The sequence below is a fragment of the Theobroma umbraticum genome, unplaced genomic scaffold, assembly GCF_002168275.2.
Source record: "Theobroma umbraticum cultivar Fairchild unplaced genomic scaffold, ASM216827v3 scaffold_130.0, whole genome shotgun sequence".
Lineage (NCBI taxonomy): Eukaryota > Viridiplantae > Streptophyta > Magnoliopsida > Malvales > Malvaceae > Theobroma > Theobroma umbraticum.
The window spans coordinates 4,461,394-4,529,253 of NW_018397264.1; the positions used below are offsets into that span (position 1 = coordinate 4,461,394).

Below are 67,860 nucleotides of genomic sequence, written 5' to 3' on the forward strand. Positions count from 1 at the left end.
TCCGTGATGCACATACCCTGAAATCATTGCATTCCAAGCAACTGCCAACTTTTCGTTCATCCCATCAACCAACTCCCTAGCTGCATCAAGTTCGTCATTCTTTACATACCCTGTAACCATCGTTGTCCACGACAACTCATCTTTCTCACTCATCTCATCAAACAACTTCCTAGCTTCAAACATCATTGCACAGTTAACATAAACAGAAACAAGTGCATTCAGAACCGAAGTAACAAACCCCGTCCCTGACTTCAAAACCGTGCAATGCATTTGCTTACACTGCATTTCTCTATCAACAACAAGCGCCAATCCACCCAAAACACTCGTGAAAGTAAAATTATCGGGTCTAAATTCATCCCGTAACATCTGACGAAAGAGTTTGATACAAGCATGGCCATCTTCGTTACGTGAGAACCCCGTGATCATCGCGTTGTAAAAAACACTGTCCCGGATACTCAAAGGGGTTTCTTCAAACATTTCCCGCGCTTTTTTAATGTTTCCCGACGTAGAATAAGCTAAAACCAAAGACGTTCTTGAAACTATATCTGGTTCAGGAATTTTATCGAAGAGGTTCCGAGCGGAGTCGATCCTCGATGATTTGCAGTAGACGTCGATCAAACGGTTGAGAATGTGGCCACGTGGGTGGAACCCAGAAGCTATCATCTGGGCGTGAATGGCTTTGGCTAGGGAGAAAGAGGCGGGAGTTTGGGGGTAACATAGTTGCAGTTGGGAAGCGTAACGGTTGGCCACGACACGGATCAATTCCGGGCTCGTCATGCTTTAAACGGTGGACTTTCATGGTTTTTATAGTAGAAAAGAAGGCCCATTCATGGTGGCGCGTGTTCTTCACTTTGCTTAAAAAGAACTGAAGATACACAAAAGTTACTATCCAAAGATATGTTGGGTTGGGCTTAGAGGTTTTAACGCCGGGCTTGATTCTAGCACTAGTTTTGACGTGTTTGCCTATGTCATGTCGGCTCTAACCCAACCTTCATATTTTACTAATATTTTGAATTAGTCCCGTATTTCAATTATTAGACAGAATAACATTATTGGTTCTTAATACATATATATAGTTAAATATTATAATTTTTTATCATATATTAATATTAACATATCAATATATTACATTATCATCATTATGACATATCAATATATTATATTAAGATCACGTAATATAAAATGACAATTGATATTTTAATTATTAATAATTAATCAATCATTAATAAAATAAATTTATTTGGTTCAAAATTAAAATATAAAAATTTAATTGAATTCGAGAAAAGAATAAGAAATTGTTTAAATTTTTCTAAATAGTTCAAGAATTTTTTTTAAATATTACGTTTATATTTCTTACATGTATTTATTCTAACTTTCTTTTAAATTTTCTCCACCTACATATTGATTTGTAGGTGAGTTGTAGGTTTTTCCTTTTATAAGGGTTTGTTTAGTTAAATATTAATTAAAATGGATAAATAATTGAAAGGAATAAAACAAATACAAAAGTAAATGGAAGGACAAAGATATAATTGTGTGATTTTTCTATTTTCAAAAACAATTGTGCGCTTATTCTTGCTCAAAAAAGTAAAAAAAAAATTGAATACCATTCAATAACATGTACTATAGCGTGTTCATTAGTGTGGAAAGATAGCTTTGATGATAAAATAAAAGTTAGTATCATGCGGTAACGTACATATTATAGTGTTAAAATTTATTAATATTCCTGTTGATTTTTCTTCGATCGTGTAAGCTACCAATGCCCTATTAGTATAGGATTGCCCTAGGGTTATTTCTCCCCCACCCACCCTCCAATTGTCTATTATGGCTAGACCTGGCACCTTAGCCACGTTTCAGAATCAATAAAAGAAGGCCATAAACTGTGAGCAAAAGCTAGCCAACCGAGCTAGAAATCATCCTAAGCCAAGGGCCACCGCCCCTCCATTCTTCATTTTCTGATCTGAGATGAGCCTGCAGCCTATTGAATAAATCCTATGAGTAAAAAGTTAGAGACAGTTTTTTAGAACATATTAATCCCGAAGTAACTCCTGGCCTGTGAAAGTTAATGTTTAACCACAGTAGTCATGGCAGTATTGTACGAAATTTGTACTACTTTAACCAGGCAATAGGGTAAATGTTTGAGAGGACCGTAATTATTTTTCTTGTTAAGTTGTTAACGACCTTAATAATTGATCATGGTGGAGTTCCCTGTTCTTATTGCTTTCATCTGTTACGATCAAACGCAACTTAAGTGCTTAACCCTATGATAGGTCGATTTTGTTTATTTTTTTTTTAAAATTGATATTTATCGGACAATATATTTCATGCCATTAATGCATATTAATTAAAATTAATAGAGAAATTCAAGGTTTATATGATTTTTTTGTTATATTATTTTTTCAAATAATTAAAATTAAAATTTTAAACTATTTTATAAATTTAAATAAATTTTTATACTTTTATTACGTTAAGTCAAATCTTTATACTTTTATTTTAAGCGTTTATATTTTTATTTTAAATCAAATAAGTTTTTATGATTAATAATTAAGTTAGTTAAAATATCATTAGTCATTTATACCATATAATGTTGACGTAACATACTTACATATCATAATTGATGATAATGTAGCATATTGACATATTATAATTGATAATGACATAACATGTTAATTTGATATGATAACATGATCTTTTGACATTTTTCATCTTTACATGAACGTTATGTCAATGTTATGTAAATATAAAATATAATTAAAATTTTAACTAATGATTATTAATCAATCATTAATTATAAATTAATTATAAATATTTATTTGACTCAAAATAAAAATATAATAAAAGATAAAAAATTTATTTAAAATTTTTTAAATAATTTAAAAATTTATTTGTGTCAATTTTATTATATGTAAATTTAATTTAATTTTATATTAACAGGAGAAAAAAAAAAGCTCCTGATCTAACTAAGAAACATCAAAATATCATAAAGCAATAATCTCATATCAATGAATACTTGTTCCTTGTCATGAAAAGATTGAAATGTTGGTAAACTCTTCCCAGATTGAGCCACAGATATCACGAAGAAGTGTAGGGGACAAATGTCTAATTTTGACCCTATAAGTGCATGTGATATGAGGCTATTATTGTCCTTCCCAAATATGTATTACTTTTCCTTTTGACGTTATAGCCTCAGACCACGGCTAAAATCAGAAACCCAAACTACTTCCAATTTGTTTTCTGGCATAATGATTAAAAAGTCCTCAAATTATAATGAAATTTTTTTCACTTAAATCTTTACTCTTTTATTTGATGCAATAAAACCCTGATATTATTATTATTGTGTGACAAAATTAATCGAATTTGAATGAATAATACTGACGTGACAAACAATTCTGTTAATATATCAGAGGACATGAAGAACAACCCGGGTTGTTTTTCCTATCCTCTATCAAGGCAGCTAGTCTCTTTGATCCCAACACAATAGACAAAACTCTCACTAGATTTTATCCACACGTATATCTTATTTGAAACAAAATAATAGTATAAAGATTTAATTGCACCCAAATAACCAGTTGCCTATGTTGTTGTCATTATTGCCTTGTTTTCTCGAAGAAGTGATGTGATGGCATGTGCCTTGTCTGTCTCTGTTTTCATCTGCGGTCTCCGTCCTATCACTTGACAACTGGGGGAATTCTTCAAGTATTTTTCTTTTGAGGCTAACATCTTACTCGTTTCGGATAACCAGTTCCCAACAGAGAAGAATCCACACATCATGCGCCCTTTATAAATGCAATCCTATCTCCCACCTAGAGCTAGGGGGAGATTTTCGTGAATTTCACATGTCTATTCATTTGATGAATATTTATATGGTGGATGAGGAATTTTGCTATTTTGCAAAATAAATTCTACAATAGATGATATTATTATATATAAAATGAATATCCTATCTTTGTTGTACTTAAGGACCTTTTTACATTAAATCTTATTTGAAGTAATCTTCATTATTTTTCTGTCATATATTTTTATCTCTGAGCACAGTTAAATTTTATTCAAGTAAGATTTTGTATTAGGGTTTAAATTTAAAGTCTTATTAATGATTTTTTATTTACGATTAACCTCTATACATAATTTTTATATAATCAAGAGAGTCGAGTAACTATTTATTTCAAAATTTATTAGAAAAAAAGGGTTTTATTAAAATTTTATTTATTTGTACATAATAATTTCAAAAATTTTTAAAGTAAAAAACTCAAAATGGAACTACAACAACCATGGGGCAACAAAATGGCACAAAGATCAATATGAAAAGGTTGGAAACAGGATACATGATAAGCAAAATCTAAAGCCAAACATCACAAATTTGGATGTTGTGGGACCAAACTCTACTAATCCAAACCAATAACACAATGGCATGGGACCCAGCTCTCGGGGCCATGCTTACGAAGAGTCCTAATTTGTACTGAAAATTATGGCCACAAGCTATTAGTTGCGGCCTTTTTCATCAGGTGGTCAGGATATCCTATATCATGTCCCACTGAAACATGGGTGGGACAGCTTTTGGGAATCAGTCAATTAGATTCCAAAAAATCTCGAGATCAGTGAGTGATGATTGGTCCATTTCATTTTGTTTGTTCTGGTTTTTAAGGCCTTTCTCAGACAGAAGCAAACATACAATAACCGACAAAAACTATGCCAAATCTACGGTTCTGATTGAATCTTGTAGTCAAAATTAAATGAATTTTGCCGTATTTGTACTCTTGGGGGACATGATGACTTTATTTACCCGTCCCATTTGATACCCAAAGTTTACACTTCCTTTGTCGAGTCAATTCCTTTCTCTTGATTCAAGGATCCAATTTACTCACACGGCTGTTTTATTGTTTATCAAGTTCCATTTTTGGGAAAAATACTTCAAAATAAAATCTTAAATGCATATAATCTATATGAAAAAACATATTCTTAAATTACTGGATAAATAAATCAATTATAATCAATACATAATTAGATAAATTCAATATAAAATTAAATCAAATTCACACATAGTGAGATTTAAACTTAAGACCTTTTCGTTTTTATTAAAAAAATATCTAATTGACAGTTTACTTTAGAATTAAAAAAAATTGAACACATGTAAAAACTAAAGTATTGTTTGATATATATTTAATTCATGGAAAATTAAAATTATCAATAATTTAATTATTTCCCAATGCATTCGATTATTCATTTTAAAATTACTCAATAAAGTATTAGAAATGTGAATTCACTTCTAGTTTGACTATCATTTGTGTATTTAACTACATTTTCTCTTTCATCAAGCAGCAAAAAGAAAACTACATGTTCTTTCCCTTTTTTTTTTTATTAACTTTCATTAGATGTAAAATCTTTATAAAATTATATACCTCTCTCACTATTTAATAGATTACTATTTACGTATGATATATGACAAATTATTTTTGAAAAAAAATAGATATATATTTATAAAATTATAGAACCGTAGGTTCATGTCAAGTAGAATGAGCGAATATTAAAAGAGTAATTGAAAAATGTTACGAATTAAAAGTTAAAACTTGGATTATTAGACGGGGGGAAAAATTCCCTCACCAACTAATTAATTGATGATACAGCTCATTCAATGTGAAAGTGGCTTAAATTCTGGATTATTATGAGACTTACTTGTCGACAAGCTGTTGAACATTGAATTTATAAATAAATATTTAAATTTAAATTTGAAAATTCCAAAAGTGGAAACTTCATTGCTACTCATGTACAGCAATTAATATAGCACCGTCTAATCTCCATCAGAGATTCGTAGGAGCTGAAGCTTCATTTACTCTTCCTCACATGGCTCTCATTCCGCCAAACCTAAAACATTATTTTTGAGTTATAATTACATCAACTAAAGTCAAATTAACTGCCACGCCTCATAATTTTGGGCCTAGGAATAAAACGAACAATCCAACACAAATTTTACAGGTAAAAACCCGGATTTAGTGCTACACACGAGTCCTTTTATCCGAATAATTTATTTTTTTTTCCTGAGTAAATTCAAATTGAACCACCATTCAAACGAATACCACTATAATTGCAAGTTCAAATTACTATTACGGTGGGATGCAAGGCATAAAGCCCCTTTGTCTTAGTGTAAATCCCTACATTTTTGGGTTTTAGGTTTCAATTTTGTCGTGTATAAGTTTAATAGAATTTTAAACGTGGATTTGTTAATTTTTTTATATACATTATAACTAGATGATTATTTGATTAGCAAATGGGTAGATTCTTTGGTCTTTATTAATATGATTTTGATTTACCATTTGCCCTCGTATCATAATTTGATGGGTATATTTAACAAAGAGTTTCGATTTGATTTAATTAAGTTGAAATCATATTGATGAATAAAAATATAATGATTTAAATTTTTTCAAAATATAAAACATTGTAACGTGATTTTAAGATATGCATTTTTAAGCAATTTTAGACTTTGGTTACTTGATACTTTTATTATTTTTTTATAAAAAAGCACAAAAAATAAAAACCAAATAAAATTTTACAAATTTAATAATTATTAATAAAACGATAGCCACATAATTCACTAACGACATATATATGATGACATTTATAGACATTTTATATCAAATGTAAGCCTAGTATATAGTATTGAGCATATAACATATAAAATAAAAGGTATTTTTCCTTCAAAAGTCTTCGACCCTATTAAGAAATATTTAAATTAGGGCCCGGCTAACATTGCATCGGGTGCATCTCGCTGCAACCAGCAGCGGCAGCCGCAAAAAAGCCTGCTTTCATGCTGACAAAATTTATTAATTTCATCTGCTGTGAGGAAAGAAGCAAAGAAGCTGCAACGGGCTTACGATTCAAAACAGACCACAGAAGTAGACAAAATGGAGCGTGAACGTTTTATCAACAGAAAATCAAATCACTGTTAACAAATAAAATAAAAATAAAAAACTGTAATTAAAATTCAAAAGATGTCACCTAAAATTTCGTGCAAAGTTAATAGCAAATCCAAGTGGAATGTTACGAAAGAAAAAGTTACACAATAATTTCACCATGCAAACATTTACCTCTCACGTTCGTCTCCTCTCATACATCAAAAAAGTTTCTCTCTCTCTGTTTTTGTTTTTAATCTTTTTGGATGCCCAAGATCATGAAACAAACAAAGAGATAAATCCACAAAGTGGAATTAAGAAGAAGAAGAAGGAGGAGAAGAAGAAGCTGAATCCTAGTTAGTACTCAAATTTCGAAACGGAGCAAACCACGTCATGTAAGGTTATTTTTATCTTATAGGAGCGATGATACAAACACTCGAAAATAGATTATTAGTTAAATTTCGTTACTTACTGCAGTAGTTTTGCTCTGGAGCAAAGAATTTTTGCAATGAGCTATAGCACTTTGGATGGCACTTTGCAATTCTTCCATTGATGCTGTATCCGAGTAGTGCATGCCGACCACATTACCACCGCCACTGACCCGAACCGTATTCATGCCCATGCTTGGAAACCCGTTTCGAGAAAGCACCCCAGAGTGGCTTGGTGAGGACCGCATCGATGATGGGCAGCTTGACACGCAGCTTCTCCTTCTTGGGTACCGTAAGTTTCCCGAGAAAGAGTGGGAAATCCCACGGTTGTTGCTTTCTTTCCTTGCGTTGATCTTCTCGACGTCTTTGGCAGATCTCTCTGGTTTGATGGAGAACGAAGCTGGAACTGAAGTTGTTGATGACAAAGCTGAAACCACCCCGATTCCTCCCATTTTTTGCTGCTGTTTTTGGGATAGTTTCTCGTACAATGGCTTCACTTTCTTCAAATATTTCCTTATAACTTCTTTTGCTGTTGTGCTCATCTTTTTAACTGAAGAAGCTGGCATGGTTTCCTGGTCCCGGTTCTTGTTGTTTTCCTTCTTGAACACAGAAGAGAATCTAGACAAAGAGAAATACTTGCTTCTCTTGATCTGCTGATGATTCAACTGGCCCTGATGACTTAAAAAAGTTTGGTTCCCATTATTAAGCCTTTTAAACTCATCGTCTTCGGTGACCGAGCTGGGCCTGGAGGAGTCACAATTATCAGAGAGCAAAACAAAATCACTAGTGAAAGATGAGTGGGAGTCGTTGGAGCTGCCCGTGGAGTCACGAGAGGCGGTGGCGGAGGAGGTGTCGGAGGAGGAGGAGGTGCTGGAGGAAGCTAAGAGGAGTGTACGGACCATTGAGAGACGAGGGGAGAGGTGGAGAGGTAGGAGCTGGCCTTTGTAGAAGAGCTCGTCAGCTGGACATAGTGTAGAAGAGGACTTGGCCCGAGGGGAAAGAGAGATTGTGAACTCAAAGTCGGAAGAGGATGATGATGATGAGGAGAAAGAGTGTGAAGGAGACGAGGGTAGTGTTTGCGATCTCAAAGCTAATTTCTCTCTTCTCTTCCCCATCTTTCAAAAGCCAGCTACATTATCAACAACAACAATAGCAAGTCTTTCTTCTAAAATGTAAACTATTATGTACTGAGAGAGAAGAGAAAGAAGGAGAAAAGAGAAGAAAGGGGGATGCAAGGGGAGACAGATGTGATTGGGTACTTCTTATGATGATATAGGGAGAGAGGGAGAGAGAGAGAGAGAGAGAAGAAAAAGAATGGATCGTTCCTCCTTGGGTCGTGTTTGACTTCACGCGACTTGGTGGAACATTGATGCACGCGCCTTCTCATTATTATTTAACACTAATACTAATACTAACTAAATAGTAAAAACTGTAGATTGAGAGACCACAACTCTCTTATTGAACTTGACACTAAATATAAGGTTCATGATTGGATCAAAATTAAAAATCTATAAGAGAAAAAAAGAGTTCTCTTAAATAAGACTAATTAAACCATATAAATACACTAACTTAGCTTCAATAATTTCTTCAAAAGTATTGAAAAAGGAAAAGTTAGTTCAATTAGTAAGTTGTTTATCACATCGTGCTCATATTTTAATTAATTTAGTTCGGTGAAGCATAGTTTTTTTGGTTGATAGAACATATATTGAATTTTCCCATTTTCAAAATTAATTAACCTTGGGGTGTCTTGGCATGGCTTAGTTTGGGGTTGATGTTGTGAACAATGCTGAGGGATAGGTGGGGATCTGTTTAACCAAGGGCAGCCACATGGCATAATAAGCGAAATAAGCTAGTTTGCAACGTCTCTCTCCTTTTCTTTTGTTTGTGTTTGTGTTTTCTTTTTCAATAAAATTTCTCCCTCTCCCTCTCTCTCTCTCTCAATGTGTGCAAAGCGTGTGAGATAAACAGTCATGTATTGTGTGATTGCATGCAGTTAGGTGTCACGTGCCCTAAACGTGAAAGGTGGGGTTGGATCATGGGATAAGAAGAAATAATACCCATTGTTTTTCTAATTAGGGTTGCCAATGTATCAGCAGGCAGCCACAATGCTTAGGGCTGCTGTATAAATCAGAGTGGGGGTGTAGTGTAGATATATGCCGACTAACACTACAGTTATTTCTCGGATACAGTTCACTATTTTATAGCTGGAGAGGGATACTCATACCTATGGAAGCTAATTCGGGTTCTATTTGTAGGTAGAGAGGGATACTCATACTTCTATAAAAACATGCAATTAATAGGTTTGTTAATCAATTAACGCGACATACTACTTATTTTAAATGCTATTTTCTTTCTCTTCAACTCACTATTTCAACAAACATGGGCACTAATTTAAAACATATATTGAACTTTAGAGACATTTAACGTTTTTCTTTAGCTGATCATAATGATTTTCAAACCCAACAATTCGGCCACTTTAGCATCTCCCTTGCAAAGAAAAAGATTTTCTTTAAACTGTGGTCCGAACATGTATGAGCTTGCCTGCCCTTCATGCCAAGTACACGGCCATTAGAGGGAAAATGAGGGTAGATAGATGAATAATTCTCCATCTTGCTTTTTCTCAAAAGGTTCCTTTTGTTTTTCTAAACCCCAAAAAGGATTTGTTGCCATACGGGACTATGGTTCACAATTGCATGGTCCATTGGTCCTGTTTCAGAAGGAGAAGAGAAAGCAATTTGAAGTATATATAATTAATTTGCGCATTATAAGAGGGCCTACATTCCTATAATTGGTCATCGTGGCAACAGCATGCATGAAAAGTAGAAGTTATAGTTAGCCCATTTATAATCATCTCTTGCGATTCTTTAAACTCTTGTCTGCAATATGTCTAGATCGTCCCATCTTTGGATCTTCTCTCATTTCCTTAATCAAATATGTATTTATATTTTTGCCAGTATTTGACTAGTTGTTTGTGATGATGGAAAATTGAATGGCATGAGCCTTCACATGTTCCCATGACATTAACTAAGATACTTTGCATTAAAAGAAACACATTTTCGTACCCCTAATATATTTTATAATTATGATCCCTTTATAGTTTTAGTTATTGAAAGAATACTAAATCAATATTAATTTGTCTCAAGGAGTTTAATCACATTTATGTGTGAGAGTAAGAAGCATCGATACTAGAGTAATTACATTTTTCAAAACACGATTTAACTCTATATTATTCATTGATTATATTCTAACAATATTGATTAGAGTTTAAAGTTAATCCGATGGTTAAAATTTAAAATTTTATTTTAAAATTATATATATTAAAAAAATAAAATTTAACAATTTATCCTTAAAATTTCAGGCAACATTAAATGATTTAGTGAATATTTCATGAGTCATATATAGTTCTAATTGAGAAGACCAAAATCATTTGCTTTTCCTTAGTGTAGCAAACCGAAAGTAATGTGGGGGGGGGGGGGGGGGGGGGACCTTGTACTTAAGAAAACTTAAGATCTGTTCGGGGCATCGGGAAGGGAACATAGTAAGGGAGGAAACGTGAAAACTATACCAGACTAGGACTTGACAAAACAAGAAGTAAAAAAAAAAGCTTTAGGCAAAGGTTTAAAGTTGGTGGCCATGGATGGACATGGACCAATGTTACAAGTGTCGAAGCAAGGATGTTGTATGAAGGTGATTGGAGGGTTTTTCTTTAGTCCACTCTTTCATATTAAATCATCAGCTTTTGCTTGCTGTGGTTCTTTGAGTTGGAGATGATCTCCATCATGTCAACTTTATTTCAGTATCTAAATATCAATCCCTAAAGCACCTTGAAACAGCGAAGCAATCGATCATTGGAATACCGTGCTTGGCTTTTTTTCTTTTGCTAAATTGGATCAGCAGCCTTCCTTTTATAACGATAGAGTCTCAACTTTTTATCTATTAATTAAGCATGATTACAATACCCAATTGGGCCATAAAACGGGCCTTATTTGTTCGGCCATTGAAACGAGAGAGGGTTAGCGGGCTTAACCCAATGGGACGGGCCCAAAACCGTTGACGTTGGTTCGGTGGCTTGATGATTGATAAGTACACGCGTTTATCTTAGAATTAATCCCCGAGGATTCGGTTGGCGTACCTTGCCCGACCTGACCGAATTTTATCTTCTCTTTTATCGTTTTTTGGTTGAATTGATACGGAAGAAAGATCAAAAGAGAAAAGTGGAAAAGAACTATATTTGCTTGGGTCCTTTGGATTTTGAAATTATCTTTTGGAAATTTTTATCTCCAAGTTCTCGTTTCTCCCTTCTTTTTCACCACCTCTCTCACCGCTTCCCTTCCTTTCTTCAAAACCCTAATCTCATCTCAATTTCGGATCCCAGTCTTTCGTTAATCTCACCTTTAATCGCGTCACAAAAGCACGAATTTTTCCTCGATCTTTTTTATTTCTGTTTTATTCAGGTAATTGTTTTTAAAAATTTTATCATTAAATATTGGTTTTTGTTGATGGTAAATCAGCTGTTTCTCCCCAATTTGGTGCGAAAAAGTTTGATTTTTGGTTAATTTATCTTTTTAATGTTGATCTAATATATTGTTGAAATTTTAATAGTTGATTTAGAATTTGATTTCTTGTAGTTTGGTTTTTGTATGTGTTTCTGTTCGGATTTTGTATTTTTTTTACTATATTTGCTGGTTAATTTAGAGCTTTTTGTTCCTTAAATTCGATTATAAATTAGGCTGTACATTTAGTAGGATTAGGTATGATTAGAGCAAAATTAACTTAATAAATACGCGATCCTTAGAGGAGAAGAGAAATCGAGAAAAACCAAGCATCTAAGGAATGAGTTAGCTTGATATGTTAAATTGAGAAAATTCTAACCTTTTGTTTTCTAATTCTTATTTTGAGGCTAAAATACAAACTTTTATTCTCTGGCTTAAATTTAGTTAAAACAGGAAGATCAAAGCGATAATTTTGATTTTATAGATTTTTTTGGAAGAGTTTTTATTATTTTCAGTTCTAGCTTACCAACGGAGATATATTGTGGTAATTTCATTTTTATTCATGGTGAATCTCTTAAACTTCTTGCAGGTTTCCTTCCAAAAGGAAATAAGGAGCAATGTCTTTTGCAAGGAATTGCCGTCCGCAAGGGGGCACATTTCAGGATGATTACCGGTACCCTTTCAATAGATATAACTATAACAATAATAGTTCCAACAACTACAGGAACAGGAACTGGAATTCGAATTGCAATCCTACCAGGAATTTAAATCATGCCCATGAATTCTCGGGCCAGTTTGGGGAGCATAATAGAGGTTATCATTATGCTCAGCCAAATTGTGCTCCTTCTTTGAAAAGACGAAAGTTTTCAGCTGCTACTTGGGGAGATAGTGGGAGACACTATCCACCACCTAACATGCATTACACGGCTGCTCCATCAGACTCCGGCAATTTCGTCCCTCCTCCTATAAGATCAAATGCTGAAGCCTCTACATCTATCAGCAGTAAACGTGATCGGTCACAATTGGAAGATGATGAACCTGTTTTTATGTCCAGGGACGAGATTGAGAGATATTCACCATCAAGAAGAGATGGTATTGATGCCTTACGCGAAACACATCTGCGCTATTCCTATTGTGCCTTCATTCAGAATCTTGGTTTGCAGCTTGAGTTGTAAGTTCTCAGTCTTGAATATGTTTCCGAGTTGTGCTATTTCCTTTACCTTTTTGGTGGTTTAATTTGTTTGAAATCGTTATGCATTTTTCTGATGTAATCAAATCCATGTTGTGATTTGCAGACCACAAACTACTATTGGGACTGCCATGGTTCTATGCCATAGGTTTTTTGTCCGAAGATCACATGCTTGCCATGATAGATTTGTGAGTATCAGATACTAATGCTTAAGGAATTCATTACATTGTATTTATTTATGCATTAAATTTTTTTGTGAAGATGTTTTCACATTATGTTTATACACTTGTAAGAAAAAAATTTTCTGTTGCTTTTGTAACTTAAGATCTGTTTGCAATCTCCAAACACCACCTCTTCTTTTTCTTTTCCTCATCTTTTGAGCTAATGCATTTTTTAGTTCTTTGGAATTTTTATTCCATAAGGGGCTAGTAATAATCCTAATTTTTTAACTTTTAGAAGGTTGGTATTCTCTTGCTTGCTTGACAATGTTGTTATGCTTTGAATACTTTTCTGAAGATCTCTCATTTAGACGCTATATAATCTTAAGTTATGAAGCTGCTGAGGATTAGGTCAAGTTGAGTTTGTTTAGGTTGCCTTACACCATTTTTTTTTAACTCAAGGGGAATCTTTTCTTATTATAGATAATTTGTATATGCTAGTTGACTTGCAATGAAAATGCCCATTACCATTTATTTGGCTCTTTTGCAGTTGATTGCTACTGCTGCTCTTTTTCTTGCTGCAAAGAGTGAGGAGACACCACGGCCTTTGAACAATGTGTTGAGAGCATCTTGTGAAATATTCCATAAGCAGGATGTTGCATTCTTGTCCTATCTGCTCCCTGTTGTGAGTACCTTTGGAAGTCCTTCCAATTTATCGATGCAAAGAAACATAAAAGGGTTTAAATTATTTAGCAGCATATTAGTGAATATGATGCCATGAAGTCTATTTAAGCCTTTTGAATTTTGTCATTTATGAAAAGCATTTTGCCAGAGATGATTAGGCTGCAGGTTAGTATTTGGTAATGAAGTAAATTTGGAATAAAAATTCATGTGTTACAGCTAAAGGTTGATGTAGTCTTGTCTGGTTCTCGGAACTTAAGCTTTAAACCATGCATTTTCTGTTCAAAACACTCTAGAGACAGCTATGTAATTATTTCCTACATTATTATACTTCAAGGTGTAGAAAATCTTTTGGCTTATATAAAAGAATTTACTGTCACCACTTTGGAAAAGGAAAAGATTGCCATGTTAGTTTTCACCATGCTGACATTAAATGACTTGTCTGTTGAACAGGATTGGTTCGAGCAGTATCGGGAACGCGTGATTGAGGCAGAGCGAATGATACTTACTACTTTAAATTTTGAGCTTAACGTGCAGCATCCATATGCTCCGCTTACATCCATTCTTAACAAATTCGGCCTTTCACAAACTGTCTTGGTGAATTTGGCGTTAAACTTGGTCAGTGAAGGGTAAGATTATGATTTATGCTTCAGCCTTACTGATTATTTTTTAATCTGATACAGGTGCAATGTGTTTGTAAGGATTAGTTCAGTTTATTTAGAAGTAAAACTGACTGCTGCATTGTGAACTTCACCTTGATGCCATACAAAATGTTACATATACAATGATTATGATCCTTCTGCCTTTTCAGGTACAATTTTAGTTTGGGTTATATTGTTGTGATGTTTGTGTAAATAAAGGTAGTCTAAGAATAATGCTCAATAAATTGGGATGTGTTCTTGTCCTATGATTGAGTGGCTGTTTTATACACTTGGAGTAATGGGTGTTCCAGTCCCACCAATCAGCAGATTTTATGGGGTTTCAACTCTAAAAGGATTTTGGGTGGGGTGTGTCCCATGAGGAGTTGGGGTGTGAAGAAGATTATGCAGGTCATCTTCTTCCATCTCGTCCAAAAAATGTGTATTTGTGTCGATAATTTTTTTCTTTAGCCCAGCTACTCTACGTAGTTATTCTGGTATGGCATATTGATTCTTTTGGCATGGCATATAATTGCAGGGTTTTTACAAGATTAGCGTGCTCGCCTGTATGATATTGTTAGCTGGCGGATTGATGTGCTGTTCATGGAAAGTTTTGTTTTTACATCTGAAGTTGAACCGCTGATGTTTATGGTTCTTTTCCTATGATTATACCCAATTTGGTCCTGGCTATGAACGCCACAGAACCAACAGAAAATAGTTTGGTTATTTAACTTTAACCCCTGTTGTTTTTTCTTTGGGTTTCAGTTTATATGGAATCAGTCCACTGGAGTCCATGCACAAACTGAGTTTGTGAAATATCTGGCTGCTTCTCACTTTGTGTCCATTCCACACTGATCTGGAGAAAAATTACTGACTTGGAAGGGTCAATATGTTGTGTAGAGTGGGGTCATTTCCTCTTTTTTCTTTTAAAAAAGGATACAATAAAAAATGAGTTTATCTGTTGATGATTTTCCACGTTGTGAAATCATGATTTGTTATTATCATCCTACGTTTTCCTCTTAAGAAAGGAGTTTTTGGTTTTGCCAAAATTTTAATTTTGTTTCTCACTTATTTTCCTACGTTTAAAATGATTTTCAAATGAGGGTTTTCCAATATGATTTTCCTATGGCAGTGTCTCTCTAATGAACGTTGAAACCTCTTTTCTGAAATTTCTAATTACGTAATGGGTTCTCCATTTTCATTTATGATATCAGCTGGATCTGTATCCTCTGTTCATGGCTTCAGTCCTCTCAGTGATGTCAGATTTAGAGTCCTGATGCATACTTGTTTGATTCTAAACTGGCATGTGGTACCAGTCATTTGGGATGGGTTGATGGAAAAAATTAATTGATCTGGTAACATGGAGTGAAGCAACCAATTCAAAAATATAAAGAAAAGGAAACAAACATGTATCTTCATGTTCTCTTTGTCTAGTTGGAATAGATCAATAGAACCCAGTGATTCTCACTTAGATTTTTGTCCTTCCTTCTGACCAGTTTCTAGACCTTGAATTGAGAGCTATCTTGTCATTCAACTCCTGGTCTTGCTTCATATTGAGTTTGTTTCGTTTTTGGAGAGATTCAATTTTTGGAGTACATTGTTAGTTTGAAATCTACCCTCTTTCTTTCTTTCCTCCTTTTGAAACATTTAATTAGTATCATTCACCGCTAGTCTCTATCTGTTTTTGTTTCTTGCCTGAAAAATGATTTGGTTGTATTAGTTTTAGCTTAAAGCCAATTAAGTGTGTTTCAAACTGAATTTGGTTTTTTCATTTAGGTTTTGTCATCTATATATTAGTGTATATTTAGACGGTTCCAGCCCTGCTTTATCTAGGTAGTCAACACATATATTTATCTGTTATATAACTATGTAAATACTTACCCTGATACTGTAACATATACATATATATAGGCAATAAGTGATATAGACCTTGTTAGAAGATTGAGAAAAATACAAAGATGAAGGATGCCTCATCCTTGAAGTGTATCAAGGAAGTTAGCAAAGTAAGTGGAAACTTCTCAAAATGGTAGGTTACATCTTGTATCAGTTGGAGGCAGTTGCATATACTCAATAACCTTAAATTACATTATTGGTTAGAGCACTTTGCTAATGCTGGACGAAACTTTTGGCTAAGTTGTTGACATTGTGAAGCAATCTGTAATGAATATCGAAAATGTTACCCTGTACTTGGGTGAACTAGAATAGGCTCAGCCAAAAGGGCATATACTCACTTGAGAATGTACTGTCGTTCAGAATAGTACAAAGCCTATCTCAATTGCTATGCAGCCCTAGGCCTGTATTCTTTAAACTTTTTTTGGAATCAGGCTTGGATTGGCGATATTGGTAGGGTTTGGTCCTTTTTTGGGCCTGCTCTTGTGATTATTTAATGCATGGCGCTGGTTTGAGACATGGCATACTCTTCTACTGAATGCTATTTGTGGAAGAATGTTTTTCTAGAATGGCAAATGGGCAGATTTGGATCAGGTCATGTTAGGTTTAGGTCACAACGGGTTTGGGTGGTTGGGGTTTCTGGTCGGGTTAGAATGAAATTAGGATTTGAATTTTGCATTTTAATGTCAAGTTTGGGCTGTTTTGGCTTTGGGCCATAGGTCTTGGGTCAGGTGATTTTGGAATTGGGTTTCTTTGGGTTCAACTCTTTGACCTTTTGGTTACTTTGGGTTTGTTGGAGTTCAGATTTTTTCAGGTTCAGGTTCATTTGCCACCTCTGTGTTTTTCCCATAAGGAGGGGGAGAATGATAATTATGGAAACAAGTTATGCGCATCAGATGTGCTCAAAAGTTATTTATTCTTGTCCTGGTTGGCTCATCCAGTTTCATACCAAGCTGGAGGCTCTACAAGGCCAAATTATGAAAAAAAATAAAAATCATTTGTACGTGTTTTGTATTTTTACCCCATGATCAACTATTTGTTAGTATATCTGTACTTTGTGCCCCACTGCCCTCAATACGTTTGCAACCCTTGAGTTCTTCACATTTTAACTTCTTTTGAAAAGGTTATTCCTTTAATCATTTTTCTTTTTTGAGTTTTGGTTTATTAACAAAGGGCAAGCGTTTATACTATTCCATACTATTTTACACTGGTTTATTTGAGTTAGTATCTATATGCTAATAATACAGTTCTATATTGTACCTCATGTTTCATTGGGTAGGTTACAAATTTTGTTCTTAGCTTCATCTCTTGCCTGCCTTAGTTCTCTATAATTGGGGTAGCATGCATGCTCCATGAGCAGTGAGGCATGCTTGTTGATGAGTCCATTCAGATAACTGATGAGCTGAAGAGATTTGCTTTGAAATCCACATTCTGCTGCTACCTCTGTTTGTTTCATTTTTGATTTGTCTATAATACTGGAATTAAAAGCACAGCAGATTTGGGCTGGAATTGATGTGTTCTCTAGATGGGTATGCATGTTTGCTATAGTTTTCGTACTCTATCAGCCATGGTGCAGAGATTCTTGCAAAATATTCTACCTGGATTGGTGCCATTAGTTGGTAAGGAAAAATGACTTGTCTTTTTTTACTTCAAATCACTGTTTTGATTATCTCTTGTATTATTTGTGGTTGATGTGTGGTTTCTGTGGTGGTATGTGCTAAGTTGTACAAGACATTGCCTGTTCGTTATATTGTAGCTCCCATGGTTGGTTTGATTACTCTCCACATATGATAAACAATGGTGGCTCACCTGTTCTAATTTTGCTCGGTTATTTATTTTCAATAGTGTGTTGAAGTTTGGACTTCTATTTTGCAGGCTTAGGAGCTCATTGTGGCTTCAATTTAAACCCCATCATATTGCTGCCGGAGCTGCTTATCTTGCAGCGAAGTTTCTAAATTTTGATCTTGCTTCTTCCAATAATATCTGGCAAGAGTTTCAGACTACTCCGGCTATTCTCCAAGGTAATATATATAAGTATTGGAGAAATTGCGTTGGTTTTATATGGTCGTTACATATTTTAAACTTTGATATGGAAGGTTTATAACAACTCGAATCTAGCAGAATTAACTTAAACAGACTCTTCTAAATGACAGCCATTATGCATGTCAAAATCAGTGCTTCATGCACTCTCAAAATTGACTCCTTTCCCTTACTTTCTGATCACCAGCCTTCCTCAACAGATGGGTACCAATCAAATGATGGATATGACTATTGATTTAGAGTAAGAGAAGGGTTTGGGCAGTGAATAGAGAATTGTACATGTCTAGAAATATATAACACAATACCAACATGCATAGTCTGGGGTCTCTAAGGAGGGAAAGAGAAAATTGATTGTATCTAATAAGTGTTTGCTTTGCTGCATATACTGTGATAAATCATGCCATTTACTGTTTGATGCAGATGTTTCACAGCAGTTGATGGAGCTGTTCTAGAAGGATAACAGGATACAATTACAAAACGTGTCAAGATTTATTCTACACTTAGGCTTCTTAGTTGTAATATATGTCCCCTGTTTAATGAAGTAGTTGATAACAAAGAGGCTCATTAGTAGTATTATTGTTTAGAATGCCGGCCGCAAAATGAAGATAATCTTTAGTAATTTGAAGTACAGGTTAAAGGATCCGTTTGCATGTATCTGAATCGACTTGTCATTTGCAATGGAATATCCACATTTACTTGGAACTCTTTTCTTTCAACTTAAAGCCTTGTGTACCAAGGAACAGCTTAAGTTGTAAACCATCAAATGTTGGGCCAGCTACCATTGCTATTGGTTTTTGTACGGGTAGCTCGTAGAGCTGGCAATAGGGGCGGGTGGCCCGAGGCACAACACAGCTCGCCATGGGGTGTGCTAGAACGACTCACGTCGCTAATTGCCATTAGGATATCGGGCGCGGTCACCGCGGCCAATTGAGTCGGCACAGCACGGCTCGTATGAGCCGTGGGTTGGCAAGCGACACGCGGCCCAGCACGGAATGGTCCTCTGCAAAATAAACAAGTAATTGTTCTTAAAACTAGCTTTAATAATTTATTCTGAGAAAATTTGCAATTTCTTAGTGAAACAAAAAGTAAAAAGGAAAGAAAATCTCAGCTTCTCAATATGTGTTCGTACATGATTGCTATGATAAACTGAACTGGACTCAGATTCTGCTAGTATTGCTTTAGGTTCAATCCGTTAGGCACTCGCTTTTAAGATAAAGCAAATAAATAAATGGGCTCACCTAAAAAGGAAGTTAGGCCATTGGTCCCCAACTGTGACACTGCCACAATAACTCAAAATTTGGATTATGTTATGACCAAAACAGTAGCTTTTAAAACACTCAAGCTTTATTTCCAACAACGACATTTCAAGTTGATGAAAAAAGTTATTCCCACCATTCGATTATATCCAAAAGGCCATGTAATTTTCAGAAGAATGGTGTTTGATATTAATTTCAATCCACTTCTAGAAAAACAGTACCTTTATGTGGAAACTAGTAATATTGCCTTGGACAAAGACAGGCCCAAGGTGGCCGTCATTCTCGAAGAGGATAACAATCTCAACCACGTTTCTGTATCTCATCTCATTGATTGCCCTCCAACTTTATTGCAGTTTGTCGCTGTAAATCTTTCTTTTTTGGGGGCTTTCAAAGTCGTGATAATTTTTCCCACCCACCAAACATTTGAAAAAGTCATAACTGAAGCACCCAATTTTTAGTATTTTCTAAGTCCTAAGTATGTTTTCTGATAATTAAAAATTAAGTTGAAAGAGTTGAACTTAATAGCCACCATGGGCAATTTCTGTTTCCCCCTTCCTACCACCCCACCCTTGTTGTTCAAATTCAACATAGTTGTTGTCATTGGGTTCCACCTGTGTTTCCATTCATCGTTCATTTTAAGGTAACTGCAGTATAAAAGAAGAGGAAATGCAGTAGTTGCCTTATTAATTAAAAAAAATGAAATAAATATGTAGCAAAGACAAAGATGATGAAAGAAAATTAACTGTATTAAATCCAAATTACAGTAATTAAACATGATTATTAAGAAGAAAAGTTCACAAGTTTTGTACGTGTACATTTGGAGAAGAAGGGAAAAGAACTGTTGCACTGCCGGCACAAAAACTAAGCTTACGCAAGCATTAAACAAACCTAATCAAACTCGCAGCATAAAGACAAAGAAATTATATTCCATTTATGAACCCGTCCTTTATCCTTCCCTATTTTCTTCTTCTTTTGATTTTAGTTTTTTCATCGAGGCAAAGCTCTTATCTTTAACTGCAACCTTAAATGTCAGCATCTTCGAAAAGTGTGCCATCTTCCTCTTAACAAAACTTCCCGAGAAACAAACGGAGAACGAGAAAAGGACAAAGGAAAGGACCCACGTCAGCTTTCCCATGGATTCATCGAAAGCTCAACGTCGACTTAACGCCATTCACGGCCACCTCGTCTCCGCCGGTTCTCATTCCGAACTCCGTGTTAACCCAACCGCCGGCGAGTTCGCCTCTGGTACGTTGGTGTATATGTATGGTTGAGAAGACAAATGATATAGGCTTTTGTTGGTCTGGTTTTCCTTTTTGACTTTCTTTTGGGTAAATGAAATGGTCCTTTTGCTGAAAAAAATATAAGCTTTTTGTTATTGTTACTATATGTTTTTGGGGTCTGGGTTTTTGGTTTTGATTCTTATTTAAATATTTGACGTAATAAAGTTTTCATTGTTTTGATTGCTCTTTGATTCTGATGTGGAGAACAAAAAAAAAAATACTTACGTTTCTGATCTGAGAATTCTTTTTGGAAGCAAACTGTTGATTGTTGAGGAAGATTTGTTGATCATAGGTTTGCTAAAAAGGAGAGGCTTTGACAGATACAATTTCTTTCTTTCCTTTCCTTTTTTTATTGGATTTCCAATCATTTGGACATCATAGTCGAAGGCTTTGCTAACGGGAAAGATTTGTGCTTGCCTTTCGAGTGTCATTTTCCCTCAACATGGTCAGTGGGTCAGTTTGCTTATATTTGATATAACGAACAAGTTTTTCTATGGTCCCAAGAAGCACTTTGAGTGGAAATATTTTTTTTTGAAAAATCACTTTGAGTGGAAATTAGTTTGTGTCAGTGATGTCGTATATAGTTGTTGCTTAACTTTGTACCATGGTGATATTTTGTATGGATTGTCGGGAAGCTTCGGTTCTGGTTTGGCCTTCAGAAGCTAGAAACATGTTATCCGCAGAATTGAGAAACGTTATATTTTAAAGTGTTTTTGAATTTAACTCCTATCATCCAGAGAGCTGGTTGTGATGCCCGGTTGAAATGGCTTGAGTTGTGTAAAAATGAAAGAAAAAAGGTTAGCTGCAATGGAATTCATTACAGGAATATTATTCTAGAGGATTGCTTTATGTTATGTCTACGTGGCTGCAGATCCAGAAAATGTAGTAAACTCTACACAAATATGTAATTTCTCTTTTTCATTTCAGAAGATATTTAGCATGAGTCCATTGTTCTAGATCAGTCCTGGGGGAAATAATAATTGCTTTGAAGGGTTATTCCTGTATAATGTTGTTGCATCCTAGTGTGAATAGTAGTTCATCAGATAGAGATGATGACACAAGCAATCAGTTTTGGAATTTGTCTATAAGCTAGTCTCTTCTAAATCTGTAATTTTTTGTTAAGTGAGATCAGAAATGATGATCTATGCATGGTGGTTGTTAAGATGCTGATGACATAACTCCTTCATTTATTAGTAAGCAGGATCTATGGGCCTGGCTGGCATGTTTGTGAGTTGTGGGTGGAGTTGATTGGATTATTTGCTACCTATCAAAAGGAAAAAATTGTTTGAGTGGTCTCTTAGTAGAAATATCATTAGAGGTTAAAAGAATGATTTGAGTTTGAATTTGAAGTAATGACTGCATGGAAATGTGGAAAGAGCTGGTTTGTGGGAAGTCACCATCTATTTTGGGACAGAGGAAGGGCTGCTAGCAGCTGGTAGCCAATTTATCCATTGTAATAAGCAATATGTAATTAGTTTCTATCTGATTTAACCATAAGAAGCGGACATCTATTGCTAATTTATCTGCATTTAACTTACATATGTTAATATTGATTTTTGAGCAGAACAGGGTTATAGTGTTGTGCTGCCAGAGAAGTTGCAGACAGGAAAATGGAATGTTTACAGGTAAGACTATGCTACTATCCTTCGTGTTTTTGCTCTGTGTTGTCCCTTCCCCATTCAGCAGTTGTCGATTTTTATTTTACGTTTATGCCTTATGGCAGATCTGCTCACTCTCCATTGAAGCTCGTGAGTAGATTTCCTGATCATCCTGATATCGGTACATTGCACGATAATTTTGTGTGAGCATCTCCTTTTCCCTGGCTTAATCATGTTTAAATTTGTTGGTGTGTGGCTGAATGCAATACATCAATGCCTTATCATTTATTTCAAATTGAAGTATTTCTGATGGTTCTTCACTTATCATTCTTTCTTTTCTTTTCTTTTTTTTATTTAGACATGCAGTTGATACCTTCCGAGATTACAAATATCTTGGCACAAGAATTCGAGTTGATGGAACAGTTGGAGAGTAAGATTCCTTTTGTCAAAACGAAGGTCGTAGTCTGTTGTCAAAGTTCCTTTATACATTTACTTCCATTTTCTATTTATGAAGGTACAAATGGATGACATATGGAGAAGCTGGTACAGCTCGGGCCACCATAGGTTCTGGCCTAATATATCATGGAATACCAAAGGTGAGCATTCGAGCGATAATTATACATTTAATATTTAAGTGCTACAATGAACTTTTTGTCTGTAACATGTTTATTGCCTGGTGAACTTATGTGCTTCATGTAACATACCCATTTTAAGTTAATAGATTGTTCCTCATGTGGCATGTTGTTCTACTGGTTTTATAATGCCAGGGCTCTTGTGTTGGAATATATTTCGTCAATAGACCTGAGTGGCTCATTGTTGATCATGCCTGCTCTGCGTATTCCCTTGTATCAGTTCCTTTATATGACACTCTAGGTTTGTCACTGGCCTGATGCTCTCCTCGTCAATTGAATTTTTGTCGATCCTCACCTATTGTTAAGATGCTAAGTGGAAAGTTTTGTTTCCTTGTAGGCCCGGATGCTGTCAAGTACATTGTAAATCATGCAGATGTGAAAGCTATATTTTGCGTGCCTCAAACATTGAGTTCTGTAAGTTTAATCTGTGCTCTTTTCAGGCTATACTTAAGCAGAAGGCGCCTATTTGATCTGGAAAAATTAACTTTTATGGCATTTATTTTCTTCTGCAACTGTATTCTTCATAGGATGGGAATCTGGTGGGACTTTCCCAGTTTCTAATTGCTTTCTAAACATTTTATTAGCTTGTGGCTATGATGGATACGGTGAGAGTTTGAAATAAGGCTTAGATATGTCTAGATTACCTAGAGAATGCAATGGCCATTTTTGAGAAAGGATAATGGATTTTTTACCTTCAGAATGTAGATAGGATAAAACTGATTCTTGAATGCATGCTGTCAGAAGGTATTGCCCTTAACTGGAGTGAAACCTGTCTTTTCTGGCTATGAACTATGAATGCATTGATGTCTTGGTCGTCAATTTTTTGACCGATATGCAATATTGAATTCTTTATTGGGTACAAGAACAATGTTTTGGTGGACATGCTTGAGTAATTTTCTAGTGCTTAGTTGTTTTCAGCATTTTAAGGTCTTACATTTCTTTTACTTCTTTTTTTGGGATATCTTAGTACTTCTAGAATCTTTCTTGGGAAGTTTTACATTATTTGTTCTTCCCTGATACTTCTTTTCTGAGTGTGTAGATTGGATGGTCGGAATTGAAATTTAAATTCCATTTCCTTTGTGAAAACTTTTGCAGCGAAAATCTAAGCATTTGTTTTAACCGTGCAGATAGATAATCCTAAATCCCCTTCTACATCCCCTCAACTCAGGATTTATGCTCTTTTCCTCTTTGTACTATTGGCTTTTAAGCCTGGTAAAATGGTCTTTATAATGCATGACAGAAATAGCTAATATTTTGTATGAGCCCTCAAATTTTACAAGTGTTTTGCTTCATTGACTATTTAATTTTGTACTTGACACCTTTTTCATTGTCTAGTTCATAATATTTTGAGGATTTTGAATTGCTTCACAAGATTTATTTATCTTTTCACTTTGTAATTTGCAGTTGCTGAGCTTTTTGTCTGAGATTCCATCTGTGCGGCTGGTTGTGGTATAAACCTGCCTGATCTTTCCTGCCAGACCTTTTCAAACCTTCTTACTGAATATTTTGAACAAGAAAAAAGTACATACTGATTTGCCTGTGGTATAATTATTTGCTTCTCTAATCTGCAGGTGGTTGGAGGAATGGACAATGAAGTGCCTTCACTGCCACCATCAACCAGCGTTCAGGTTGTTACATATTCAAAATTACTAAGTCAGGTAATTAGAAATCCTTTTCATCTACATCACTGTAATAGTTTATAGCAGCATCATCTTGGTAACTTTTAGAACCAATGCATATGTATGGTTTGATCCGGTATAATTTTTTAAAGTATATTATTTCATATCGTCCAAGATGGTTAAATCAAGAGCAAACATTCATTTAATTTCTCCAAGTTTGGCCTGCATTTTTTTGCTGTCCATGTTTTGGTAATTGGATATGTTTTCTTCTTATTTGCCTTTCAAGAATTATTCCATAGCAATAATCATTGTTTATTCATAGGATGACTTTGAACATACACTGGTAATAATGTTATTTGTTTCATGGCTTGTTTCTATTGTACAAGATCAATCTATTATATAATCTTTAATCTTGGCAACTTCTAGGAAGGCTATGCTTTAGATAAGGAGGCTTGTCCTTATCTTTTTGTTGCTTGTGCTGTTTTGTGGCCCAGAAACTCAAGGTTAATGATAATATTTTTACATTGATTTTGAAAACTTGTGTCTGCTGACACCCACAACCCAAGACTCCAATTTTGCGGAAAATGCTTTTGGTTGCATTCTTAATTTATTATCATTAAACATATTCCTCCTTTGGGTTTTGCTGAATGTTTAGTTTGTCTTAGCTGCATTTTTATGCAGCATTTATATTTTATTTGTTTATTTGATTGGAGTTTGGTTTCTAGGTTATCTGATAATATGTAATATTATAATTTTGCTATAATGTTGTGTGCTATAATTGTTTCTCATGTGAATGGTTCCTTTAGGGCCACAGTAACCTTCAGCCTTTTTGCCCACCAAAACCAGATGATGTTGCAACCATTTGCTACACTAGTGGTACAACTGGAACACCAAAGGTATAGCTTAATCCTATGAATTTTAACAGATCTGAACAATCAAATAAGTAAATAAAGGTTTTTTTATTTGCCTACTTATTCTTTATAAATTTTGGCCAGGGAGTTGTGTTGACCCATGAAAATTTGATTGCAAGTACTGCTGGATGCTGCGTTTCTACAAAATTTAACCCCTCAGACATGTAAGTTCTATTGGTTTTGAATGCATATAATAAATTTTAGTTAGCATTTGTGGTTGAATTTACTGTTATTTACATTCACTTCCTTGCTGAAATGTTTGTTCTTTGTTCAGTTACATATCTTATCTTCCTTTGGCACACATTTACGAACGATCTAATCAGATCACTTCAGTGTATTTTGGAGTTGCAGTTGGATTTTACCAGGGGGTATGAGAGTAAACCTAAACACCTTCATTCTCATATACGATCTTTAAGTGATCTATGTTTTATTTTTACATTGGAATCATTTCTGAATTTGTTTGGTCCACATTCTGACTGAATTGTTGGAATTGCTGATTCAATGTAATCCTATGCTTCTTGTTGCTTAAAAAATAAAACGAGCAAAAAACTTTAGATTTGCATCTTTATTTTTGTGAATCTGACTTCTCTTTTGTGGTCATTGGATTTGATTTGTAAATGATCTTTGGTTTTTATTTTGTCCTTTTTTGATTTTTTAGCTGGGTGAAGGTAACCTTCTAACTAAGAAGTAGCTAGTCTAACTGAATCTAGCAAAGCTCTTTTCTTCTTTCTTTTTTTTAATGGTAGTTATGTTGCTTTCAGATCCATATAATTGTTCAAATTTAAATAAGTAATCTTCCGTGTTCTTGAAGCAGCTGTCTCACCTTTTGGTACCATGTATGCTCTGCAGATGTGAAAAAGTCTATTTTGTTCTTGAGATGAAGCTTTAGATGCTGGTTCTTGATCTTTGTATGCAGGATAACATGAAATTAATGGATGATATGGCTGCTCTACGACCCACTGTATTCTGCAGTGTCCCTAGACTGTATAACAGAATTTATGCAGGGTACTTCTCTGATTGTTTAGTTGATTGTGACTGATATATTAATCGAATCATTTTATCAAACTCTTCCTTTGTGCAGTATTCTGAATGCTGTAAAGACATCTGGTCCCCTAAAGGAGAGACTTTTTAATGCTGCCTACAATTCTAAGAAGCAAGCAATTATGAATGGTAAAGACTTACATCACTAGATTGGTGTTTCTTTCTATCCCTTGCTGGAGGGTTAGTGTAGGATTTTCTTTGCCTTATAATATGACTGTAATATAATTTGTATTGCTTAAATTCTAGTCTCTTTATTAAACATGAATGTACTTATTATGGCTACAGATGTTTGAGTTAAGAAACTACGTATTGAAAAACTGAAATGAAACCATATTTGTTAATTGATCAACCTGTTGCATTTGTGCGTTAACTATATTTATATATGTAAAGTGTGGTGGAGATATAGTCCATTTTGTATGGCAGATAATGTCCCTGAAAAAAAAAGGCTGTGGACAGATTAGCTCTATGACTGATTCATTAGTTAGTTATGGTTGTGGTCCATAATTCAGCATGAGGGTTTGCAGGTTTAATGTCCTTCTTTGGACTGTTTAAATCTACCTTAAGAAGCCTGAAGAATACATGGCATTCATAAGTTGATTCCACTTTTGCAACACAAATGGCTTGGGCATTTTCATAAAATCCAACTACTTCATAAATTCTGCTTCAGTCTCAGTTTATTAAGGTGGCCAAGTTTCTTCAATAATGAAGTTATTGGAGCATCCTCCTCCTCTTCTGTCTATCTCCTTCCTCTTTTATATTTGAAAGTGTCCTGTAGCATCAGAATGGTACCTATTTCTTTTTGCATTTTGTTTAACCAATGGCATGCCAATTATTTGACTGTTGTTGAAATTACTAATTCATATTGGAAGAACTAAAGTAATTGTGCCAGACTGACATCTGAGATGTGAGGCATGCCAAAAGGACTTTCTTTTTTTCATTCTTGTAGCTTAGCTATATAGTGAATACCTTGCACTACAAGTCTGGTCACTGGGAATAACTTGACTGTGCATTCACATATGTACACTTACATGCACTGGCATATATATTATAAAAGAATATGCCCTTCAGTACCAGTTTACTGCATTGATATGTATTAATCATGTGTATCATTCTTTTAAGGAAAGAGTCCATCCCCCATGTGGGACAGATTGGTGTTCAACAAGATAAAAGCCAAACTTGGAGGTCGCGTTCGGTTTATGGGTTCAGGTGCATCACCCTTGTCTCCTGATGTCATGGACTTCTTGAAGATGTAAGTTAATTACTTTTAGATGTTGAATGCTCATTGAGAAGTTGTTAGTATCTCCTATCTTTCTTATCAATATTTGTGTCACAAATCTGCAGCTGCTTCGGTGGTCGAGTAGTGGAAGGTTATGGAATGACTGAAACTTCATGTGTCATAAGCAGTATTGATGAGAGTGACAATCTTTCTGGCCATGTTGGCTCTCCTAATCCAGCTTGTGGTGAGTTATTACTAGAAAGTTTTAAGTCTAGCATACTAGAAAACAATTGGCCCTTGGCCTATTCTTTTGGCTTTATTCATTATGTTTTCTTCTGTTTTTTCTGTGCAATAAATTCATAAATTGTCTTTCCTGGTTCAGAAATAAAGCTTGTGGATGTCCCAGAAATGAACTACACTTCTGATGACCATCCCTATCCTCGTGGAGAAATCTGTGTGAGGGGTCCAATTGTTTTCCAAGGTTATTACAAAGATGAAGTGCAGACGTATGCTCCTCACATGTGATCTGTCTTTTGTCTTCTTGAGACTTTCATATATTTGAGATTAAATGCATCTATAATGTAAAAATTGGACAGGAGGGAAGTTGTTGATGAAGATGGATGGCTTCATACTGGAGATGTAGGGCTATGGTTACCTGGAGGTCGTCTAAAAATTATTGATAGGTAACGTCATACGTTATATGTGTTTCTTAGTTAAATGTTAAAACCCTCTCTAGAATCTTCTTGGACAGTATGTTTGTATCCTTCTTTTACATATGGTGCATATAACTCCCACAGTAAACATTGTATTAACACCCCTTAAATTGCAGACAGAAATCGTGAATGGCACATAGAAGTGTTCACCATTTTTTGTAATTCGTGTCCTCTCTCTGATTTTTTGAAGTACTTTGGTGCTGTATTCAAATAACTGCTTCCTGAATTAAATTGGCAGTGGGGTGCGTGTCTGTGTTTCTGGGACATGTATATCTCTTGACTGGAAAATATGTCTTGGTACAGGAAGAAGAACATTTTTAAGCTGGCTCAGGGAGAGTACATTGCTCCAGAAAAACTTGAAAATGTATATGCTAAATGCAAATTTATTGCCCAGTGTTTTATATACGGTAAGACAATGTGGTTTTATAAATTCCAGCTCTCCTTTCTCTTGTCTGCTGACACTGGACTCTCTTGCTTGGTAGGTGACAGCCTTAATTCTTCATTGGTAGCTATTGTCTCAGTGGACCCAGATGTTTTGAAAGCATGGGCTGCATCCAAAGGCATTAAGGTGATCTATCTTTTGGTGTTTTTGTTGCAGCAAAAATCAAGGATAATCTTTGTTATGGCTATATTCTTTTGGCTCAGAACTTATTTTTTCCTTCTGCCATTTGGTGCATTAACTATCTTGCTCAATCACCTGCTAATTGTCATCTGCCAACGATTGAGTGCAGTACAAAGATTTAGGGCAACTGTGCAATGACCCAAGAGCAAGGGCTGCTGTCCAGGCTGAGATGGATGCTGTTGGAAGAGAAGCTCAGGCAATACCTCTTGATGAACTAAATGTTTAGTCTAGAAATTCTAATTGCACCTTGAAATTTTCATTTCCTTCTTCCCTGGGCCTGAAATTTTGTTTGATTGATTTTGGAGCAGCTGAGAGGCTTCGAATTTGCAAAAGCTGTGACTTTGGTGCTTGAACCATTCACAATGGAAAACGGTCTTCTTACTCCGACATTTAAGGCAAGTGACTACTATTTTTTGTGTAAACCTCATTGCATAGAAAAAAAAAAAGAAAACAGAAAAGAAAGACTAACTAAAGTTAACATAACAAGTTCTCAACTGTCTTATTGTTCGTGGCCAGATTAAGAGACCTCAAGCAAGGGAATATTTCGCAAAAGCAATTTCAAACATGTATGCAGAGCTTGCTACATCAGATCGCCCTCCTCAGAAGTAGTTGTGAAGGCAGTGCAATGAAAAAAATGTAGAATCCATGACCAAGCACTCCAATGCAGAGACGACTGGCACCACTATATAATAAGACAGTGAGAGCCTAAAGTTGTCCAGATTTACCAAAGCTTCCAACATAGTCTCATGTATGTTTTTAATCAGCTATCTGAAAAATAAAATGGTTGATTTTTCCTTATATTTTTCCCCTTCAAGGTGAGCATTACTTCATTCAGCTACTTAACTGTATTTATTCTCTTCATAAACAGTTGTACACTTAATAAGGAATATAATTTTTAACAGTGTCAGGGGACAATAGGATTGAGTCATTGATCTTATCGTACAGATTTATCATATGTGTGGCAAATGATTCATTCATAATGAACCTTAGAAACACAGCTTGGGAAGTTTTCGTTCTGTCTTAATGAAGCTTGAGAAGAATGTTGTCGCTGCTACCAATAAGAAAAAGAAAAAATGGAGTTGGTGCCTGTCTGATACACGTGAAGCAAAATACACAGGAAGAGTCTGTAAGTTAAACAGGCTTGATCTTGTGGATTGCAGAAGTCAACATAGTAGGGAATCCAATTGAGGTACGGTATGCGGTCTTCGCCTACCAGTCTTGTCCATCCACACTTTTGCACCCAAAATTGGAGATTGCATTGCCTCATGTCCCACCATGTTAAAAACATGATAAACCTGTGGAGGGTATTTTTCTTTTTTTAAATTCAAGTCATGGTGTTCAGCCCTGATTATTAATCTGATTAGACCCATTGATCAGATTCCAGTGGGGTTTAGTTTTTGCATGATGGCAACGTGTATATGGCAACAATAATGTTGTTAGCATAGACATTTCCTAAGTTACAAATCCACCATTTACCAACTTGATAAGGATATGTCAGCTCTTGTTGGCTTGAACCATCAACCATGGCTCACCTTATTTGACATTTCTAAAAGCTGGAAGCCTGGAACTACTGTAGGTTACCATGTGTTAGTATTTCATATTCTTGAGCTGATGTGAAAACTGGAAAGTGGAGTTCTTTCTTTATTATTTCAACCATGTCTTTTCTGTTAGTGGATGTTCTCCACTCACCAATCTTTCTGGTTGTGAAGCTCTAAATCCAGCATGTTATCAAGCTTACTTGGAAATGCTTCTGCATTAAGTCTTTGTCTTGGAAAAATACTACCACTAAACTACTATTCTAGTATTACTTTCCTCATTTGAAATCTTAAAATGACATATACGTAGGATGCCATTAAAACTATCATATAAAATCTTTAATAAAGCGATGAATATAATTCATTGATAATGTCTAAGACTATTCGTCAGTGAAATATTAAAACAAGTTTAGAAATTCGTTTTCTCTTCATGTGTTTTATACATTATAATAGTATGATTGGTTTGTGAAATAAAATAAAATGAAGTAGAATAAAAATTTCATGAGGATAGAATAGAGTAGGAATAAAATGAAAATGTTATTAGGTAGTTTGATTTACGAAATGGAATAAAGTAATTATGATTTATTATAATGTTTGATTGATAAAAATAATTTTTAAATAATAATAGAATAGAGAATAAAAAGATAAAAATTATTTTTTATTATAATATATAATTTTTTATTTATTAAATATTTATAATTTATAATTTAAATATTAATATTTTATTTATAATTGACATATTATTATGAATAAAATATTAATAATTTTAATTAATTTTTAAATTTAAAATATTATTTTTAAATATATAATTAAAAAATTAGACTTTTTTTTTGAATTTTTTTCATATTCCTTTTTTCTTTTTTGGCCGATGCAATGGTCTGTTGATCTAGCACTCTTTGTAGCTGGATTTAACCACCAGGACACCAAATCGGCACTTTCCATGATTTAATTTAACTGTGAAATATCAAATCTGACATTTCTGTAATTAATAGGACATTTTTTTTATTGGATTTGGACAAAGAGCTCCCGATTCGATCCTAAAATCACTTCACCGTGGCTAACCTCTTTGATAGCGAGTGAAAGATGATAAAAGGATAAATCCGAAAATTCGAATGGGACTAGGGAAGGAAGAGAGAAAAAAAATATTTTTATATAAGTAAGATTGTAATTTTTCAAACTCGTTAAATGTAGTTTGGTTTTATTATTTTTAAAAGTTATTCTTCAGGAGGAATTAGTATTAATTATTTTTTAATTTTAAGTGATTTTTTTAATTGATTTTGGAGAACAGAAATTTCACATAAAGGATTATTCTTTAGAAAATTTGACAACCAAAGGAAGAAACAAATGTTTCTTAGAAATAGAGATAGCCATTCCCTTAACAAAACATGCAATTGATAAGATAAGTTTAATTTTATTTTTATGTTAAAAATTATGATTAAATAATTTTTTTTATTTTCATAATTTGATTAACTCTTAATATATAGTTAAAAGAACATAGAAAAATAAAATAAAATGCAATAAAGAAATTGTGTTTATTCAGGGAAAAGAAAAAGAAATTAAAAATGTTAACATCTTACCTCCAGGTTTGGTCCGCAGCGCACTGCCTCGAGTTATTATCCTCGACCAAAATTCTCTCTCCAAAGATCCATCATCCACGTCACCGTCCACAAACCCAAAGGACAAAATCGAGCCGCCATACAAAAAAGAACACAAAACTTCACATAAAGCACAGCTGTACCAGATCCTTTCTCGTGGCGCAACGGTAGTGCCTCGCCGCGAAGCTACAGAACGGAATAAAATTCCCGGATTCGGAGAGTCAAATTCAACCGGAAACCGCAAAGACATCTATATAAAAAAAAAGGGAGTAAAAGTTAGAAACTCTAATTTCCAAAAGAAAAGAAAAAGGAAAAAGAGATAGTCGATTACGTTCCTACGCCAGAATCTCTCTTTAGATTTCCAATTGTCAAAGATTTCCATTTCCAAAAATATTTTCTTACAATTTTCTACTCTTTTTTTCTATTCAATTCTTAATTTGTTTTGAGATTTCTTTTCGAAGCTGGAGCTTTGGTTGTGGAGTGATCTGGTCGGAACTTAGGGTTTTTAGGGTTCGTTTAAAGAGATCGATCGATCATGTTATCGAATCATTTCCAAAACGGAATGGAAACGGCGAGGTTTGTTTGGTCTCGGCTTCCACATTCAGAAGAAGGTGAGCTCGAAGGTGCTGGACTCTTGAGTAGTACAAGCAATAAGAACTGCGTCGAGAGCCTTGATTATGAAGTTCTTGAAAATTACGCTTATCGAGAAGAGCAGGTACTTTTTTATTTAGAAAAATACAAAAATTAAAGCTCAAGTTTCAGTTGAAGTTATTGATTTTTTTTTGTTTTGGAATTTAATTCAGGCACAGAGAGGAAAACTTTATGTTGGATTTAACGTGGGGGTGAAATGGTTCTTTGCTTTGCTCATCGGCATTGGTAAGTTTTTTGTTTAGCGATTCGGATTCCACTTTTGGATATTGTAGTTTTTTAAAATTAAATTTATTCATTTGTTATGCTGCTTTCGACATTTTTGAGGTTGTATTTCTTGTGATGGTTTTCAGTTGGGGGAATGGAGTGATAGTTATTTTAGTTTCATTTCTTTAACTGAATCACTTTAACTGTTAGCTTAGAAAGAGTAAAAGTTCATCATAATATTGGCTGCTTAAAGATTATTTGAGAAAAGATTTTGGACGGTCTTTGAGTGATTAATGGTACTGTTAAGTTGCACAATGTGTTAGGCAAATAAGGATGTAGCGGTGATGAATCATTACTTGACCTGGTTTAATATTGGAATTCTTATTGCTCTGCTTTTAAGTAATTCTTGTTACTATAGGCACTGAACTGCCGTCTTTTTTTTGTATGATTTTATTTTTTCCATATGGTATTTGGTTGTGTGTATGATTTTTTTTCATTGCTTTCAGGCACTGGATTAGCTGCTGTGTTCATCAATATTTCTGTTGAAAACTTTGCTGGATGGAAGTTTGCCTTGACCTTTAACATAATACAAAAGTCATATCTAGCTGGTTGTCTAATTTACATCTTAATCAACTTAGCTTTAGTTTTTTCTTCTGTATATATCATTACCCAATTTGCACCAGCAGCAGCAGGGTCTGGTATTCCTGAAATCAAGGGTTATTTGAATGGTAAGTTTAGATTTTTCAATCTGTTCTTGTTACTATACTCATTAATGAGCTACCCCAAGTGTTGCATAGGCTGATGATCCAATTCTTATCTTATCCTCAGGAATTGATATTCCTGGTATCCTTCTTTTCAGAACCTTGATTGGAAAGGTATGATAACCTTGCCAACATAATGTTGCTGCTGATTAATCATAAACTAGTGGTCAATTTATAGTCAACAGTTCTTTTTAATAGATAAATTTTGAAGAATTAATTTTTTAAAATTCTTTCAGATTGAGGTTTTTGAGGTTTATCAACCACACCTACATCTTTGAATATGTTTCTAGATCTGTTTCAATTGAATTCTTCTCATTCTAATTTGCAGATATTTGGAAGTATTGGTTCAGTTGGAGGTGGTCTAGCTCTGGGCAAAGAAGGTCCTCTTGTTCATACTGGCGCTTGTATTGCTTCTTTGCTTGGACAAGTAAGCATTTAGCATTCAAAGTATGCTAATGTTTAGGATACAATTTTCACCATAAATTTCTCTGAAATGACGCAAGTTTATAGCGATCATGTGACTTGATTAGTTACACGTCGTTCAAATGATCCCCCCACCCCCCCTCTTTCCCCCTTGAAGGGAGGAGGTATGATTTTGCACTGCACTTATTTGTCAGTTTCAGTCTTGGAATGTGATAGTAGTGTATTTTAATTATAGTATATGTTCTTCTGCCTTGTTGAGCATTCTTGATGTTGTATGTCTAGCATCTCTTCAAAACTTGCCATACATACCAAATTTTTTCATTTCATGTTGTGGGTTGATTCAGGGTGGATCCACAAAATATCATCTAAGTTCCAGGTGGCTTCAAGGTTTCAAGAGCGACCGGGATCGTCGTGATCTTGTGAGTATAAGAATGTCTTTTTGATTGATAGGTTTGAAAAGGACATAAATTAGAATGCCTTCCTGGCATGCTTGTTTAGCTGTTAAAAGATGAATCCTCCTAGGGTACAGTTTTACTCCTGACTTCTGAATCTTTTAATATTGTATATTTTTTCATTATCTTATGTTGTGATTCCTATTGATATTGGTTGCTTTAATTGGAATTTAGATATATACGGTCATGCTTTTTCCTAATAACGGAGGTGATATACCTCTAGATTTGTGCTCATTTTCTTTATTTGTGTAATGTTTTGAAAAGGTAACCTGTGGCTGTGCAGCTGGAGTTGCTGCTGCTTTTAGAGCTCCAGTTGGGGGTGTATTATTTGCATTGGAAGAGGTTACATCTTGGTAAAGAATTTTTGTTCTTAGTTACTGTTTAAGTGTATGCACAAGCACTTTTATGTGTGAGACTGACATGTACATTTTTAATTCATTTTACTGTATTTTAATATGTGTCTTAGTTTATGCCATTATGTTGCCATTCATGTGTAAGTGCAGATAAGATTTGTACGCATATATGTTATGTGCATATGCATAGAGGTATTCAACTCTAACTTTCTATTCATTTGAATTTTGCCTTCTGAAGGTGGAGGAGCCAACTAATGTGGCGTGTCTTTTTCACTTCTGCAATTGTGGCTGTTGTGGTGCGTGCTGCAATGGGATGGTGTAAAAGTGGAAACTGTGGACATTTTGGCTCTGGTGGCTTCATAATATGGGATATATCAGAGTTAGGATCTGAACATAAGCTTTTGCTTATCAACCCGTTCTTGAACTTTTTGCTTGGCTTCTGGACTAACTGTTTCCAACTTTTTTTCCCTGTTTTTCTTCTTTTGTAGTGGTCAGGAGGACTACTCTTTTGAGGAATTATTGCCGATGGCTGTTATTGGAGTCATTGGAGGTCTACTAGGTAGAGCTTTTTTAATTGGGTTTCACATTTGTTCTTATGATCTTTAATCTTGTTTTTAATTTTTTATGTTGGTTTGTTTATAGTGTCCTTTTTATTAATATTTATTTATTTTTCTATTGAGCCCAGGAGCTTTATTTAACCAACTTACTATTTATGTAACTCGCTGGCGACGGAATTATTTGCACAAGAAAGGGAGTCGAATCAAGGTGAGGAATTCTAGTAACTGTAGTAACTGCTTGAATTCTCAATGAAGTTTAGTTATCTTATGTTTTTAACTACCCCCTCCTTACTGGGTGTCCGAAAAAAATACATTGCAGATATATGAAGCATGCCTCATCTCTGTGATAACATCAGTTATATCTTTTGGACTACCCCTTCTGAGAAAATGCAGTCCGTGCCCCGACTCAGATCCTGACTCTGAAATTGAATGCCCACGTGCTCCTGGAATGTATGGGAATTATGTAAATGTAAGATTTGCTCATGTACTTACTGTTCCAGTCATGATGCATTTTTTCTTTTGTAAATGTTTTTTCTATTCATTTCAAATCTATTTGACTATAATGATTGTGGTTTTGCTCTGTTATTATATTACTAAAAATTTCTACCAAGAGAATCATTGAAACCTTATTGTGTTTACCGAATGCAAGAATACAGGCACTGCATCCAGCTATACTTTCAAGTTACTCTCTTGTTATTATTGAACCTTAAGCATCCTTTTCAAAATGGACTCAGTTTTGATTGAAGAGTATCTCAGCTTTCCAAATTCTAACTTTGGTTTAGTTTTTTATTTGTTTGCAAATGTTTTCCCCTTCTGAGTGCATTTATCTTGAGAACCATCATTGTCATGCGATTATATATTTTCTTAGATGAATAGTTATTGTGGGGAGAGAAAACATTTTGTTCTTCTATTTCTGTCTTTTCTTTGAGGTTTTTTTTGCTTGAAATTGTAGTTATTTCTCCTCAATCTGGTTTAATGTGATCTGCAGTTCTACTGCAGTAAGGACAAGGAATACAACGATCTTGCAACTATCTTCTTCAATACTCAGGTTTTTTGGATCTTTTGAAATATGTCCTTTCCTTTAAAATGCTAGTCACCTTGCTAGTTTATATTTTAACAGGTTTATACTTTTGTCACAGGATGATGCCATCAGAAATTTGTTTAGTGCAAAAACAATTCATGAGTTCAGTGCCCAAAGCTTATTGACATTTTTGGTATTGCTTTGTTAACTTGTTGACTTCCTTTCAAGTATATTGCTAATATATTTAAACCTGTTTAGTCTACGTGGTTATGTATGATTTGTAAGGTTAGAATGCTGCATGTCTTCTATTAGTATGGTCTACCTATTTGTCTTCCAAATCTGTCTGCTAGCGGTCTTATTTGTTAAATTAAGAACCCTAAACCAATTTCATTCCTATTCTAGATTCCATAGAAGGGAAATTTTAATGTAAATTCTGGGTTGGAGGGACACAGAACTTGTTATGTGGAGGACATCTTCCCTTCCCTGCTGAGGCTAGCTAAAGAGTATGGCAAAATAGGGGATAAAAAAGTGAATAGAGGTAAACTGAATCAGATTTAAAGTATTTGACACCAGAAGAAGGTATAATATGTCCAAATTATTCTGAGGTTATGGCAGTCTGTTTTGCTGAGAAAATCTGCCTCTGGTATCTGATCGTGCGTTCCCTGTGGCAAACTTTCTGAATCCCTAAGATATTAATGTTGTCTACACCATGTTGATGTCCCTTTGCACCTCTCTTTTTTCCTTCTTTTTAAAAAGGAAAGAATGTGGTAATAAGTTAATCAGAAAGAGTGAGGAAAGGGAGTGGAAACCTCTGTAGAAATGGATGGTTATTAAGAATATATTGTAGTTTTCATATTATATCCTTTGAATGTTTTTGATATGGATTACAATTTAAAAAATTGAAGGCTTTGAGGGAATAACTTACCAAATTTCATTGTTGAGAACTTCTAGAAGGTAACAGTGTTGATTATATTTTAACTATTTATATGCTTAACTGAAGTCATTGGTCAATATTTTTATCCCTGAAATCATTTGTTGTTTGATTTTCTATTTTTTTGTCTTTTCAAATGATTTTCAGGTTATGTTCTATACCTTAGCAGTAGTGACATTTGGTACTGCTGTTCCAGCTGGTCAATTTGTTCCTGGAATAATGATAGGATCAACATATGGCCGTCTTGTTGGCATTTTCACTGTTAACCATTACAAGAAGCTCAACATTGAAGAGGGAACGTAAGTATAATATTTGTTTTAGGTCTATGGAATTTGATCAATCAGATTTATATTCCTTGCTATTACAATTTTACTTTTTTTTTTATTATGAAATCGGATCCAAGCATCTGTAAACTAAGCAAATGGTTATTCATGAGCACTATGAATTAATATGATATATTTTAATCATAAAATGTAGAAGAAATAGCACTGAAGTTTCCTAAAAAGGCTGTAATTAGTCAATTTAGATGTGAAATGAACTTGTAAAAAATAAAAGAGGGATCTTAAGTTCTACAGTGCTCATCTTATTATCTGTTTTTGGTGTCAATTATAGCATGTTTCTTTATAGTGTTACTTTCTATGTTTTTGTTCAGTGATTTGTAAGACTCACACTTTCTTGTTACATACTGCACAATTTCATTGCTGAGATGCTCTGTATCTTGGTGGATTTGCAGATATGCACTTTTGGGAGCTGCTTCTTTTCTTGGGGGTTCCATGCGGATGACAGTATCACTGTGTGTCATTATGGTTGAAATCACAAATAACTTGAAACTTTTACCTCTTATCATGCTTGTTCTTCTCATATCGAAGGTATGAATTTTGTTATTGATAGCTTTGCCCAGTTCTTGATTGATCTTCAAAAAGTACTCAAGTCTCTTTCCCTCCCAGGCTGTTGGTGATGCTTTTAATGAAGGTTTATATGAAGAACAAGCACGATTGAAGGGCATTCCATTGCTGGAATCAAGACCCAAGTATGAGATGCGGAAAATGACTGCCAGGGAAGCCTGTGGAAACCAGAAGGTGAGTTGATTGATCCTTTTAAATGATGTTGCACTGGAAAAGATGGCATGACTTTGCAGTGTGACATAACAATCATCTCAAGCACTTCGACCTGGCCTTATGCTTTGAACCCTAAGTTGCTTGTTTTTCTACCTTTCTAGGTCCTCTCACTTCCTCGGGTTGTAAAGGTTGCAGATGTGGTTTCTATTTTGCGGTGCAACAAACATAATGGCTTTCCTGTAAGCTTAGTATTCCCGTCTCTTGATTCTCTTGTTTAATGTTAGCAACTTTGAAAATTGTGTTTAATTGTTCACCCTACCTAGGTGATTGATCACACAAGAAATGGAGAACCACTTGTTATTGGAATTATGCTTCGAAGGTACAATAAATGACTTACTTTCACGCCTGGATATTTTGCTCTATATATTGGAGAGCAGAAGGATTATTTTGTTTTGAGAAGAGCAGAAACATACTTGTAAGAACTAACTATTGTACTTTGTTTATAATGCAGTCACCTACTGGTACTTCTTCAATCTAAGATAGATTTCCAGCATAGTCCTTTACCTTGTGATCCTAAAGGTGGATCCAGAGCAATTAGGTGAGCAGAGATTTGTTTTTAGTCTAACTTCTTATTTGTGTAATTCTGGCTTTTTGTTCAGTTGAGCTGAAGACTAAATGGCTCCCTTTATTTACAGGCACAATTTTAGTGAATTTGCTAAACCTGTTTCAAGTAAAGGACCATCAATAAATGATATTCATCTGAGTTCAGATGATTTAGAAATGTACATAGATCTGGCACCATTTTTGAATCCCTCGCCGTATGTTGTACCTGAAGATATGTCTTTAACAAAGGTGATTTTTTTCAGCTTTCTTTTTAACAGATTTTTATGATTGTTTGCTATTTATTTTGTATCTTATGAGGTGTTTAATGTTTGTGATGGTACAGGTTTACAATCTTTTCCGCCAACTAGGATTGAGACATATATTTGTTGTTCCTCGTGCATCTCATGTGATTGGTGTGATTACGAGAAAGGATCTGCTGATTGAGGAGGTATTTCTAACTGCCTCAGCTTCTTCTTAAGATTGTAGCTTGACTGCAATAATTGAACTTTGATTGTTTGCATTGCAGGAAAGTGACGATTCAGCTACTATGGAGCTCCAATCAACTAGTGTAAGGTCTCAATGCTGCTTTACATCTATTTAGTGATTTCTGTCATCGTGACACACTTTCAGAGGCCCATATGAATCTTAAGTTAGCAAAGGATTTGTTCTTTCAAGTGGATATGGCATAATAGTCCAGCTTTATTTTGTCCAGTAGGGAATTAAGCTGAGGTGGTTTAAAACTTCTTAATTGATAACTTGAAATATGCTCTATCACAGGTAGGGAATGTGCTGTCAAAGTTATGATGAAATGACTGAAGTAATCCCTATATGGATTTCAGAAATTTTTGTTTGATATAAATCATAATTTAATGAGAATGTGCAGCAATCACAATCTCAATTTCACACCTGTTTAACCTTGCCAAACAGACTTTAGAAAGGTATCAGTAACTCATTTTCAAGTGACAATGTGGTAATGTGCACAAATCTGGAGGATGAAAGTTTAATCTGCCTAATTATGAGTGGTCAACATACCATGCAAGTCCAGATTTAGGGCACAATAGTAAGATTGTTTTCCTGTTTTGATTGTAAGGCAATCTCTTCCTCCTTTAAAATTTCTTACTCGTATGTGTAGACTCAAGTGTAACATAGGGTGTTACATGTCAATTCCATGTCTTGTGACAGCTTTAGATATGGGTTTTTCAATGTGAATGAGGTGTGTTTGAAAGAGATAGTGGGCTTATTCCTATGTCTCAAAACCTTGCGAATTATCTGCTCTATATAGAAATAATCCATGATGTGATGTGATGTGATGCAGGGGCATCCATAGAATTCTATTTTATTTAAGTTAGTTTTTCTAATTATAGATGGTTTAGGATTTTGGTTTCTTTATTTTATTTAGTTTGGGATTCTTTTCTTATCTTTATTAAGATTTTAGTATAATTAGGATTAGGATTAGGATTAGGATTAGGATTGCTATTCAATATTTCCAATTGTTTTTCTATTGTTCCAAACACAATCAACCCCAACCTAATTATTGAGTTCTAATTTGCTCAAAACCTTTCTGCTACACCATGGTGGAACTGTTTGATGGGCATGGACATGCAATCTAAAATTAATTGTACAGAGATTTTTATTCCACGCTAATGGCTCCTTTTATTAATTTTCTTATTTTTTTTCTCAAATTGAACCCCTTATTATTTTATGTGCTTTCACTCTTCTGAATCTTGCCCTTGAATATTTTGATGGCAGAGGTCAGCGACGTGAGGAAAGATTGTTGGTAGGGAATGCAGATGCAGAGCGCCCACTTCTCAATGGTCTTTTGGTTCAAGATCAAAATCATACACCTTGGTGATGCAAATTTTTTCTCTTCCACCATGTTCTGACCCCAAGATTAAATTCTTTCTTCTTCTGCATAAAATTATCCGAACGTTAGGTCAGTGGAATTGTTTGTATTGAAGTGGACAGCGATGCTACTCCTATATGCTTGACTGGCAAAGATGGAATTAATTAATGGATATCTCTCACTCTCTTGATTTGTATCAGGTTTAAAGTTCAAATATCCTCAGTCCTCATTCCTTACTCAGCATACAGGTGCAATAAAATAAAATAAAAGAAGAAGAAGAAGAAAGTATGAGAAATATTACGATTAAGATGGAAAAAGATTAAAGAATTATTTTAAATATGGTATAGAATTTCGATACAAATAAAAATATTAGAATTTTGATAATTTTGAACGAATGGTAAGAGATCTAACAAAAAAACTTTGATTTCATTGATTTAACTCAAGATATTGTAAATAAAGTGCATTATGTCCATCCGTATGGTCGATTATTATAACAATGGGGAATTAATTCCATTTGAGCTTTCTGATGCTAAATAATAATTACATAATATCTCAAAAAAAAAAAGAAAAAGAAAAAGGACGTTGGGTTGATACTATGCATGCATGCTGATGAAGTGGAAAGAAAGCCAAATGACAATTAGTTGACGTAGAGTACCTGTTGAGTATTATTTTATCTTAAAATATTTCAAGACGGGAAAAAGGAGATTTTTCTGATCTGTCTAGTACTGTCGGGTTTTAGCACAATTTGCTCGTTCCGGAATCTGACTAAGGTCGGGTCAAGGATAAAATTAGAAAACAGTAGGTCAAATGCTCAAAACTGTTGGGACAACTTGCGGGGCTTCGAGTTTGAACAAGAGGCCAATTTTAGATTTCTGTTGCACTCTCAACTTCTGTATATAAATCATGCACAAGGTGTGAAACTGAGCTTTATATATAAGAGGATTTAAACTTTTATGTATTTTTATCAGAATAAATATTAGTCTTGGTCCTGATTCCTGCCTTGATCTACCCTCTCCCTAACTATTCTTGTGGATTTTGATTCGTTAACAAAGAAACTTCTGCTCTCTGTGCTCTATTATAATATTTGAGGAGAGGAGAATATGCCGGCAGTTGTAGTAGCAAGCCATGGCGACATGCCAGAACATGAAGGCAGGTTTACGATCTACGTCATAGTCTGTGTGATCATAGCAGCCTTTGGAGGCTTGATGTTCGGATATGACATCGGCATTTCAGGTTTTTGGCTTAAATTAAATCCTTGTCTTCTTTTGTTAGTTCCAGGGAAATTTTTTCTTCTTTTTGGTTGCATAATTTGTGCTAAGAAATTCATTTGGATTGACAGGTGGAGTAACATCCATGGATGATTTCTTGAAAAAATTCTTCCCGGTTGTTTATGAAAGGAAGCGACATGCACATGAAAACAACTACTGCAAATATAATAGCCAGTCCCTCCAGTTATTCACATCTTCCTTGTACCTTGCTGCTCTGTTAGCCAGTTTTGCAGCTTCAAGGGTCAGCTCAAAAGCTGGCAGGAAACGCACCATGCAGATTGCATCAATTTTCTTCTTGATAGGAGTAATTTTGACTGCTGGAGGTCTGAACATAGAAATGATAATTATAGGGAGAATTCTTCTGGGCTGTGGTGTTGGTTTTGCTAATCAAGTATGAAACCTGTACACGTCCCATTATGCTAAGCTAATAATGTTAATCATCATCCATCAACCAATCCTTGTGAATTACACTACTAATTGTCTATAATATATTTCAGGCCGTACCGCTTTTCTTATCCGAGTTAGCTCCACCAAAGATTCGTGGAGCACTCAACATCTCATTCCAACTCTTCGTTACTATTGGAATTTTAGCAGCCAATCTGATAAACTACTGGACATCAGGTATCCATTCTCATGGATGGAGAATTTCTCTTGCCCTTGCTGGTGTCCCTGCTTTGGTCCTCTGCTTGGGATCTTTGGTCATTTGTGAGACTCCGATCAGCCTTATTGAACGTAACGAAGTTGAGAAAGGAAGGCAAGTTCTCAGGAAGATCCGTGGTGTCGAAAATGTTGACGACGAGTTTGATTCAATTGTACATGCTTGTGAGACGGCGAGGCAAGTAAAACACCCATTCCGCAAACTAATGAAGCCAGCAAGCCTACCCCCTTTAGTCATTGCCATCTTGTTGCAAGTTTTCCAGCAATTCACTGGAATCAACGCTATCATGTTCTATGCTCCCGTTCTCTTCCAGACTATGGGATTTAGGAATGATGCCGCATTGGCTTCCGCTGTTATTACTGGAGGTGTCAATGTGGTTAGTACATTTGTCTCAGTTTATGCAGTGGATAGGGTTGGCAGGAGAATTCTGCTTCTTGAAGCTTGCGTTCAGATGTTCCTTACCCAGGTTTCCAGTCTGATCTCTCGTCCTTTTCAATTCCATTTTGGGAACTTAAATACTATGATTTTCTTACTTTAAAAAGTTTATTTGACCTGCAGAGTATTATTGGTGTGATCCTGTTGAAAGACTTGAAGCCCACGGGTGATAATCTTGGGCGTGGTGAGGCAACCTTTGTGGTGATCCTCGTATGTTTCTTTGTCATGGGCTTTGCCTGGTCATGGGGACCTCTCGGTTGGCTAATTCCTAGCGAGACTTTCCCTCTCGAGACTAGAACTGCCGGTTTTGCCTTTGCAGTCAGCTCGAACATGCTCTTCACTTTCATCATTGCTCAAGCGTTCCTGTCAATGCTATGCAACATGCAAGCCGGAATCTTCTTCTTCTTCGCTGCCTGGATTATCATCATGGGATCCTTCACCTGGTTCTTGTTGCCCGAGACCAAAGGTGTGCCCATTGATTCAATGGTTGACGAAGTCTGGAAGCAGCATTGGTTCTGGAAACGTTTCATGGGTAAATGATGAGTACAAGGCAGAAGTTAAGGTTGTCTGATCTTTTGATGTAGCTGCCTCATTGTGAGGCTACATAGAATGATCAAAGCACCAATAAAATTTCTGGTTTTCTTTCTTTTTCCTTGTAAATTTGCTGTTAATGGGGCAGTGTTTGACGCATGTGCCAGTGCCAGTCCGGAACGATGGTTTTCATATTGTTTTGAGCTACCAGCATTTTCCTTTTATTGGAAAATTTATGAAGGAGAAAACCCAAAGAATTTCGCTTTGTTTCTAAAGGTTTCAAAAACGGACAAGGGATGGACCGACTCTCCATGAGCTTTAGTATTTTCAAGCACGGCCCAAATATATGGATTGCATCCACTTAAAGGGTCCTAAACTCAGTGAGTCTACGTATATGAATATGATTGATCATGTACAATTGTATCTATGCGTATTTCCTCATTTTAAAAATTGTCCCACTAATTCTAATCTCTTCTTTCTTATATAAAAAGATTATGATAATTATTTGTCACCATTCATCTATATTTTATATACTCTAAGAATTTAATTTAAAAACTCTCTACTTCAATCTTAACTCATAAATTGTAATCAACAAAATACTTTAAAAAGTCTTTTAATTATTTTAAAAATTTTAAATAAATTATTATTTTTAATTACATTCAATCAAACACTTATAACTAATAGTTTACTAACTGTTGTTAGTTAAAATGTTCGATTAAACTTTTATTACTAATAGTTTAATCAAAATATTATTTGTTACTTCATACCATGTGACGTTGGTGTGATATATTGATATATTATAATAGATAATTACATAACATATTGATATAATCATGTTGTATATTTTACTTTTTATATTAACAATATTTGAATGTAAAACAATAATTAACATTTTGACTAATAATTATTTAATTTAAAATAAAAATATAAAAATTTAATTGAAAGTAATCAAAGAATAAAAATTTATTTAAAATATTATATTATAATAATTCTATCAAGCTCACTTTAAGGTCCAATAAACAATTCCCTGTTTCCTCCAGTAACTTAGAGAGACTAGAGGAAAAAGAACTAAATTTGGGAAGGACCAAAAAAGATTATCCATTACGTGGCTCAATCTGTTATTTTATGACGCACCGTAACCCCACCATTTTGACTTTGGTGAGGGGTCCGTGCGTTCGCTTGGTGTGGAGCTCTCGGGTGCAAATCGAAACAAAGAAAAAGAGAGAGGAGAGGGCTACCTTTGGAGGGCTCGGATCTCTCTCCGGTGAGGGAGGTGATTCTCACAGCCTGCGGATCCTTGCACGGCGTGTTGAGGCGAGCTTGGAGAGCCCGGTCTTGAGCGCAGTGGTGTTGCCGGACGGCGGGATTCCGGCCGGCACCGACATGGGAGAGCACACAATCAGCGCGCCACGGTTTCACTTCTCAACGATGCTCGGAAGGTGTATTTAAGAAGCGACGATTGGCGCGGAGAGCACCGCAAGGAGGAGGCTAACGCATCAGTTCTGGTCGCGTTGGTTTGGTCGAGTTTGACCGAAAACCAGTTCCCGGAGAAGACGACCGGTGACCGGATTCCGGCAACCTCCGGCGACCGACCCGGATTTCGACGGGGATGCTACCCGGGGGTTTTGACGCGCTGCGGTTCCAACGGCGACGTCGGTTTCGTCATCCGCACGCACGTTTTTGGAGATACGGACAGCGGACTTCCGAGGCGCATTTCGGGCCGTCAGGAAGTCGGAAGTGATCGCGGATTGCACGTACGCGATCACAGGAGCATCGAGCACGCATCTGGAGCACAGACGGGTGTGGGGCGGGCCATTCCTGTCAGAGCCGATATTTCGGGATTTGTGCGGGCCCACTTTGGTTCACTATTTCGCATTGTATTTCCCGAACAACATTTATTCAATGTGACTAGTTTCCGCACTTAGTTGCATTGTATTTCTCAGAGCGGTTTTCGACGATCGAGTGTGTGGTGCAAGTGAAAAGACACACACCCTACACAATCGACCAAAATAGAAATAACAGCAAGAATTCTACCTCGTCAAACGACCACAAAAGATAAGAATGGTCTTTACTCTCACGTATCATCATCCATACTAACCAAATATATATTTCCTTAAATAGAAATTCATATATATGTACACCTGTAATGTCCATATACATATGAATTCCATCACCAAATTCTTGGCATAAGTACCGATGTTATTGAATGAGGAATAAGTGTTTCCAAATTCATGACCTTATTAATAATATTTCTATAAATTTTATAGCCCAAAAACCAATTAAAATCCTCTCCATTAATGCGAAATCAACCTAATTGCTTTCTAGCAGTTTTTCTCCACTCCGTTTGTTTGTTTCTTCGGATTGCTTAAAGGTTTGGTTGCCCCATCGCAGGAGGTAAAGAGATGACTGCAGAGACTGAGGACTACCCATCAAAGATCACTCTTTATGTTGTAGTATGTTGGATTCTTGCAGCTTTTGGTGGCCTTATGTTTGGTTACGACATTGGAATCTCAGGTTTTACCATGTTCTTTAATTTATCCAATTTTCTCTAATTATCTTTTTATATTAAAATTGTTAATGTTAATTATGAAGAATTTGAGTATACAAGGATGAAAAACTTGTAGTGTTGGAGCCATGATGTTTCTTGTTCTCATTTTATAGGGTGATGAAGGAATTGCATATGTGGCTTCTACTTGTAACTTATAACCACTTGATCCCCACTTTTTTCCTTTACTTATGCTTTCCGTCTTTAACCAGTAATTTATTTTTTTTAATTAATTTTTATATAAAAAATATACAATTCACTTAAATCTCTAGCTAAATCTCACGTCCCTTTTACAATTATTTTTTCCCTTTTGCCTTATATGTGATCTTCATAATAGGATATGATATAATCCAACATGACAACTGATTCACAAAGCACCCAACTTAAGAAGGAGAAATTCGAGCTTAAATTTTATTTTTGAAATTAGTAGATATATAGTGGTTATGGTCCAAGCTATTGCCTAGTTTTTATATATATTTAACCATTATAATGTATAATTTGGGTTAATAAATGAATTTTTAGATAATTAGTAATGTGTTTTCAAGTATTTAGAAATAATTGGTTTTTAATTTTATAATGTTTAAATACAGAAGAAATTAAACCGCAAGCCAAAAAAACAAAAAAAAAAAGCATTTATAAAAAAAAGTTTAAATTCAATCATGCTATATATGTTGTCATATGTTCTTTGAATATTGGATAACATTTTTTGATTGTATGAATTTGTTGATAAATGCAGGTGGAGTAACAGCCATGGACGACTTTCTGATTAAATTCTTTCCCAAAGTCCATGAAAGAAAGATGCATGCTAAGGAGAACAATTATTGCAAATATGATGATCAGAATCTTCAGCTTTTTACATCTTCGTTGTACCTGGCTGCTCTTGTTTCAAGCTTTACCGCATCAAAGGTTTGCACCAAGTTTGGCCGAAAGCCTACGATTCTTTTGGCATCTGCATTTTTCCTTGGGGGAGCTGCTTTAAGTGCTGCTGCCCAGAACCTCTGGATGCTGATCATTGCGAGAATTCTCCTTGGCATTGGCGTTGGCTTTGGCAATGAGGTATAATTAATATTTGACAGTGAATAAAATTTACGCCTAAAATGGTTCAAACTTCATTTTTAACTATTTGTCCAGTGACTCTAAAAGTATCTGGCAGGCTGTTCCATTGTTCCTGTCAGAGATAGCCCCAGTCCAGCATCGTGGGGCTGTGAACATTCTCTTTCAACTTTTTGTAACCATAGGAATATTCTTAGCGAATCTGGTGAACTATGGCACATTAAAGATGCATCCATATGGATGGAGAGTATCTTTGGGGCTTGCAGGCGTACCAGCCATCATGTTATGCATAGGTTCCTTGATCATCACTGAAACACCAGCGAGCCTGGTCGAGCGTGGAAAGGAGTTAGCTGGACATAAAACACTGAAAAAGATTAGGGGTGTCGATGAAGTTGATTCTGAATTTGACCAGATTGTGAGAGCTAGTAAAATTGCCCAGGAAGTGAAGCATCCTTTCAAGAAACTCATGAAGCGTTCCAGCATGCCCCCTCTGATCATAGGCATCATGCTTCAAGTTTTTCAACAGTTTACAGGAATCAATGCCATCATGTTTTATGCTCCTGTCTTGTTTCAAACTGTTGGATTCAAGAATGACGCTTCCTTGCTGTCCTCTTTGATTACTGGAACCGTAAATGTTCTTAGTACTCTGGTCTCAGTCTACGCAGTTGATAAGATTGGTAGGAGAAAACTACTTCTCCAAGCCTGTATTCAGATGTTTATATGCCAGGTCTGCTTCAGTTTTGCTACATTGAAGATGATGATTTGCAATAAATTTTTTTGTAGAAGTTTATATGTCAATATCTCCTATTTTTCAATGTCGAGTCCTGATGGCAAGTTATGTGATGCAGACTGCAATTGGAGCAATCCTTCTAGTTCACTTGCACTCCACCGATTCACTGACAAAAATGCAAGCAGCTTTTGTTGTGACGCTGGTCTGTTTGTTTGTTATGTCCTTTGCTTGGTCATGGGGTCCTCTCGGTTGGCTGATACCAAGTGAAACATTCCCACTAGAAACAAGGACAGCAGGGTTTGCATTTGCAGTTAGCTCCAACATGCTCTTCACCTTCATTATAGCTCAAGCATTCTTGTCAATGATGTGTCATTTGCGTGCCTCCATATTTTTCTTCTTCGCCGCCTGGATATTTGCCATGGGATTGTTTGTGCTGTTCCTATTGCCAGAGACAAAGAATGTCCCCATTGATGTCATGGTTGACAGAGTCTGGAAGAAACACCCTGTCTGGAAAAGGTTCATGGTTGGTGATGGAGGGAGCTTAAGCTCAAAACCAACAAATTCAGAGAAGATATGATGGCCTGAAGGAGGTGGAGTTACTATCGTTGTTCTTAGTGTTTTAACTTTGTACAATTTGCTTGATTTGATAAGTCAACTGAATTTTTGGACATGGATTTAACCTTTCGAATCCTTCAAGAAATATATTCTGTGGAAGTTCAATTCATCAATTAGCATTTATAGTTAATATGACTCCTGAATTTATTGAAACAAAAGATAACAATAAAAGCCGGAAAAAATCGAGGCACTTTAGCAAGGCGTTCTTCCATAAAGGAGCTACTCAGTAATATATTGATCATACAATTATTAGAGTATTTCTTGAGAATTACATGTCACTGCAACCAACGACCTTACAAAAAAAAGTATACTAACATCCCCAGAAATCCCCACAAGACCCTAATGTAATTCAACAGAACAATCAAACTAAAATTGTTTAATGAAAACCCGATACAAAAACTGCAAAAGCAGCCATTGCTAAACCAAGCTTACTGAAACCCCCCTTCGAAGCTTTCAAAGAGGCAGCGCTGCTTGGCGACGGTGCAGGAATACCAACTGAAGGAAATGATGGAGGGCTAACTCCAGATGGAGATGGAGTTGGAGCTGCTTCAGATGTGCGAAGCACGTTGATGTCAACTTTCTGTCCTGCTTGACAATGACCAGGAACACCACAGAAAAAATAGTGGTGGCCTTTTGTGGTAATGTTAATCGTGTCATTGCCAGTGGTATAGGTGGCCAAAGGGGCTGTGGCATTGCAGGCCCTGTACATCGGATGGGTTACTCGCATCACATTGTGATACTGAGCATTGTACTCAAAATCTGTATGTCATTAACATCGGTGTTATTGAAATTTCACACACAGCTAGGAGATCCTATTATATTTTGTTTATTTTATTTTATTTTATTTTATTTTTATTTTTATTTTTATTTTATTTTTATTTTGACAATGATCCAATTGTGTTTGAAGAACGCATGCGCTAAAAATTAGTGGTAAGGCATATGGATGAATATAATTAAGCATCAACAGCTAGCGCCACCCCCCCACTTTTGCCGTCAAAAAAGTTGTCGAACATGATAGGAAAGTTTGTCCCCATAACCAAGCTAATTTTTGATAATAACCTCAACTTCACGAGGCAGTTGTATCTTGCCACAGCTTTTGTCTTTTCTCAATGATGCTATTCTTTCTGACTCTGGGCAAAAGCAATTATAGGGTTGTTGGTTACCTGTAAATATCAGAGAAATAGCAAAATGGTTTCTATATTTAGATTGAAATATACTAATGCTTTCTATGTTTTTAATGCACGCGTTTATTCTTAGAAATTGTACCTAGACATATGTCTTCAGAGTAGCAAGAAAAAGGGTGGGAGAAGTACAGTATCTGAATTTTGAACTTTAATTCATCAAAAGGAATTAAGATGGAGATATTTTTAATTCGCTTTTTGTAGGTTTAGGCAATATTGACTGGATGGATTTGACACCCTACCAGACACGGCAAAACTTGGCTAGGCTTCCAGTGTGAAGTGTCAGCTATAATGACACAGGCATGCGACAGTGAAAGTGGAAGTGGAGAGAATAATGTGTGGGTTGCGGGACCACACTGGACATTGGGCCCCAACAAGCTGTTGGTGCCCGTGTCCGTGTGGGTTACGACGGTTGAAAACAATAGTTTAGGTTTGTTTTCCATGCGTCTTCCATGCTCTACCCTACAACAAAAGTTTCATTCGAATTCCTCATGAGCAATGATGGATGGAAGGATGGAACAGAAAGGAGCCGATGAGAAAGAAACATCAGGTCTTGGAAGATACCCTAAAGCCAAAAGCAAGGAAGCAGAAGTATCCTAGGATATGTGTTTACCTCTATTTTACATAGGATAAAAATAAAAAATTTTGGGTTTCTTATTAATGGGTGTATTATACACCTCCATAAATGTATTTATGAGAGAAAGAATAATGATCCCGTAATAAGTGGTATCAGAGCGAACCAAATTTCATTTGACTCACGTCAAGCGTTCGAACCCAGATTCAGGGTAGTCAGAGTGGCAAACGACAACGAGGACTTTGTAGGAATCGAATGGGAGAAAGTGTCACAAAGAAAGTGTCTCTACCTCACATCAGACAAGAATGAAAAATCTTGAATTTTTCATAAACGGGTGTACTGCATATCCTTATAAACGCGTTTATGAAAGAAAGAGTAATGATCCGTGACATAGCCTTCGGGAACATTTATCAGAGAACTATATTATTTCACAGATAAATCTCGCCGGAAATTGCTTGGAAGTTTAACTCCTGGAAATTCTCTTCAACACAAAATAATTGGAAGAGGTGGACCATAACGGGAAGAAAATAGCTAGAGGCAAAACATGCTTGTAAAGAACGCAAGCTTTTGTAAGGAAGAGCTTCAGTATACCCAAAAAACTATTCGCTAAGAGGGTACCCAATTAGAGATGAAAAAAAGGAGCAAAGTAAGCTAAATATTGAATGATCACCTAGAATACTAGCAGAGAGTAACTATAAAGGACAAACTAAAAGGGTAACTTACGAATAATATCACCAACTTGGAAGGTCTTAGTAGCAGCCCACTGCTTGTAGTCTATATTGCCAATGCTGGTCCAACCACCAGAGTCTCCAACCTTGTAAACAGCTGCATGGGACAACTGCAGCGAGGCAGCCATCACTAGCAGAAGAGCCTGAGCCACAACTCTTTCTGCTAAAGCCATGGCAAATTGGCAATTGACGGGCTGTGTTCTACGCCCCGGGTTAAGGAGAAGAGGGTCTTATGGGTTTTCTTTGGCAGGGTTAGTGAGGATGGGAAGAAGCTCTGTCTCTGGAGGTCTTTATAAATCCTTCGGACTAAACTTGGTTTGGTCGTTGGGGCATCTAAAATTTTCAGTTACTTTCGGAGTATGGTCCCCTACTTTCTTATATTTATGGTAATGGTCCCTCTTTATTGCAAATTGACAGCATTCATCCTAACTAATTAAACTGAAGTGACTATTTTCTTTATCTTTATGAGATTGAGAGCACGATGGAATTAAGTCACATAGGATTGGAAGTTTTCAATCTTCTTATCTTCCTTTGGAGGCTGGTTAAATCTCCCTTTCGGTAGGACAAGGGAGTATCCAAGTTGATATTAATGTTCCTTCTACAAGTTGATATTAATGTTCCTTCTACTTTCTAGTACATGTTACATAAGTGTAGGCCCACATTTCTTGTCAGGAAAATAGATTTTACAATCTTCTAACTCCCTGGTCTCAATGTTATTTTCAAACAGAAAAACATTATTGAAATTTACTATTGGTATGCAGGTTTTATTGACTATGAAAGAGTGAAACATTAAGAAACAACAGAAACAGTACCCAGACTGCTGTAGGATTAACCTCTCTGCTGTTGTTTTGTCTCCCCTGTACTTATGGAGGATGACAAACATAAAATTATGGCAGGTGAGCATCAGCTACAAAATCAGTCACCTAGCTAGGACTTTTGCAGTCTATTAACGTTACTTAATGATGCTTTAATTCATTTCTGATAAACAGAGCTTCTATTCGTGTTATAAAAGCAATGGGTTAATGCTAGTATAGTAGATAATTTCCTATAATGGGTTGTCAAAAATCAACCGCCGTCCTTGTTTTATTTTGTTTTTCTTTTAATCATGCATATTGGGTTCCCCCACTGAGATTACATCAATGAAGAAACAGACCAGACCTCAACAAACTACGACCAACAAATTACTTAAGGAAGAAAAAAAAACAGAGAGAGGAGATAAATCAAAGGGAAAAGGACATGATTCTTGATTATGACTTAACAAAATAGCAACACAGATGGAAAAGACAAATACTAAATATACGGTTGTTGCCACACCCAATTTTTGCTGTTTGCATCATCATTATCCATGTTTTAGACTTCAGGGCAATGCTTGAAACGCTTGAAAGGAAAGAATGGTGGAGGGCTGTTGGTAAGTTGTAGAAATGCAGATCCAAGTTCATATTCGACAAGGAATGCTAGGCTGCCATGATGGCACATTGGCACTACATGTATATCTTTTTCTTTATTGGCGAGTGCCATAATGGCATAGTCCCCCAGTACAAGTATACAGCTTACATTTCTTGTTGTCTCTTGTTCATTTCATCAAAGAAAATAAAGACAACTATTAAGCTTACTACTTTCTCCTAGACTATGTTATAATATGCAATAACTACTGATGAGATTGTATCCTCTACTTTTTGGCTTTGTAACGATAAATGCATTTGTCAGCACTGTTGACATCGGCGAGACTGAATTAGACGTTCGTTAACAGGGAGAGGAGTTTGGAACTGTTTCTGTGAGAAAATTGACTTACTAAGTTCATTATTTTCATACGTAAAGTTCATCTTTCGTTATAAATTTATTATTTTTACATGTAAGAGAGTATTAGAAGGACGATAAAAAAAATATTTTACATTAATCAAATTGGAGTATTTTTTATATATAAAAATCACTCCATCTATCACGAATTAATTTAAAATCGAATTTTACTTAAAATTAAATCAAGATTTTCTGCTGCAAGTTCTTTTTCATGTAGATCTCAAGTATGGATATATTCGGGTACTAGGTTGAAGGGAAAATGCTATACAAGACAAGTTTAAGTCTTCAAGTAAATAGACCCTTTACCAATTTGACATTCTCTTCTTTCTTTGCTTCAGCGTCAACCTTCGGCGCACTACCGATCTCAACAAACAACCAGTCTAAGTTGTGTTAGGACAAGGATATGACTGGGAGAGCTACTTTTCTATCAGCAGTAACAGTGGAAAATTTGCTGTGAACAAAACTTCGTGTTAGGTTGGCAAAACACCCCGCTTGGGGCTAAGGGGCCAGTTAGATGAAGAAGAAGCCTTTCAGTTCAGACAAATACAACTTTGAATATGGGCTCATTCTTGTCCCCTATGTACCCATCCTAATATAGTTGGCAGTGTTGTTCTCTGATCCTTTCCAAGGCCTCATTTGGTACCCAGTAACTGATAATCTTGTTGCAGACAAAATTTTCTAACAGGGAATTTACATTGGTTAAGGTTGAAGATACGCCAGTAGAATTTGCTCTCTTCTTTGGGTTAGGAGCAGAGAGAAATTGGAAAACTGAGGTTATTCCATTGATAGAACTTATTGATCCAAGATATATTGCAGGCAGATCAAAAATTCTGCCAAGGAATGATTATAACTCAGCAGGAAAACATTATCCTGCTTTAACATCTGGTGCACAAAGATTGATTTTTGATAGCCACTATTATACATCAAATACTCTCGCAACAATTTCACCAGGACTTTTAATAACAGTAGTCATACATTTGTCTGATACCTATATCCATTGTCTACTCTCTAATGCATCTATTTTTGTGAAGTACTGAGACGTAAGCAGAAACAGCACAAATTTACAACTGGGAAGTTGGATCAAAACCATTAGCATGCCCATTTTTCTTTGCAATATCGCCATTGGCAACACCTGCTCCCTCATGATCATCATCCATGAATCTCTTCCAAAACCAGTGCTGCTTCCACACTCTCTCAGTCATCTCTTCAATTGGAACGTTTTTCGTCTCGGGTAGTAGAAACAGTGTGAAGATCGACATGATCAGGACCCAGCCAGAGAAGAACAAGAAGATTCCAAACTTGAAGTGGCAGAGCATTGAGAGGAAAGCCTGAGCTATAACAAAGGTGAAGAGCAAGTTAACACAAACAGTCACACTCTGGCCTGCCGACCGGGTCTCCAGGGGGAATGTTTCACTAGGGATCAGCCAACCAAGAGGCCCCCAAGACCAAGCAAAGGCTGACACGAAAGTACACACCATAACAACAACTAGGATTGCAAAACCTTTGTGGAGATCATCAGAATGGTCTTTAACCTTGAATCCTAGAATAATTGCTATGACTACTTGAGAGAAAAACATCTGGACACCGGCTTCAAGTAACAGCACGCGACGGCCCACTTTGTCAACTGAGTAAATGGATACAATGGTGGAGAGCACATTGACAGCCCCAGTGATCACAGCAGAGTAAAGGGCAGCATCATTGCCAAATCCTAGTGTGTCAAACAGGACTGGAGCATAAAACATGATAGCATTGATACCCGTACATTGCTGGAAGATCTGTTCCAAGTATTCAAAAGAAAATGGGACATGTCAGTAAGAATTGCTAATGTTACCAACAGACATGCATCAACATTATCATTAGATAGTCAATCTATATTTCCATCTAATCCTTGAAGCTGAATCAGCAACAAGAAGCTGCCATCTTAAGCACCAACCTGCAGAGCAATTGCAATGACAAGTTGGGGGCGGTTCCTGCGCTGAAGGAGATTCCTGAAAGGGTGTTTCACTTGTTTAGCCACGCGACTTGCCTCAACAAGCTCCAGGAACTCAGGCTCAATATTATCTGTGCCCCGAATCTTTCTGAGCACAGCCTTTCCTTCTTCCAGGTGACCACGCTCGATGAGACTGTTAGGACTGTCAAGCACCAGGAGGGCGCCAACGGTTAAGAGAAGTGCTGGAATGCCGGCTAATCCTAATGATAGCCTCCAACCCCATCCTCCGTTAATTCTGTTGTTGCAAAGCAAAGCATCAATGAGAGTCAGAAGAAAAGGCCAAAATTTAGTCTGAATGCAAAAGGAAATGACTGATTGATGACTACCGCCAAAAGACATTATTATCTCCAAAACGTGGAGACGAGCAACGATTAAGAGTCATCATTGTCCTATTCAAAGCAAATCGACGTTCCCTTTTTTTCTTGAAAAAGTTTGCATATACTATTTTGCACTTTGGAAGGGTGTTATCAACCAGAAACGAATTATTGGCAACAAGGTAACAAAATCCTTGAGTATCATTACAGCAAATTCTGTCAATGGATCTTTACTAATGCAATTATTATACTAAAATAAATTATTTCAAACTGCTTGGTAATTTAAAACTGAAACTAATTCTTTCCTATTCGATGTCTTCACAGTTTCGAGGCATGAATTGCAGAGCCTATTTTTATGGTCCCAGATCTAGCAGACTGCAGAGACTCCCCTCAAGAGAGGGCTATGAATTATCCACATTATAGTATGTAAAGTCAATTGAATGATCAAACCTGACCATCTTAAGCTAGCATTCAAAGCATTTAATTGGGATTAAAACACAGTTTCAAAAGTTCATATTGACTATGCTATTCCAGCCAAAGAAATTATACGGCTCCGAAGGATAAAAGACAGCAAGCTTTTTGCTTAAAAAAATAACCAAGTTAGACTTATCAATGGCATCTTTGAATTCGAGTTAGAGACTCCCTGGAATAACACTATCATCTGCCAATGTCTTGCTTACTTGCTTAATAAGTATGCAATTATTGACTCTCAGGTGTCAACTGCTAACAGGTGTCGAGAAATATATAATTGGGAGTATTTTAGAATACGAAATTGGTAGTTTTCATGGCAGCAGCTGCCACCTTCAAACTACTAAACAATTCTGCAACGGGGTACGTGTACTTTGTACCGCACTTAATTTCAACAGTTACAGACATATAATCTTTCCCCTATGTTTAAAATAATACTGATTTTAATTTTAATTCATAGAAAAAGCATCATTTCAGCCGTTAATTTCTGTCGTTTGGCCCAACAAAAACTCGCTTTAAAAATGAAGAAACGTATAAGAGTAAGAGGGAGAAAGAGGCTTACTTGGCAGTCCCGTAGTTGACCAGATTGGCAAAGAGAATTCCGATGGTGACGTTAAGCTGAAATAATATGTTTAGCCCTCCACGAATCCTTGTGGGTGCTATCTCCGATAGGAACAGTGGCACAGCCTATTGTGCATTCAATTTGCAACACGAGCAATTCAGTAATTTAAATCAAAATTTTCAAATTTTAACTAAATCAAATTCAAATTAAGTAAAATTTATCATTATATAGTCAAATTGTGTCACTATGCTTTTAATTTTCAATGTTATACACGTTACCACTTTTGATGTGGTAGGTATGATTAAAAATATATATAAATATCTTTGGACACATATAATCAAATCAATTTTGGAACCGTAATTGAACATTTGATACTAAATGTTATAATATATATTTCATTTTTCAAAAAAAATTGTCTATTTCAAACAAATAAAAGGAAAAAGCTTGAATCCCTATGCACCGCTACTGTTCCATCAGCTAACGAAGTTTGAACATAGGGAAGTTGAATTTAAGGTCCAAGTAAATACAAAAGATAAGATAAACAAATCAAAAACGTACATCACACAAGTGAAGACTAGAGATAGTGACAAAGTGTCAACAAGGCATCACGTAATTCATAGGGGACCTAGAACACTTTTCAAAAAAGATTTAAAAAAAAAAAAGATTCCAAAGAGCAAGAAGAAAATGTAAAGAAAGCTGCTTTTGAAGACTCTTTCTGGATAAAAACAAGCTAAAAGATCTTTTTCATATGATGCCTTCGTTAAATTAAGCCAATGGAGTGAAAAGAGTCACAATCACATGTATCAAACGTCAAACCTCAGAATATAATTATAGATAAAAAGGTGAAGCTGATAATAAAAACAAACTGGGTGATGACTAAGACTCAATGAGGAAAAAAAGCAAACTAAACAAGAAGTAATAATTTAATTATCAGACTATAGCTAATTAATTAATATAATCAACCAATTGTTATTTGGAGCATTGGGTCATAAAGGTCGGTCCCTATTTCTTACAAAACTACGCCAACCGACAAGTTCAAGAGTTTTCTGCTCTATACGTGCTGGGAAGGGAGTGGTGGAGATGTAAGAATTTGAGGAAATTAATGGAGGTTTTGACTCATTAAAAAGCCGATGGATCGGCAAGTGTCCGACAAGCCATAATTCAATTGGTGTGATTATCATCATCAATTAAAATATATAATTTATAAAGTCATGGATCACCATTTATTGGGAACCAATAGATCCAACTGATCATATAGCCAACTGTTCTTGAAAGGGGAATCCAGTGATGTTGATAAGGCAACCTCAACTGCAGACAACCCAAAAACAAACGCGTTTTTGCCTTTAATTACCTTAATTAGGTATTCTACTTTTATTTATATGTACCAATTTCACGCATTGGCCCAACTCCGATAAGTCCTAATTCAATGTATCAATTTTTTTGGTACTTGATGTTAAGAACCTAAAAGAAATTAATCAAACTTTCAACATGGTATATTTATGTATATCTATATATATAAAGTTAAAATATATATAATAAAAATCCGTAAATCTAAATTACCTGGTTAGCAAAACCAACTCCACAACCAAGCAATATCCTGCCAATAATAAGCATGGCAAGGTCTTGAGCAGCAGCATTAAGAATAACACCAATAATGAAAAAGAAACCAGCAATCAACATGGTGAGCCGGCGACCTAGCCTCCTAGTGGTATAGGAGGCAATGAAGGTGGCCGTTAAACCAGCCAAATAGAGCGATGAAGTGAACAGTTGCAGGCCTTGATTATCATATTTGCAGTAATTTCCATTGATTCCTGGGTCATTTGTCCGACGATAAACCACGGGAAAGAATTTTCGCAAGAAGTCCGGCATGGATGTAACTCCACCTACATCAGAAAAAGTCAATTAATTAATTGAATAAAATTATTACAACATAATGAATTCTTTTTTCTATTGCTTGAATGATGGACAAGAAAATTAATAATGCATTAAAGTAAAGGTCATATATCTCAATCCAAATGTAAAAAACAATTAAGTAATTTAACAGATGTACTCTCAATAATTTCCTTTCATGGCCAAGAACAGTTATCTCTCGATGTCGGCATGTTTTTCTTACTAACAAAGCCATGTGACAAGGTAATTACCATTTTCTCGAGAGGCATTTTTTTTTTATTTAGTCTATTTTTTATGGAATAAAAAAGGAAATTCGGAGATAAGTTAAGTGGTAATTTGAACAAAAATGAACATATTACCACTATAGGAGCAACTACCGGGCTCCACCAACAACCGTCAACGGAACTCCTTCGTCAACGGCATTATGAAGCCAGAAAGACTAGAATTCCGAAACAACCATTGTCTCTTTGGCGGGAGAAAAGCTGCTTTCTTTTTTTTCTTTTTGTTTGCAGTGTTACTTCTTCTTTTTCATTTCTTTTCACAAATTCAAACCTTAATTAAACCCTAAAATGGTTTTTTTTAGTAAAACGTGGTTAAATTATATAATAAAGAATTTAAAAGAAACCTTTAAATAAGCCAAAAGATATTTGAAAGGGAAAAAGGCTGGACTTCTTTTCGGTTAATTGTTCATTAATGATTTAAACATGCATGCAAGCTATAAAAAGATGATTTACCAGAAACACCGACGTCATAACCGAACATGAGGCCGCCGGTGGCTGCCATTATACAAGAAATAATGACGATGGGAGTGATCTTAGCTTCAAACTCCACCCCCGCCGGTGGCACCGATGAGAATCCACCTGCTGGCATGGTTACCAAACTCTCTTACTATGTATATCACCTAAGAAAACAAAGCTTCCCTCCTTTTCTTTTCTCTCTGTGGAATGAAGAAGTGAAGAAGAAAGCGAGTAGTTTTTAATGTATGGAATGGAATAGGCAAGAGGACAAGGGTGGGTTTATATAGAAGTCGAGGGCCATAGTCAAAAACATCAGCACGAGGTACGAAATGGAGGACGTAGTGGGTCACCACCGCCTGGATCTTTCCACGTGGCTATTCTCTTGTCTGTGGGTTTTTTTTTTTTTTAACTGCTGGGTTTTTAATTTTCTTTGACGGCTAGTTAGTCAACCAACGGCACTTGATTAAGGTTGCCGGGTGGTACGTAGCACTGTTAATCGAAGGTTAAAAAGCAAATTTGAGTTTTGTTCTTTTTTTTTTTTAAGGCTTTTAAGTCTTCGGTTTCTTGGAATATTGCAAGTGTGAAAACGAAGAGGATAGGTCAACTTGTTAAAAGCATAATATAAATTGGAAGGAAAAAAATTGATAAGATCAAAGACAAAGTTGTTGACCCAATGTGTTCGTTGGCTGTTGAAGAAATATGAAGCGAAGGAAACCATGGGGGCTGGGTTTGATGAGGCAATGTTTATCCACAGGGTTGGGAAACGTGTCTTAGTATTTAACACCACACAATTACTGGTTTGTTGGGGTTGGGAAATGCCTGACTTTATCAAGTTTGTATTCCATTTTTGGAGAATAAGATTTTCCTTTCTGCCACAGCTTGGCAGCAAAACAACCTTCTTTTGACTTCTAGTTTGAGTCTCTATCTATGGGATTATATTTCTTCATTTTGTGGCCACGCATTAATTTTGTTGTGACCAATACTTAAATATGAAGTACAAGCTATAAATTATCTCCAATTATCCAAAAATTATTAAAGCTATAGTTGATGATAAGTTAGATTCTTACTTGTTGCAAACGAATGATAGCAACTTTGTTTTCATGTATAATCCAAAAGGAAATGCAATAGGAAAATAAGTTTAAAAGAAACGTTGGGGGAATACTCTAAAAAGATGCATATTCTCCCCCAAAAGAGGAAAAAGAAAAAGGGTATTCGAATTAAGAAGGATATTTCATAGGGAAAGAGGGAAAAGTAAGCTACTTCAGCGGGGTTCTTGTTTCTCTTCATCTGCCCAACCAACACGTTTGGTATAAGAGGGAAAATTAGTTGCAAACTTTGAAACAATGAAGAACAAAGCTTGCCCAATTGTAATAGCATTATGATTAAGGGAGATTAACAGATTTCTCTTTGAACAATAAGTAAAAAGTACTGCAACATCACTCTGATTCTTAATTAATTAATTATACCATTTTCCCATGTTCTGTTTGGGCCATAATGGTAAATATATTGTTGAATTAAATTTTGCCATTACTTTTGATTCTAGAATCCAAGAAAACAAAATCTCAAATCTGTTTACATTCGATTGACAGAAATGCGAGAGCCAAATGTGGAATGGGAAGGCTTGTTATGAAGATGGTGGAATAAGAGCCTAGCACTGGATTAATCAACATCGAAGAAAAGTATACATACAGATGTCTATATATTCCACTAATAACGTCCTCTCACTCTAAGCATGATGGATTTACGACCTGGAGTGGAAAATCAAAACACAAGCTGGAAAAAGCCAGAGATATATCATTCAGAAATGTGAGCAATGCACTCAATTTGAAAAAAAAACGACACTTTCTTGTGGTCCTTTCTTTGTTGCAATCTGCAAATGATCAGCTAAAACCATGAGCAGTGTGGGGTGTGAAAACTGCATGCCATCTTTTTCGTATATGGGAACAAAGCTCAAGCAACTGCAGATTAATTTAGAGAACTTGCCAAGATGCTTACCTAACGCTAGGATTTTTGCCCCACTTGAAAATTCTAAGTCCACCTTATGACATCACTTAAAACAGTTACAAAGCCTAATAATTCTAGGAGAGAATTGAAAGTTCAATGCAAGTGCTTAAACCACTTTTGTTTTTGTTCAATGGACTGATAAAGACATTCACATATTTTATGTGGGAAGCTACTGTTAGCTAACTTGATATCAAAATATACGAGATCAAATCTCTTCATGTTTACCCAAAAAAAAAAATAGGAAAATTCATAAATTACTTTTGGAACGCATTTCTTTTGAAATATTTTTCTTTTCTTATTCAGCATGTGATCCATCAGCTAAAACATGTGATGGCTAAGTTGTCTGGATAGGTTGGAATCCAGATCCAATATCAGAATGTGAGTAACTTTTAGGTTTAAAACTATATTAATATTTTATTAGAGAAATGTTCAACAAGGACATTAAAACAATTTTCTTGTTTTTCTTTCGGCGCTGGCTGGTCATTTTCATATTGCATCTGGGATTGACTAGATATTGCTTCTTCGAATTTACTTTGGAAAAGAACATGGATGAAGGGGAGATTGAGAAGGAAGAGGGAGGCACCAAATTTGACCAATACTTTTTGGGTGGTTTCCAAAACAATGGAAGGCATCGAGTTTAAGGTTTTGGCCTTGTGTTGAATGGTAAGAGAGTTTTGTCTTCTTGGATAAGATAAGGAAAGATAAAGTTCCTATTCACGGGAAAGTAGAGCTTAAGATTAAAATGGGGGGAGTAAAGCAGAAAGGTGGAAATGATTTAATCCTCAAATTCATGCATGCTCATTGCTCAGCCCCACGCTTCAGATTTTGTGGCTAGTCAAAGGCCGCCATTTCTAAAAGGATATCAGCACAGCTGGCATCAGCTTAATTTTCAGTGTTTACATTTGGTAATGTCAAATGCTAATCAGTGTTTTAAGATTGAGAGGATTGATAAGGGTGTTTTGTTAATATGTTAGAAAATTATGAATTTGTTTTTTAATCTTTTAATACAATATTGAAAGGTTAAGGCAATGGTATTATAACTTCTCATGGTTCAAGAGTTATGTAAGTTATAAACATAACCTGATTGATACTTTCTTTTAGAAAGAATTAAGAACAACTTTGGGAGTTGGAAAATTATTTCAGAATTTGAAGGAAAAAAAAACTTGGGTCTGTCATTGCTGACTATACTCCCAAAATGAAAGGAGAAAAAGAGTAAGTGAAGGTCCCATATCTTTCGACCTATCAATGTAATTGATTTATCCAGAATGCAGGTTGAACCATTTGAAACAAAAGCCAATCAGTGAAAATTTGGTCACACTGGCTTTGAAGCTATCACAATTCTTGTGCTATATCTGATAATCACAAATCCCAATTGCAGAAAGCAGAGAATCACTTTAAGCTTATTAAAATGGTGATTAATTAAGATTAACATATGAGTGGATTAAGATTTAATTTTCTTTTAGAAAAAAAAGGGGAAAAGGAAAACCATTGTTCAAGTAATCTGACTCAGAAAATCACAACCACTTACCTCCACCATCATTTTTGATGGACTTTTGCTGTAAATGGGAGATATAATAATGATTGAAGATGTTTCTTTTTGAAAATTTTAGCTTCTCCCTTTTTTCATTATGTTTTAGGCTTTTCTGCTTGATGATGGGTGAGTCAGTGTAACTCAATTTAATAGTAATTATATGATATTTGAAAATGGTGGCTACCAACACCTTTGGAACAAAATGCAATGCATGTTCTAGAATCATATATTTCTAATTTTACTAGCCTTTAATTTTCCTCCCGCAAGTAATTGCAAAGTTAATATTCCTACCTTTTAATTTTTCTGGTGACAATTTTTATATATATTACTACATATAATGCTCTTAATTTTTTTCTTAGTTGATATATAATCCATATTTTCTAGTATAATTAGTTAATATAGTTAAATCCTAGCTGTAGCAGTGAAAGTTTGGTTCAGTGGAGCTCGAGCTACGACTTAACTATGTTAGAAGAAAGCCCATAAAGCTTGAAAACCTTGCATCATGGGCTCACAAAGCTCATTGAATATTCTGTCTATACCGGACTGAAACCCCATGAAACATGCACTAGCAACTAAGCTCATATGATTTTCAGCCCTTTTTTTTTAATAATAATTTCAATTTCTTTTTGGAGAAAAGGTATAAACGCAAAAATAATACCATTTCGCTTGTAGATTAACATTTTTTTCTATTTAAGAGTTATTTCCCTATTTATTATATATGTTTTCTTTTTTTTTATTTTTTGAATTATATGTGAAAATGTAAAATTTTATCTTAAATCAAATAATTCAATGAATTTTATTTGTGACGTGTCTAATTTTTAATTTTCTTATCTTACTTGTCCTCCTTTTTATTATGTCTTTTTAAGTCATTTAACATCAATGCCAAGAATAGTCAACAAGATGCCAATTTTTCAATAGCAAACCCAATACGAAATACCCCTTTAAATTGCCTATAAAAAGAATTTGAAGTTTGTAATTAGTAATTCATGTCACCTTTCCTTACTTCTTGTGCTACTTTGACCTAGAACTATTATGCAAAACTTTACTCAATGCTCACCCATCTCTTTAAAGAAACTCAGATCCAATTTAAACTCAACCAACAACACCCCAAAACAAATTTGAAGAACAACTTCAATCCCACAGTTGAAATGATACTTTTCAGTAATTGAATGGCCTGATATTTTTTATAGAAATTTCACATTATACCCTCCCTACCTAATTATATTAGCTTGGTACAGAAGTATTGACTTCCTGTTTGGGACAATCCCCATTTTCTCATTTCAGAATTCACTTAGTATTAATGTGTACACCAAATTTGCCAAGACAGAAGATTAATCTCACATTGAAGATATCTCTTGCTTTCCTTCCACCAAATCATGTGCATTTGCACAGTTTCTTTCAGGCAAGAGAGCACTGAAGATTTGGGTATTTTTGGTACATGCATTAAATTAAGCATTACCAGTACCAAAAAGTTTTATCACCATGTCTTGTTCTTCCAAGATTTAGATGTCAATAACCAGCAAGAAAATGAAGTTCTTTTTACACCAATATGTTTTTAGATTCTTTAGGATATTTCAAGACTTTATAACTTGGAAATTTTGCATCACCTGTCAAAACAACTTTATCACTTTATTTTCTTTGTTGGCTACTTAAAAAGCAAGTACACCCCCCAAAGTTTGGTAGGAGCTACCATCTCTGCAGAGAGGGTAAATAACCAACTTGCTAGTAGTCACCCTTTCATCAATAATGGCACTTCAATTTGCATTGTTGTGTCATGAAGATTATAACTTTTTCCATTTTCTTTTCTTTGGTGCATCTAATAAGGATTATATCTCAGATATAAATTCATGCATTGTGCATGTATATACAAAGTTTTGATCAAATATATTAAAATTAGTTGAAAAAAATTGAAGATCAGTTGATCCCTCTAGCAAGAAATATAAAAGATAAAATTTATATTTAATGCATAAAATTATTATCGTAAAATTAAAGTAACGGAAGGGAGTCGAAACCCTACAGCAATTTTCATTAACTTTGATTTAGCGACCATTTACCCATGAATGCTCTACATGAGTATGATTTTGACTTATGATATGGTCATACTCTTGATGAGATAAAAAAAAAAAAAAAAGAACATATTGTACCATATTAACAAAAACAATTGCAACAGGGAAATTTTGGGAATAAATATTTGTCCAACTAACCTCTCCCTAGTGCCTATCCTTGATGTGCCACTTTGTCTTGCCAAAAAGACTTTATTTATTTTGTCAAAGTTCGACAAATAAGCAATATTAGGGATCAACAAATAAGTAGATTTGGTGGTTTAATAGGTCCCACTTATGGATTAAATATTTTTAAAATATTGATCAAATATAAAAAATATCAAACCGATGAAACATAAAATTGATTTGATTTTGAATTAATGGATCAAAATTTTATTATTATTTTTATAAATTATAATATTAAAATTTATAAACTTCATCCATAATTATAAAATATATAAATTATGTATATATAATATATTATTTTATTATATATAAAATTAATTACACAATTTATATATTATAATGTTTTATATCAAAGTTTATATAGATAACAATTAATCATAAACAATATATTATATAAACTAAGGTGATAATAATAAAATTACTTAGTGTAATCATATACATAAAATTTATTATAAGTTATAGTAATACTTATGTATAAATTATATATATATATATATATATACATATAATGTTTATACAATTATATATATTCATAACAGTTTATGTTATGAAACATTACTAAGGTATAATGACTATAACATATTAATATTTTGGATATGTGTTATCATATATTACAATATAAATATATAAGTTATATTATTTAAAATATATAACTTGTAATTTCATATTAATATAAATTTATAAATAAATATATATAATTAAAATTAAATTATTATAATTATGATTTGTATACATATATATAATAAATTAATATATTTTAAGAATATTATTAATTAAATTTACTATCAATTCTTGTTAATATAATATAAAAATATTATATATTAATATATATAATATAAAAAATTAATTTTAATTTTTTTATGAATTGGTTTAAAAATTTAAAAACCGAAAACCTATCAAAAAACCAATTAAATCAAATATTTTGGATCAATTGATCAAATGAATCAATTAAATCGAACTGTTTTACTCAAATTACATTTGATTTATGTAAATAATTGGTTTACTTTGATTTTGTTCATCCCTAAGCAATACTATCACATGTTTTAACCTGATTTGTTACTAGCATTCAATTTTGGGTGTATGGTTTAATAGTTTTTCATAGATTTTAGGTATCGAATCTCTCTAGATAAAATATCTGTGCCAAAAATGGAGATAAAGTCATGGGAATTGTGTAAATCAGCATAAAGATTTGTTCGTTTTGTCAAAGAAAATGTCATAAGCTTGTTGTTGGACAGGAACCTTTCCCATATATTTAGGCAACCCCCAAATTTCAAGCGAAGAAGATTGCAAGCCTTCCTCCATTGGAATTAAGTTTGAACCCTTTAAATTTTGGGTATCTTATATTTTCCTCGATTATAAGTGCATGCATCTTTACTCCAAACCGAATTTCGATCTGCATTTTTCACTCCTGGTAAAAATTAAAAATAAATAAATAAATAAATATAATTTATATGCTTCATTGAGATTATATCTGTCACAATGAAGCAAAAATGTGTAGTAGCATCAATCTAGAAGCTGGCATGACTGTGCTCAAAGAATAGTTTATACATTCTTCCATCTTAATTATGGTTTCAGATAAGTATCAAAAAAATATTATGGTTTGCGATAGATTTTCTCCAAATTTTGTCCAGTTCTCATCGCTTGGCCAAGATTTGTCCTTTCACTCATTTTGCAGGTGTTCAAAAGTTTCCACTTTAATTCATGAACAATAAAGAAGAGAATAAAAGACAGCAATAAAGCCCACTGATAGACATGGAGTTGGGCTGACTTCAGTATTGCCCCAATATGCTGTAACCAGTCCAGTTAATGACTTCCACTTATAGCTTCAAGTTTAGGTACAAGTTCTGTTTTCCTACTCCTAATAAAATCGTGTGATATGTTAACGTTAATATTATTAATTATTAATATTATTAATTCGTATCAAATTTAACTCAAATTTTTAATTATGAAGTGTTTTAATGTTTCGCTCAGTACTTTTAACACTTAAACATGATTTAATTTATAATTTGAACGAAATACACACAATTTAATTCAACCTAAATCTTCCATTTTTTGTATCTTAAGTTTTAAATAACGTGCTTGTACTTTCAATCTTCTTTGTAGCCGAGGGCAAGCGCTTAATCAATTTTGGTACGATGATGAATGTATGTATTATTTTATTTATGGATATAATTAAATTCGAATCTAGTTGTTATTGGGTTTGATAATGAATGTTAACTAGTTTTCAAAAAAATAAATAAATTGGAATCTTTTTTCTTAAAATTGTAATTATATATATATATTAAGAATTCATATTACTTGTCCCGTTGTTCGAGCAAATATAAGTTTGCCATAACATCTTCATAGATTCTTTAGTGGAAATGTTTGGGTTGATAGTTTCCAAGTTACTAGGACATTCCTTTTGTAGAAGAAAAGTTTTCTATATATCCCATCTAGTAAATCATAACTCATTTTGCGAGTAATAAGTTTTAAACGTTGGGATGCCACGTAGGACGTATTATAATTTGTTAATTTATGCTTAGCTTGCTTATAAAAATATAAAAACATAACGCACAATATAGAATTTTAAGCAAAATGGTACTTAATAACTTTTAAGTAACCAATAATAGATCATGTTGGTTTAGGTAAGAGTATTTTCACATTGCTTTTTTAACTATTAACTCTTAGTTAAATTAAAATTGACCACACAAACTATTGAATATTTATTTTACGGACTAGGGGCTAATGAAGACTTTTCTTTACAACTAA

General features: G+C 34.9%; 9 protein-coding genes across 15 annotated transcripts in view; 5 read left to right on the forward strand and 4 right to left on the reverse strand.

Annotated features, from left to right (window-relative positions):
- Nucleotides 1-777, reverse strand: part of LOC110421958 (Pentatricopeptide repeat (PPR) superfamily protein) — a 3,165-nt gene extending 2,388 nt beyond the window's left edge. The window contains exon 1 of the mRNA XM_021435691.2: nt 1-777. This exon is cut by the window's left edge and continues 2,388 nt beyond it. Coding sequence (XP_021291366.1) covers nt 1-777 — 777 coding nt within the window.
- Nucleotides 778-6,638: 5,861 nt separating this feature from the next.
- Nucleotides 6,639-8,538, reverse strand: MAKR1 (membrane-associated kinase regulator). Its single transcript, XM_021435467.2, has one exon. The coding sequence runs from the start codon at nt 8,422-8,424 to the stop codon at nt 7,336-7,338; it is 1,089 nt and encodes a 362-aa protein (XP_021291142.1). The 5' UTR covers nt 8,425-8,538; the 3' UTR covers nt 6,639-7,335.
- Nucleotides 8,539-11,432: 2,894 nt separating this feature from the next.
- LOC110421062 (cyclin-T1-3-like) lies at nt 11,433-19,100 on the forward strand. 6 transcript variants are annotated; one of them, XR_016351550.1, is made up of 7 exons: nt 11,433-11,763; nt 12,392-12,973; nt 13,098-13,179; nt 13,700-13,834; nt 14,284-14,459; nt 14,642-17,977; nt 18,234-18,373. XR_016351550.1 is itself a non-coding variant. In XM_089784440.1 (7 exons), exons 2-7 carry the CDS (start codon nt 12,420-12,422, stop codon nt 18,848-18,850), a joined length of 1,125 nt encoding a protein of 374 aa, XP_089640566.1. In that variant the 5' UTR covers nt 11,433-11,763; nt 12,392-12,419; the 3' UTR covers nt 18,851-19,100. The 6 variants fall into 6 exon arrangements, 3 of the variants coding, with proteins under 3 accessions (XP_089640566.1, XP_089640567.1, XP_089640568.1); XR_016351551.1 differs by having other exon boundaries at nt 14,642-14,879; nt 15,007-18,371; XM_089784440.1 differs by lacking the exon at nt 14,642-17,977 and adding an exon at nt 18,819-19,100 and having other exon boundaries at nt 18,234-18,379.
- A 1,383-nt stretch (nt 19,101-20,483) lies between these two features.
- Nucleotides 20,484-30,223, forward strand: LACS6 (long-chain acyl-CoA synthetase 6). Its single transcript, XM_021434816.2, has 23 exons — nt 20,484-20,899; nt 22,499-22,559; nt 22,658-22,735; nt 22,891-22,962; nt 23,047-23,128; nt 23,300-23,405; nt 23,502-23,578; nt 24,569-24,613; nt 24,736-24,822; nt 25,590-25,679; nt 25,779-25,858; nt 25,969-26,062; nt 26,611-26,699; nt 26,776-26,864; nt 27,855-27,984; nt 28,077-28,195; nt 28,334-28,457; nt 28,548-28,634; nt 28,968-29,071; nt 29,147-29,232; nt 29,396-29,482; nt 29,595-29,681; nt 29,803-30,223. Exons 1-23 carry the CDS (start codon nt 20,788-20,790, stop codon nt 29,893-29,895), a joined length of 2,079 nt encoding a protein of 692 aa, XP_021290491.1. The 5' UTR covers nt 20,484-20,787; the 3' UTR covers nt 29,896-30,223.
- A 2,246-nt stretch (nt 30,224-32,469) lies between these two features.
- Nucleotides 32,470-41,487, forward strand: CLC-D (chloride channel D). Of its 2 annotated transcripts, none has more exons than XM_021434817.2 (23): nt 32,470-33,131; nt 33,220-33,292; nt 33,778-33,999; nt 34,100-34,146; nt 34,361-34,459; nt 34,800-34,874; nt 35,172-35,260; nt 35,499-35,639; nt 35,749-35,819; nt 35,946-36,025; nt 36,137-36,286; nt 36,806-36,865; nt 36,957-37,031; nt 37,917-38,068; nt 38,503-38,638; nt 38,717-38,848; nt 38,989-39,066; nt 39,151-39,206; nt 39,339-39,425; nt 39,523-39,679; nt 39,774-39,878; nt 39,957-40,003; nt 41,180-41,487. In XM_021434817.2, exons 1-23 carry the CDS (start codon nt 32,952-32,954, stop codon nt 41,280-41,282), a joined length of 2,415 nt encoding a protein of 804 aa, XP_021290492.1. In that variant the 5' UTR covers nt 32,470-32,951; the 3' UTR covers nt 41,283-41,487. The 2 variants fall into 2 exon arrangements, with proteins under 2 accessions (XP_021290492.1, XP_021290493.1); XM_021434818.2 differs by having other exon boundaries at nt 32,471-33,131; nt 39,957-39,998.
- Nucleotides 41,488-41,620: 133 nt separating this feature from the next.
- Nucleotides 41,621-44,611, forward strand: LOC110421269 (Major facilitator superfamily protein). The gene is given in 5 exon segments (XM_021434820.2): nt 41,621-42,506; nt 42,613-42,932; nt 43,039-43,665; nt 43,758-44,171; nt 44,173-44,611. Coding segments are annotated over 5 exon segments (1,527 nt in total). The 5' UTR covers nt 41,621-42,373; the 3' UTR covers nt 44,206-44,611.
- A 1,206-nt stretch (nt 44,612-45,817) lies between these two features.
- Nucleotides 45,818-49,152, forward strand: LOC110421002 (sugar transport protein 8-like). Its single transcript, XM_021434423.2, has 4 exons — nt 45,818-46,679; nt 47,447-47,766; nt 47,864-48,490; nt 48,612-49,152. Exons 1-4 carry the CDS (start codon nt 46,568-46,570, stop codon nt 49,068-49,070), a joined length of 1,518 nt encoding a protein of 505 aa, XP_021290098.1. The 5' UTR covers nt 45,818-46,567; the 3' UTR covers nt 49,071-49,152.
- Nucleotides 49,153-49,311: 159 nt separating this feature from the next.
- On the reverse strand, nt 49,312-51,887 carry LOC110421004 (Cupredoxin superfamily protein). The gene is made up of 2 exons (XM_021434424.2): nt 51,587-51,887; nt 49,312-49,867 (listed from the first exon to the last, which is right to left on the reverse strand). Exons 1-2 carry the CDS (start codon nt 51,762-51,764, stop codon nt 49,485-49,487), a joined length of 561 nt encoding a protein of 186 aa, XP_021290099.1. The 5' UTR covers nt 51,765-51,887; the 3' UTR covers nt 49,312-49,484.
- A 2,384-nt stretch (nt 51,888-54,271) lies between these two features.
- MSS1 (Major facilitator superfamily protein) lies at nt 54,272-59,595 on the reverse strand. The gene is made up of 5 exons (XM_021434422.1): nt 59,347-59,595; nt 58,283-58,605; nt 56,723-56,847; nt 55,322-55,613; nt 54,272-55,163 (listed from the first exon to the last, which is right to left on the reverse strand). The coding sequence occupies exons 1-5, from the start codon at nt 59,480-59,482 to the stop codon at nt 54,450-54,452; spliced, it is 1,590 nt and encodes a 529-aa protein (XP_021290097.1). The 5' UTR covers nt 59,483-59,595; the 3' UTR covers nt 54,272-54,449.
- Nucleotides 59,596-67,860: the final 8,265 nt, after the last annotated feature.

Excerpts from the sequence above, each read along its gene's own strand:
- LOC110421002 (XM_021434423.2), top strand. The coding sequence starts at position 46,568 with ATGACTGCAGAGACTGAGGACTACCCATCAAAGATCACTCTTTATGTT. Across the intron at positions 46,680-47,446 it reads TTACGACATTGGAATCTCAG|GTGGAGTAACAGCCATGGAC; the intron begins GTTTTACCATGT and ends TGATAAATGCAG. Across the intron at positions 47,767-47,863 it reads GCGTTGGCTTTGGCAATGAG|GCTGTTCCATTGTTCCTGTC; the intron begins GTATAATTAATA and ends AGTATCTGGCAG.
- LOC110421004 (XM_021434424.2), bottom strand. The coding sequence starts at position 51,764 with ATGGCTTTAGCAGAAAGAGTTGTGGCTCAGGCTCTTCTGCTAGTGATG. Across the intron at positions 49,868-51,586 it reads CCAAGTTGGTGATATTATTC|ATTTTGAGTACAATGCTCAG; the intron begins GTAAGTTACCCT and ends AATGACATACAG.
- LACS6 (XM_021434816.2), top strand. The coding sequence starts at position 20,788 with ATGGATTCATCGAAAGCTCAACGTCGACTTAACGCCATTCACGGCCAC. Across the intron at positions 22,560-22,657 it reads GGAAAATGGAATGTTTACAG|ATCTGCTCACTCTCCATTGA; the intron begins GTAAGACTATGC and ends GCCTTATGGCAG. Across the intron at positions 29,233-29,395 it reads CTGCATCCAAAGGCATTAAG|TACAAAGATTTAGGGCAACT; the intron begins GTGATCTATCTT and ends GATTGAGTGCAG.
- LOC110421062 (XM_089784440.1), top strand. The coding sequence starts at position 12,420 with ATGTCTTTTGCAAGGAATTGCCGTCCGCAAGGGGGCACATTTCAGGAT. Across the intron at positions 13,180-13,699 it reads ATGCTTGCCATGATAGATTT|TTGATTGCTACTGCTGCTCT; the intron begins GTGAGTATCAGA and ends GCTCTTTTGCAG. Across the intron at positions 14,460-18,233 it reads TTAAACTTGGTCAGTGAAGG|GCTTAGGAGCTCATTGTGGC; the intron begins GTAAGATTATGA and ends TCTATTTTGCAG.
- MSS1 (XM_021434422.1), bottom strand. The coding sequence starts at position 59,482 with ATGCCAGCAGGTGGATTCTCATCGGTGCCACCGGCGGGGGTGGAGTTT. Across the intron at positions 58,606-59,346 it reads TTATGACGTCGGTGTTTCTG|GTGGAGTTACATCCATGCCG; the intron begins GTAAATCATCTT and ends TTTCTGATGTAG. Across the intron at positions 56,848-58,282 it reads GAGTTGGTTTTGCTAACCAG|GCTGTGCCACTGTTCCTATC; the intron begins GTAATTTAGATT and ends AATGCACAATAG.
- MAKR1 (XM_021435467.2), bottom strand. The coding sequence starts at position 8,424 with ATGGGGAAGAGAAGAGAGAAATTAGCTTTGAGATCGCAAACACTACCC.
- CLC-D (XM_021434817.2), top strand. The coding sequence starts at position 32,952 with ATGTTATCGAATCATTTCCAAAACGGAATGGAAACGGCGAGGTTTGTT. Across the intron at positions 39,680-39,773 it reads AAGATATGTCTTTAACAAAG|GTTTACAATCTTTTCCGCCA; the intron begins GTGATTTTTTTC and ends GTGATGGTACAG. Across the intron at positions 39,879-39,956 it reads AGGATCTGCTGATTGAGGAG|GAAAGTGACGATTCAGCTAC; the intron begins GTATTTCTAACT and ends TTTGCATTGCAG.